The following is a 72,089-nucleotide window of genomic DNA, read 5'->3' as shown; positions in this document are numbered from 1 at the left end:
ACATTTTGCATGCATATTGCGTGTGGCCTACTTCTCTCTTCTTGCAATCTGGGCACTATTTGATGTATTAGACATGGAGTATTCCAATTCAATTAACAGAAGATGCATATTGCAGTTATATCAGTTATATTATTTGAATGTTGCAGTAGACTTCTACAGCACACATCAAGGTAATTGTAGCTTGCTAATTCTTGTTGTCTAATGAAGAAAAATTGTATGCAAATTTCAGTTTCTGACTAGCTAAGCTAGAAATATCTTCCAGATAATGAGTTTCCTATTTCTTATCTTCATATGGCCTCTAAAAAGAAGGCAAAATATCTCTGGGTCTCAGGGTTTTTTGTTTTTGTTTTTGTTTTTGTTTTTCCCCCAGAAAATGCTGCCACTAATTTCCTAGAGTTTTCACTATGGTCTTTTCTGTTTAACACACCATCCAAGGAGTCATCATAAATTCTTAAATAGGCTTTCCATTCATAGACCGTATTACAAAGCCTTTGGTGATTGGAGTAAACTCATGTTTGGTTGAATACTAAGCTTTCTAAGATATTTTCTGGAAAATAATGACTTTCTTTTTTTAATTGAGATATAATTGACCTATAACATAACATTGTTTTCAGATGTATAATGTAATGATTCAAAATTTGCATATATTACAAAATGATTGTTTTAAATTCTTTTTTTTTTTTTAAGGTGATCATTTCCTGGCACTTATATAATATAGCCCTGTCTCCAGATCATAGTCTGTTCTAGGGGAAAGTACCAGTGTTCTTGCAACTCTTCCATTCACCAGGAATTTGGAACTGGAAAACTAAGATTTTTTTCCTTGTCATACAGTTTGAGAAACAGAAAAAAAAAAAAAAAAAAAAAGATCTTCTTGAAAAATTAGAAGGAATACAACATATATGAAGAGGTAGAGATAGGAGCATAAGGCACTTTCTGAGACCTACGGGTTTTATCTTCGTCAGTCATTGTAGCATATACCAATTTTGTCAGATGTCAAGTGATCATTTCTGTAAAGCTGACTTGTAAAAAAAGTCAACCCTACATAAGTCTCATACAAATTGTGCACAGCCCTTAGCAAAACTACAAGACTTAAGCAAAGGCACATATGGGCCTCAGCAAAATCAAAAGCTAGGGTCCTCATCAAAGGTGGGGCCCAGCAAAAATAAATGGGTGCTCAACATGTGCTGACTGTAAAGTGGTCTGTCTAACTTAATAATTCACTGCAGTTCAGAGAAAAGGCATACCTTTGGCTTTGTTTTTAATGTAGTTTCCCCTTGAATAACGTTGGAATTAGGGGTACTGTCCTCCTATGCAGTGTGAAATTCACATAAAACTTTTGACTCCCCCCCCAAATTACCTAATAGCCTACTGTTGACCAGAAGTCTTGCCAATAATATGAATAAGCAATTCATGTGTATTTTGTGTATTATATACTGTATTCTTACAATAAAGCAAGCTAGAGAAAAGAAAATGTTATTAATGACATCTCAAGGTAAAGAAAATACGTTTATATGTACTGTATTTATTGAAAAAAATCCTGATATGATATGAGGACGTGCATAGTTCAAACCCATGCTGTTCAATGGCCAACTGTTGTTACAAGCTGAATCTGCTTGACTTTAGGCTATAGAAGATAAGGTTTTGCTAAGCATATTTGGATAAAAGAAAAAAGTTTTGACCATCATGGAAATTATCTTTGCAGCAACAGGTCTTTAAGACAATAACTATCGGGACGCCTGGGTGGCTCAGCGGTTGAGTGTCTGCCTTAGGCTCAGAGCATGATCCTAAAGTCTTGGGATCAAGTTCTTCATTGGGCTCCCTGCATGGGGCCTGCTTCTCCCTCTGCCTATATCTCTGCCTATATCTCTGCCTCTCTCTCTCTCTCATAAAAAAATAAATAATTTCTTTTTTTAAAAGGACAATAGCTACTAAAGCAATTCTTTCCACTGTTAACATACAAGGCAGCAGATCAAATGCTTGAGTTCTGTTAAGGGCACCTGAGTGGCTTGGTAGGTTAAGCTTCAGCCTTCAGCTCAGGTCATGATATCAGGTCCTGGGATGGAGACTTGCCTCTGGCTGCCTGCCCAGCAAGTAAGCTGATTCTCTCCCTCCATTCTCTCTCTTGCTGTCTCCCAAGTAAATAAACAAAATCTTAAAATAAAATAAAATAAAATAAATGAATGAATGAATGAATAAAAAATAAATAAATAAATAAAAGCAAGCTTCTGTTAATACTAAGATGTCATATATTGAAGGATTTTTTTTTTTTTTTTTTTTTTTGTAATTTAAATCAACCTTGCACTCCAGGGATAAATAATGTGTCATCTGGGTTAAAAGATGATTTAATTGATTGGTGTACAATCATTTTTATATGTTGTTGAGTTTGATTAGCTGGCATATTGAGGAGTTTTGCATCTGTATCCATAAGGGATGTTAGCTTGAAGTTTACATTTCTTGTGATAGCTTTGCCTGATTTTAGGATGGAGTTAATACTGGCCTTTTACAGTGAATTGGAAATGCTCTAATTTTTGGAAGGATTTTTGAAGGATTGATATAATTCTCTAATATATTGTAAAAATTATCAATGAAGCTATACCAACTAGGAATTTTTGTTTTCAAAACAGCTACAGAACAAGTTGAAACACCACAATTTCCTAGGTCAGTCAGAAGGATTTATTTATTTTTATTTTTGTTTAAATATTTTATTTATTCATGAGAGACACAGATAGAGAGAGGCAGAGACACAGACAGAGGGAGATGCAGGCTCCATACAGGGATCTCGATGTGGGACTCGATCCCGGGTCTCCAGGATCAGGCCCTGGGCCAAAGGCAGGTGCCAAACTGCTGAACCACGCAGGGATCCCTAGTCAGAAGCATTTAACTTACTAATTCAGTTTCATTTCTTACAAGTCAATTCGGATTTTCTATTTCTTCTTGAGTCAGTTTAAGTAATTTGTTTCTTTCTAAGCATTTGTCCATTTTATCTAAATTATCTATTTTTTTTTTTACTGAAAATTCCCTTATAACACTATTTACTTCCCTATGGCATCAATATTCTCTTTTCCTTCTTGATTTTAGTATTCGATCCATCTCTTTCTCTTGGCCCAACTGGCAAAAGATTTGCTGATTTTGTTCATCTTTTCAAAAAAGCTAATTTTTTTACTATGATAATTCGTTTTCTATTGTTTCTCTATAGTCCATTTTACTACGCCCACTCTAGCCTTTTTTCCCCTTAGTTCTGCTTGCTCAGGGTTTTGTATTCTCTTCTTTTTTCAGTTACTTAAGGTGGAAGTCTAGGTTATTGACTTGAAATCTTCCTGCTTGGCTAATAAAGGGATTTACAGTAATACATTTTTGTCTAGACACCATTTTGCCCTCATATAAGAAGTATTATATTTCATTGTTGTCATTTTCAGTCCTCTCATAGTAATTTCCAGTTTCCCTATGATTTATTTCTTGATCCATTTGTATTTAAGAAGTGGCAACAATCCAACCACTGTTCAGTATTTGTTGTTAGGGACCCCTGAGTGATTGAGTTGATTAAGCATCTGCCTTTGACTCAGGTCATGATCCCAGGGTCCTGGGATGGAGCCCAGCTTTGGGCTCCCTGCTCAGTGGGGAGCCTGCTGCTTCTTCTCCCTCTGTCTCTCCAGGCCACTCGTGCTCTCTCTCTCAAATAATAATAATAATAATAATAATAATAATAATAAGCTATTGTGTGGCTTAATTTGTGCATATTTGTAAATTTTCTAAATTTTTTTTATTTATTTATGATAGTCACGCACAGAGAGAGAGAGAGAGAGAGAGAGAGGCAGAGACATAGACAGAAGGAGAAGCAGGCTCCATGCACCGGGAGCCCGACATGGGATTCGATCCCAGGTCTCCAGGATCGCACCCTGGGCCAAAGGCAGGCGCTAAACCGCTGCGCCACCCAGGGATCCCCATGTAAATTTTCTAAATTTTCTTGTTTTCCACTTCTAATTCTATTGTGGCAAATATATTTTTTATGATTTCAATAATTTTTAAATCTATGGAAGCTTGTTTCATAGCCTACTATATGATCCACCTTAGAAAAAAGTTCATGTACACTTGAGAAGAATCTCTCAAGAATCTCTTTGCTGTCATAAAGTGTTAAAAGAAAATGTCAATAATGATTTCCATATCCAGCCTTTCCACTGTCCTCTGGTCTCCATGAATTTTGAAAAGAAACTAAATACAAATCTTATTGAAGATCTGTTAGATCTAATGAGTCATTTTCTCTTGATGCTTTTAACATTTTCTTTTCTTTCTTTTTTTTTTTTAAACCTGTGACAGTTTAAATAAGATGTGGCTGGTGTCGATCTATTTCACTTAGATTTACATGGATTTCATTGAGAATCTTAGAATTTTACATTGATTTTTAAATCTAATTTGGGAAATTTTAGGACAATATTTCATCAAATATTTTTTTCTGTTCTTTTTCTCTCTCTCATTTCTGGATTTATTATACCCATGTTGATGTGCTTGATGGTGTTCCACAGGTCTGATACTCTCTTTATTTGTCCTTATTGTTTAAGACTAGATAATCTCAATTGACCTATATTCAACTTCACTGATTCATCTGCCAGCTCAAATCTTCAATGAGCTACTCTAGTAAATTTGTTCAATTATTGTACATTTCAACTCCAGAATTTCTCGAATTCTTTTTTTTAATATAATTTCCTTCTTTATACTGATATTCTCTATTTGCTTGCAGACTTAGACTTTTCCCTTAGACTTAGACTTCCCTTAGACTTCCATTTAATTATTTAGAAGACCCCTTTAGTTCCCATTAGTTCTTAAAACATACTTGAAATAGCTTATTTACTATTTTTGTATAGTAAGTCTGACATCTGGGCCTTCTGAGGAACAGTTCCGATTGACTATTTTTTTTTCTCTTTTTGTGTTAGATTATCTTGTTTCTTTGTGTCTTACACTTTTTTTTTTCTTTTTTGCTGAAAAGCGGATGTTTATTTTATTTTAAAGAGTTTTACTTATTCATTCATGAGAGACACAGAGAGAAGTCAGAAACATAGGCAGAGGAAGAACCAGCTCCCTGCAGGGAGCCCGATGCAGCACACTCAATTCCAGGACCCCAGAACCATGCCCTGAGCTGAAGGCAGACGTTCAACTGCTGAGCCACCTAGATGCCCCAAAAGTGGATGTTTTCAATGTTATAATGTAGTAACTAAAATTCAAGCATCTACACATCCCAGATCAGGTTTTTTGGTTGTTACAATTTATAGTTGTTGTTTGTTTAATAATTTGTATGGGTGAATTCTATTAAGTCTATTCTCTTTGTCATGTATGGATACTGAGCTTTTTTTCTCATTTAGCTTAGTAATCAGCTAATTGTTGGAAAGAGCTTTCCTTAAATGTTTTAAACCAGTGTTTCCCATCCTTTGCCAAGGGCTTCTGTGCATGTCTGTGTGCATGTGTGCCTCCCTTCAGCATTATGAGTAGTTTACCACTCTGCTTTATATCCTTTACATGTTGCCCATGCAGAGCAAGGGTGTCAACCAGAAGTGGAAGATTTGAACCTACTCGGTTCCTCCCATGTATATGCCTATACCCCTGAGATGTGTGTGGCTTTCTGGTTCTTCAGGAATATTGCAGAGCCTTTCAAAGCCTCCTGTGAGCACATTATTTCCCAGATTTTTCTTTTAAGTTTTTGGCTAGCCTTTTGTTTGTCACAACTGGTATCACTGACTTAGTAGCTGCAGTGTTAAACAATTTGTGCTCATTGTTTTTGACAAACACCCTGGAGATAGAGCTTTTCTCACTGAGCTATTTCTGAATTAGATCAAATAGAGACAAGATCCATGAATGTGTGTTTTCAAAGGACCAGCCTGACAGGTTAAATTATGATAATTCTCTGAGATTGAGTCTTTCTGAAACATTCCAAATCCATTTGGCTTCTAAAAATGACTCCTAGGCTGCTCTTTTTTACAAATAACATCATCTGATGCTGCTGGATTTCAAGGCTACTGCAGTGAAAGTTGAAACACCAAAAAACCCACCATTAAATTACATTTAACTATTTTTGTTTTTTTTTCTTAAACACCCACTTCTGGGTTGTTGTAGCCTTTGGTTAAAGTTCAGAGTTCTGAAAAAGTTGATTTTGATAATTCCTCCATTGTTACCATTGCCTTTATGAAGGAGTAGATATTTGAAATCTAAATTCTGCTATTCTGAAAATGCCTCTGACCAATGTCGCTAGAATTTTAATATTGGGTTTGTCTGTATGTATGTATGTTCTTTGGAGAACTTTATGATGTCTTGTGAGCCCACCGTAGTATGCCTTTGAAAAGACACATTGAACATGAGGCCAAGCATAAGATCCTATGTTAATATAAAAGAGTAAATGTTTCGGCCCTAAGTACACAATGACCTCAGAATTAATATTATTAATATACGTTTCTGGTAAATATTGGAGTTTTCTGAAGGAAAAAGTTTGTATCAAAGTTAGTCCAAGCAAAATAGCTTAAAGAATGGTTAATATTGGAGAATAAACTTACATAGAAGTCAGGAGGACGGTCATCTTAGGCTACTCATCTCCTCACTTGCGATAATAAATATTTAGCTGGTTAACAATTGCCTTAAGGTTACCAGCACTAGGCTAAGAGAACTTAACCTTGAGAATATTATATGGGATTATTCCTTCCCAACTCATTATATTTTTCTTCGATGTAAAGGGACTTTTAGTCATGAAACACATCTGGCCCTTTTTAAACCAATTTTCTAGTCATTACACCTAAGAAGATGAGAAATCTGAGTATTCCATTTGGAAGGAGAAACTATGCATATCAACCCATACTCTTTTTTTTTTTTTTTAATCTTTCCTTTTAGGGATGTATCTGCCTATAGGAATCAAGATCTGCTCTGCTATTCCAAGCTGTGAGTTTTATGAGAGAGCCATTCCTTGGGGAAGCCCTTCAGTAGTGAATAAGTGGTTGCCTCAGTATTACTTGTTTCTGTATTAATAAGTCTAGTTGGTTTTAGATCCTAAATTATATTCTTAAATATCAGTGTTAATTTTCGGTTGGTTTACAATTTGCACAAGGAATTGGACAGTTTATACTGAACCATCTCAAAGTCCTTCATGTATCTTAAAAAAAAAAAAAATATATATATATATATATATATTAGAGTCAATATAAAAATGCATGCAACAATCAACCAATATTATCAGAGGTCATAAAAAGTTATAATAATTGAGGAAATATTCTGTTCACAAAGATCTAAGCTTGAGAGCAAATTCTGCATCTTTATGGTTATGTGACTTTGAACAGTTCATACAAACTCTCCAAGTCTCCAGTTACATTACCTTTCACATAAGAATATAGTAACCCTGACTTTATCACACTTGGGGGTTGCTAATATGAGATAATGTTTCTACAAATGTATTTGAGATTTTAAAAGTAAAAAAAGAAAGCATATTGGCACTGAAAGTTGGTGGATAGAATATATCTGGCCAAAAATGCATGAGGTAGAGAGTACTCAACAAAAACTTTGATTATGCATGAACCAAGAATATGGAATGGGAATGGGAATTCTAGGTAAGCTGGAAGAGAGGCATAAGTTTTAAGGAATATTTGCTACATTGAAACGTCAATTATTTGTTTTAATGTCTCTTTTCCCCACTAGACTATGAACACAAATATCTTATTTATCTTTATTTTCCCAGAGCCTGGCACAGAGTACACACTCAATAAATTTGGCTTAATTGAATTGACTGACTGAAGGTAAATAATCAGGCTAATGAATGCATGCCAGACCCTCTTTACCTGCAGAGTAAACCAGATAGGGAAGCAATTATGAAAGAGACTAGAGAGATATTGCTCAGCTTCAAGAAGACAGGAGGGGAAGATTTGTCCTGTACTTTCCTGCTGCCTTATGCCCTGATCCTATCTATTATATTTTAGGTACTGTATGATGTACTGAAGATTCAGAGATTAAAAGACATCCTTTGGCCTTAAGAAGCTTAGATTCTTGTAATATAAAAAATTGTCTTAAGTGCAATAGCTGAGATATGCAAAAGAACACAATTTGCTGAGCAACCTTTGTGTACCACACACTATACAAGGATTTTTCAAGGATTATCTCTTTAAATCCACACAGCAAGCCCATAGGATTGTTAGTTAATACTCTATTTTGCTGATAAGGAACCTGAGACTTGGGGAGATGATTTAATTTTTCTAGAATGTAAGATTTTGGAAAAGGCTTAGCTAACATTTGAAAGTAGGTTGATGGACTCCACATTTAGTTCTTCCTGGGGAGCTATGTGTTATTTTCCATGAAGAAATCATGAAGTGATCAGGGATTCAGATGAATGGAAAATATAGGTTGATAGAATCAATGATAAATAATAATGATTATATATAATCATTCTCAAGAAAATGCACATTTATAAACAGGATCACAGAGAAAAGTCTATATATAGAAAAACCATGGATATGTTTGAGCTACAGATTTTTTTTGGATGAGGCCCCTCACACCATTACATATGTATCCAGGCTCTATCATCAATCATTCTATTGACTGCGGTATCCATGCATGAGCCTGGGCTGAATAGTGCTGAATGCAGTTCAAGAAGAGAAAGAGAAGGAGTTGAGCCAGGAGCTAAGGGCTAGTTATCCTTAGGTTACCTAAAAAAAGACATTGATATTTCTAATTATAATCTTGGCTTTTCAAATTATTTTGAAAATATATATTTAAAACACATTAAGATTAAGTAGGAGATAGCATTACATTAAGAGGAATATTTTATTAGCTTGGTACATATATTTACCTGTGCCTATATCTGTATCTATATCTCTATTTGAACACTTGTTCCATGTTGTCTTATAATTATCAGGAACAGAACTATTGGAAAGAATTCTATTGAGCCCACTAAGGATCTCTTGCCCAGAACCCCAGATTTTGAACTGAGCTGTCGTATTGAAATGTTAAATGCCTGAAGGAGGGTTTTCTTAATTCTTCCCTCCCTCAAGGATTTTAAATTTAAAAGTTATAGGAGAGAAGAATTTCTTATAATTTAGGTTGTACCATTTTTACCTCTAAATTCTAAATTACTCTTTCCTCTGATTAATTTTTAATATGTTATTTACTTGAACATTAAGTACAGCATAATGTAGTTGCCAAGAAGTAGGCCAAGGGAATGAGTGAATAGTAGATTTCCTGTTAACAATTCTGCATGATATATAGCATGGAAAAGTAATCAATTTTGATTGGAGATATTGTCTCCAGGGAAGCTAATAAAAATGAGCTTTCTTTCCTTCTTGTAGCAATATTATTGAAGCGACTGAAATTGGGGTCATAAAGGGCTGATAGTTATTCTTTGAGGACTTTCTCTTCATTACATCTCTAACTCTACATCTTTTCTAAATGTGTACTTGCTACATTACTTCAGAAAATGGAAACATGTCTTTAAGAGAATTTGAGAGTTTGGGTTTTTCATTTTTGTATTGTTTTGGTTTGGCTTGGTTTTTGTTTCATTTTGTTTTGTTTTACTTTGGTTTGGTTTTGGTTTCAGTTTTCTCTTTGTGTATCACAAGCAGGAACATATCAAAATTCAAGTATTTGCTGTAGCATAATTTGGGACTAATGCTCAACAGTTATCACTACTGGAGCTAAAGTATTTTCAAAAAATGAAAATCAAAACATCTAACATTTTTAAAAATGGGCAAAAATGAGTTCATAGGTACATTTGTCCCAGATATCTGTCTTGGCTACTGATTATGCATTTAGATGGGGTCTCCAAGTTTAGTCTTTTTTTTTTTTTTTTTTTAGATTTTATTTATTCATGAGAGACACAGAGACAGAGACACAGGCAGAGGGAGAAGCAGGCTCCATGCAGGGAGCCCAATGCGGGACTCAATCCCGGGACTCCAGGATAATGCCCTGGGCTGAAGGCAGGTGCTAAACCACTGAACCACCCAAGGATCTCCCTCCATGTTTAGTCTTGCACCTTTATGCGGACTTGTTTATCAGCAGCTTTCTGGCATATTATTATACAAAAAGGAATCTTTTTTTTTTTTTAATTCTTTAGCATCATGTACCTTCAAGTTTTCTTTTTTTAAAGATTTTATTTGTTTATACCTGAGAGACACAGAGAGAGGCAGAGACATAGGGAGATAGAGAAGCAGCCTCCCTGCAGGGAGCCCAATGCAGAACTCAATCCCAGGACCCCAGGATCACGATCTAAGCCAAAGGCAGATGCTTAACTAGTGAGCCACCCAGGTGCTCCCAAGTTTTCTTTGTTTTGTGAGACCTTAAATACAAAGAGTTGTCTGAAATATTTAAAGTCCCCAGTCTTAGTCTGTCACTACAGTGTGCTCAGTATTTTGAACCAGTTGTTTCACTTCAATGAACCCTCAATCTCCAATATCTAAAATCAGGAAATCATATATTATCTTTTAAGTCCCATCTAGATAAACATATATGATACCCATATTTTTTCTCTCCAGATGAAATAACATATCCTGAGATGAATGTATGCATACGTACACATACCTTGAGGTTGTATTTTAAGATTTCTGTTATATAGTTTTAAAACATCTACAACTGAATTTGGAGTGTGTTGTTTTTATCTGTCATGTGAAGAATCTAAGATCAGAGAGTAAATGATCTCCAAATCATTCAGCTCATAAAGGAGAGAGTAGAACTTGATATCAGATTTCCAAATTCTTTTTCTTTTTTAAGAATTTATTTATTTATTCATGAAAGACACACACAGAGAGAGAGGCAGAGACACAGGCAGAGGGAGAAGCAGGCTCCATGCAGGGAGCCCAATGTGGGACTCGGATCCCAGGACCCCCGGGGTCATGACCTGAGCCAAAGGCAGACACTCAACCACTGAACCACCCTGGTGCCCATAGGAAACAGTTTTCAGATGCCCATAAAATCTGAAGACAAGCCAAGTAAATTTCCTACTGGTGTTAAGCATTGCAGTTAACAATGCATCATTATTTCAATCTGATAGAGCACCGGACCCCCCATGTCTTGAGCTCTACAAGGCCCTCTTCATTTTGTCCAGTATCCAAACTCTTCCCTTTATCCCTCAATACTTTCTTACTACTTAGTTCACAGCTATTCTTTATTGAAATCTCTTAAGTACTTATACAATTATACCCACAGGAAAACTCAAAGCCCTTACCATGCTCCACCCATACAAGACTTCTTTATTTTCTTTTTATTCCTGGTACACATCAAATTCACTCATGTCTAACTGCTTCCATACTTGCCTTTCCTCATACCTAGAGCACTCTTTAATCAGGATTTCATTTGTCTATCTTCTTATTGTGATGTATTCTCTTTTGGGGGGGAGCCCTTCTGAACCACTCAATCCAAAGTAAAGCAATTCGCTATCACTCCTATTGCATAATCTTCTTGTATGCTATTTATTTTTTTCACTTGTGCCTTGAAGGTCTCCTGCATCCTCAACCTTTCAAGAATTTGAGCTTCATGGTAGATGAGACTTATCTTATTCATGGTTATCTTTTCTGTATCTGGAAAAAGCTCCCAAATAGTTTGTGATCAATAACATCTGTTGAGGGGGAGGAGCAAGATGGCGGAAGAGCAGGGTCTCCAAATCACCTGTCTCCACCAAACTACCTAGAAAACCTTCAAATTATCCTGAAAATCTATGAATTCGGCCTGAGATTTAAAGAGAGACCAGCTGGAATGCAACAGTGAGAAGAGTTCGCGCATCTATCAAGGTAGGAAGACGGGGAAAAAGAAATAAAGAAACAAAGGCCTCCAAGGGGGAGGGGCCCCGCGAGGAGCCGGGCTGAGGCCGGGGCGAGTGTCCCCAGGACAGGAGAGCCCCGTCCCGGAGACGCAGGAGCTGCACCGACCTTCCCGGGCGGAAAGGGGCTCGCGGGGAGGTGGAGCAGGACCCAGGAGGGCGGGGATGCCCTCGGGCTCCCGGGGACACTAACAGACACCTGCGCCCCGGGAGATGCGCCGAGCTCCCTAAGGGCTGCAGCGCGCACGGCGGGACCCGCGGGACCCGGAGCAGCTGAAGGGGCTCGGGCGGCGGCTCCGCGGAGGGGGCTGCGCGGCCCCGGGAGCAGCTCGGAGGGGCTCGGGCAGAAGAAGAGGCTCCGTGCGGAGGGGGCTGCGCGGTTCCAGGAGCAGCTCGGAGGGGCTCGGGCGGCGGCTCCGCAGAGGGGGCTGCGGGGCAGGAGCAGCTCGGGGGGGCTCGGGCAGAGGAAGAGGCTCCGTGCGGAGGGGGCTGCGCGGTTCCAGGAGCAGCTCGGAGGGGCTCGGGCGGCGGCTCCGCGGAGGGGGTTGCGCGGCCCGGGAGCGCGAATCACCAGCGCAGGCTCCGGAGCACAGGGCGCCGGGACACAGCCCAGGATCCCGCCTCCCCCGGGACAGGCAGAGGCCGGGAGGGCCCAGGACAGCGAGGACGCTCCTGCCCCGAGCTGAGCAGATCAGCGGCCCCGCCCCGGAGCCTCCAGGCCCTGCAGACGGAGTTCCTGCCGGAGCTGAATCCAGGTTTCCAGAGCTGCCCCGCCACTGGGGCTGTTCCTCCTGCGGCCTCACGGGGAAAACAAAACCCACCGAGCCCTGCACCAGGCAGGGGCACAGCAGCTCCCCCAACTGCTAACACCTGAAAATCAGCACAACAGGCCCCTCCCCCAGAACACCAGCTAGACTGACAACTTCCAGGAGAAGCCAAGGGACTTAAAGAACACAGAATCAGAAGATACTCCCCGGTGGTTCTTTTTTTGTTTGTTTTTGTTTTTGTTTTTGTTTAGTTTTGCTTTTTGATTTGTTTCCTTCCCCCACCCCCTTTTTTTCTCCTTTCTTTTTCTTTCTCTTTTTCTTCTTTTTTTTTTTTTTTTCGTTTTTTTTTTCTTTTTCTTCCCTTTTTTTTTCTCTTTCTCTTTTCTTTCCTTCTTTCTCTCCTCGCTTTTTCTCTTTTTCCCAATACAACTTGCTTTTGGCCACTCTGCACTGAGCAAAATGACTAGAAGGAAAACCTCACCTCAAAAGAAAGAATCAGAAACAGTCCTCTCTCCCACAGAGTTACAAAATCTGGATTACAATTCAATGTCAGAAAGCCAATTCAGAAGCACTATTATACAGCTACTGGTGGCTCTAGAAAAAAGTATAAAGGACTCAAGAGACTTCATGACTGCAGAATTTAGAGCTAATCAGGCAGAAATTAAAAATCAATTGAATGAGATGCAATCCAAACTAGAAGTCCTAACGACGAGGGTTAACGAGGTGGAAGAACGAGTGAGTGACCTAGAAGACAAGTTGATAGCAAAGAGGGAAACTGAGGAAAAAAGAGACAAACAATTAAAAGACCATGAAGATAGATTAAGGGAAATAAACGACAGCCTGAGGAAGAAAAACCTACGTTTAATTGGGGTTCCCGAGGGCGCCGAAAGGGACAGAGGGCCAGAATATGTATTTGAACAAATTCTAGCTGAAAACTTTCCTAATCTGGGAAGGGAAACAGGCATTCAGATCCAGGAAATAGAGAGATCCCCCCCTAAAATCAATAAAAACCTGTTCAACACCTCGACATTTAATTGTGAAGCTTGCAAATTCCAAAGATAAGGAGAAGATCCTTAAAGCAGCAAGAGACAAGAAATCCCTGACTTTTATGGGGAGGAGTATTAGGGTAACAGCAGACCTCTCCACAGAGACCTGGCAGGCCAGAAAGGGCTGGCAGGATATATTCAGGGTCCTAAATGAGAAGAACATGCAACCAAGAATACTTTATCCAGCAAGGCTCTCATTCAAAATGGAAGGAGAGATAAAGAGCTTCCAAGACAGGCAGCAACTAAAAGAATATGTGACCTCCAAACCAGCTCTGCAAGAAATTTTAAGGGGGCCTCTTAAAATTCCCCTTTAAGAAGAAGTTCAGTGGAACAGTCCACAAAAACAAAGACTGAATAGATACATGATGACACTAAACTCATATCTCTCAATAGTAACTCTGAATGTGAACGGGCTTAATGACCCCATCAAAAGGCGCAGGGTTTCAGACTGGATAAAAAAGCAGGACCCATCTATTTGCTGTCTACAAGAGACTCATTTTAGACAGAAGGACACCTACAGCCTGAAAATAAAAGGTTGGAGAACCATTTACCATTCGAATGGTCCTCAAAAGAAAGCAGGGGTAGCCATCCTTATATCAGATAAACTAAAATTTACCCCAAAGACTGTAGTGAGAGATGAAGAGGGACACTATATCATACTTAAAGGATCTATTCAACAAGAGGACTTAACAATCCTCAATATATATGCTCCGAATGTGGGAGCTGCCAAATATATAAATCAATTATTAACCAAAGTGAAGAAATACTTAGATAATAATACACTTATACTTGGTGACTTCAATCTAGCTCTTTCTATACTCGATAGGTCTTCTAAGCAAAACATCTCCAAAGAAACGAGAGCTTTAAATGATACACTGGACCAGATGGATTTCACAGATATCTACAGAACTTTACAGTCCAAACTCAACTGAATACACATTCTTCTCAAGCGCACATGGAACTTTCTCCAGAATAGACCACATATTGGGTCACAAATCGGGTCTGAACCGATACCAAAAGACTGGGATTGTCCCCTGCATATTCTCGGACCATAATGCCCTGAAATTAGAACTAAATCACAACAAGAAGTTTGGAAGGACCTCAAACACATGGAGGTTAAGGACCATCCTGCTAAAAGATAAAAGGGTCAACCAGGAAATTAAGGAAGAATTAAAAAGATTCATGGAAACTAATGAGAATGAAGATACAACCGTTCAAAATCTTTGGGATGCAGCAAAAGCAGTCCTAAGGGGGAAATACATCGCAATACAAGCATCCATTCAAAAACTGGAAAGAACTCAAATACAAAAGCTAACCTTACACATAAAGGAGCTAGAGAAAAAACAGCAAATAGATCCTACACCCAAGAGAAGAAGGGAGTTAATAAAGATTCGAGCAGAACTCAACGAAATCGAGACCAGAAGAACTGTGGAACAGATCAACAGAACCAGGAGTTGGTTCTTTGAAAGAATTAATAAGATAGATAAACCATTAGCCAGCCTTATTAAAAAGAAGAGAGAGAAGACTCAAATTAATAAAATCATGAATGAGAAAGGAGAGATCACTACCAACACCAAGGAAATACAAACGATTTTAAAAACATATTATGAACAGCTATACGCCAATAAATTAGGCAATCTAGAAGAAATGGATGCATTCCTGGAAAGCCACAAACTACCAAAACTGGAACAGGAAGAAATAGAAAACCTGAACAGGCCAATAACCAGGGAGGAAATTGAAGCAGTCATCAAAAACCTCCCAAGACACAAGAGTCCAGGGCCAGATGGCTTCCCAGGAGAATTTTATCAAACGTTTAAAGAAGAAATCATACCTATTCTCCTAAAGCTGTTTGGAAAGATAGAAAGAGATGGAGTACTTCCAAATTCGTTCTATGAAGCCAGCATCACCTTAATTCCAAAGCCAGACAAAGACCCCGCCAAAAAGGAGAATTACAGACCAATATCCCTGATGAACATGGATGCAAAAATTCTCAACAAGATACTGGCCAATAGGATCCAACAATACATTAAGAAAATTATTCACCATGACCAAGTAGGATTTATCCCTGGGACACAAGGCTGGTTCAACACCCGTAAAACAATCAATGTGATTCATCATATCAGCAAGAGAAAAACCAAGAACCATATGATCCTCTCATTGGATGCAGAGAAAGCATTTGACAAAATACAGCATCCATTCCTGATTAAAACTCTTCAGAGTGTAGGGATAGAGGGAACATTCCTCGACATCTTAAAAGCCATCTATGAAAAGCCCACAGCAAATATCATTCTCAATGGGGAAGCACTGGGAGCCTTTCCCCTAAGATCAGGAACAAGACAGGGATGTCCACTCTCACCACTGCTATTCAACATAGTACTGGAAGTCCTAGCCTCAGCAATCAGACAACAAAAAGACATTAAAGGCATTCAAATTGGCAAAGAAGAAGTCAAACTCTCTCTCTTCGCCGATGACATGATACTCTACATAGAAAACCCAAAAGTCTCCACCCCAAGATTGCTAGAACTCATACAGCAATTCGGTAGCGTGGCAGGATACAAAATCAATGCCCAGAAGTCAGTGGCATTTCTATACACTAACAATGAGACTGAAGAAAGAGAAATTAAGGAGTCAATCCCATTTACAATTGCACCCAAAAGCATAAGATACCTAGGAATAAACCTCACCAAAGATGTAAAGGATCTATACCCTCAAAACTATAGAACACTTCTGAAAGAAATTGAGGAAGACACAAAGAGATGGAAAAATATTCCATGCTCATGGATTGGCAGAATTAATATTGTGAAAATGTCAATGTTACCCAGGGCAATATACACGTTTAATGCAATCCCTATCAAAATACCATGGACTTTCTTCAGAGAGTTAGAACAAATTATTTTAAGATTTGTGTGGAATCAGAAAAGACCCCGAATAGCCAGGGGAATTTTAAAAAAGAAAACCATATCTGGGGGCATCACAATGCCAGATTTCAGGTTGTACTACAAAGCTGTGGTCATCAAGACAGTGTGGTACTGGCACAAAAACAGACACATAGATCAGTGGAACAGAATAGAGAATCCAGAAGTGGACCCTGAACTTTATGGGCAACTAATATTCGATAAAGGAGGAAAGACTATCCATTGGAAGAAAGACAGTCTCTTCAATAAATGGTGCTGGGAAAATTGGACATCCACATGCAGAAGAATGAAACTAGACCACTCTCTTTCACCATACACAAAGATAAACTCAAAATGGATGAAAGATCTAAATGTGAGACAAGATTCCATCAAAATCCTAGAGAAGAACACAGGCAACACCCTTTTTGAACTCGGCCATAGTAACTTCTTGCAAGATACATCCACAAAGGCAAAAGAAACAAAAGCAAAAATGAACTATTGGGACTTCATCAAGATAAGAAGCTTTTGCACAGCAAAGGATACAGTCAACAAAACTCAAAGACAACCTACAGAATGGGAGAAGATATTTGCAAATGACATATCAGATAAAGGGCTAGTTTCCAAGATCTATAAAGAACTTATTAAACTCAACACCAAAGAAACAAACAATCCAATCATGAAATGGGCAAAAGACATGAACAGAAATCTCACAGAGGAAGACATAGACATGGCCAACATGCATATGAGAAAATGCTCTGCATCACTTGCCATCAGGGAAATACAAATCAAAACTACAATGAGATACCACCTCACACCAGTGAGAATGGGGAAAATTAACAAGGCAGGAAACAACAAATGTTGGAGAGGATGCGGAGAAAAGGGAACCCTCCTACACTGTTGGTGGGAATGTGAACTGGTGCAGCCACTCTGGAAAACTGTGTGGAGGTTCCTCAAACAGTTAAAAATATACCTGCCCTACGACCCAGCAATTGCACTGTTGGGGATTTACCCCAAAGATACAAATGCAATGAAACGCCGGGACACCTGCACCCCGATGTTTCTAGCAGCAATGGCCACGATAGCCAAACTGTGGAAGGAGCCTCGGTGTCCAACGAAAGATGAATGGATAAAGAAGATGTGGTTTATGTATACAATGGAATATTACTCAGCTATTAGAAATGACAAATACCCACCATTTGCTTCAACGTGGATGGAACTGGAGGGTATTATGCTGAGTGAAGTAAGTCAGTCGGAGAAGGACAAACATTATATGTTCTCATTCATTTGGGGAATATAAATAATAGTGAAAGGGAAGATAAGGGAAGGGAGAAGAAATGTGTGGGAAATATCAGAAAGGGAGACAGAATGTAAAGACTGCTAACTCTGGGAAACGAACTGGGGGTGGTGGAAGGGGAGGAGGGCGGGGGGTGGGAGTGAATGTGTGACGGGCACTGGGTGTTATTCTGTATGTTAGTAAATTGAACACCAATAAAAAAAAAAAAAAAAAAGAAAAAGAAAAAAAAAATAACATCTGTTGAATGAATGAATTAGTTTAAGCAGATGTTTGGCCTTATTTCTGTTCATAAATGTGCGCATGCCCGCGCGCACACACACACACACAATTTCACATCCCTTTACCTATCCTGACCAAGAGACAAATAAACTTGAAGTGAGGAAGAGGCTAGGACAACAGTGTTACTCTCCTTTTCAAAACCATAGGAAGATGTGATCTCTGAATTCATCTTACCACTCTCTTTAAGGAGAAGGCATTTCTTGCATTGTGACTGAATTCTTTTGTTGTGCTTTAGTTGTGTGAAATGTCCAGTGCTTATTTTATACATACTGACTAAATAATCCCTCCTTTAAGATAAAGCATAAATCTCAAGGACAAAAAAAAAAATTGTAAAAAACACTAAGTATGTTCAAAAGCATATGGTAGAGGGGAAAACCACAATGAATTATCATTAAGGATAGGTGAAATCAAAATCATAGAAAACACTTGTGCAAGAAAGTATCTGAGGAAAGGGTGTTAAAGGAGATTAAACAATTCCACTAATAAAATGAAAGAAGAAATATGAAATCTATAATTATACTAAATACTAAAGACATCAAAGAGTTTTCAAAAATGTATCATCAATTAAAAATCAAAAACATGCTTTAAAATGTGGAAATTATTTATCTTACCCAATTATGATGCATATAAAAGGGATACAATACAGTGCGTTTGTAAAATTGAAAGGAATGCCTGCATCTTCTGCAGAACTAACATTACAACCTAGTAGGCCAAGAGGCCCTGAAATAATTAAATACATCATTTAAAATCTCTAACTGATGCTGGATAAAGAAACTAGGGTTATATTTATATTTAGGATAGTTTGAGATTAGTCTTTTTAAAAATATATATTATACATTTATTTTCCTTTTTCAAAAAGAATGTCCATTTCTTCGTACTTAATTCAACCACTTATGTAAAAAATAATTCAACCATTTATTAAACAAATGTTTTTCAAGCACCCAGTATGTGCCATGAAGTATAAAGAATAGTGAGAGTAGTAGAAATAAACATGATTATGACAAGAAGCATGTCTGAAGAAGTCTCAAGTTTATTAAAGAAGCAAAGGAAAGCATAGAATGAGAAGTCAGTGGAGGGATTGGAAGGTGGGACAGTAGAAGCAAGACTTTCCAGGAATAAAGGATTACATATTTTGTATTTGTAGCACAATTTCAAATACGAGATATCTTCTAGTAGCACACATAAAATAATCAAAAACCTCATAAAACATTACATAAAAGAATAATAAACACAACACAATCACCATCACACTATACCAGTGTCCCAAATTGTCTATAAAGGTATCCACAGTGATTGCGCTGTTGAATCTGTGATCCCCCATATCGTATTGATGTTTGGGTTGAATTATTTCCTGCCTTGACCAAGCTTTCTTATACACTCACACAGTAGTTCTTATTGATCCCAGGAAACAAAGATTTGTCTTGGTGTTGGTTTGGCATTTCATTTCCCACCTCTGCCTTCTAGCATATCACATCCTGCTCTACCCCACATTGAATGACCTCCCCCCACCCCAGACAGTCTCTCTGACAGGTCTTCTCATAACAGCAAGTATTCCTAGTTCTATCAAAATGCATTTTTTAAATGGATCAAAATTTCAGCAACTTCTGTGTACAATATTTGCTGCTCACTGATGAAGAAATACTATCTTATGTATAACGTATGCTGAGAAGTTCAGTTTATTGAAATCTGTAAGAAGCTGAGTAGGTAAAGTTCATTTAAGTGTAGGTACAAAGTTGGATGGTAGAAGTTTGAATGGGCATAAAAAGGGATCAGATTGTAACATTTCTTGAATACCCCACAAAGAAAATTAAATTATTTTAACCAAGCAATGGGAAATAAAGCCAAGAAAGGAACCAATCTCCACAAGCTATGCTTTAGGAAGCTAAATATACAATATGGGCAAGAGTGAAATGGGGAGATCAGAGACCTAGAGTCCTGTTAGAATGTTGTCTTGAAAGCAAGTAGTATAAGCTTAAGTAGAAGAGATGGCTTTGTGAGCAGAATGGAAGGGAATACCTATGAAAGTTGCAACAAACTAGATCCAAAACTACCTGGGATGTAGAAAATTTGCAATATAGACTATGCTTGGTAACATTTGTTATGGTAATGAAGTGTGAGATGACATCACTCTCATCATTATCATCCCAACATTCTAATTTTTCCTAAACATTGTCTAGATTGTAACCAAGGTTGAGTATATCAGTAAATTATGGCCCAGAATCTTTTCCCCTTACTGTACCTTTCAGAAAAAGTTATTAGGTGTTCTGTGGACTGAGGGCTGCTAATCTTTAAGACTGTCTAGGCACAAGCTATTGTGGAATCCAGAAAACTATAAGTTAATGGCATTGTTTCCTCTGCTTGATGTGATTTAATGGTAATCAATGTCACTTACCAACTCATTAAAAAGCCCTCTTCACAGCTCATCGAAAACTAAAACCTGGGGGAGTTGAACCTTTCCAGTCAATTAAAAGACAAAGACACCAATTTTTTTTCCAAGTACAATTTAAAATCAGCACATAAAATAATAGCTAAGTGAAATATTTATTAGTATTTGAAAACTCCGCTTTGACATCCAGCTTTATGAAAAAAAAAAAAGTAGTCTAAAAAGAGAAAAAATATATATAAATCAAAGGCTATTGTTCAAAAGTTTACATTTTCAATATCTTAACTTAAAGCAAGAAATTTAGAGGAGTCATGCAAAGTTGGCTTTCTAAATTTCAAAAACCTCCTCTTCTCATTCCCAAGGGCATTCTCAGTTTGATCTTCCAAGTGGAGAGATGGAACTAAAAAATTATGAGTATATATTAAAAGAATTCTATAATTACCTATGGTTTTATACAAAAGAAAACCAAAATCTAAATTAAATCTTATTAATTAATTCACCAAGTTAACTTTTTTTTATTGCTTTGGCTTTGGTCTCTGTTTTGTTTTTGTAACTTACATTACTGTACAACCCACCATATTTTCTTGTAAACGTGCTGTTAACTAGAGGGAGCATTTGTGAGATTTGTGGGAAAATTAAATAAAATTTACTTTTACCTTCCCCTGAGTCTTCAGGAAGTTTTTCCAAAGGAGTAAAATAAAGAGATCTAGCCACATAACTCAGCCACATAACTCAGCAACTCTGTGTGTACCTGAAGACTCCCCATTGCATCCAAGTGAGGAGAACAACTGGAGATGAAATAGAAAAGAGATTTATTTCCTGTATTGAAAGAACATGCAGTTCTACAGCCAGTTTTACTGAAACATTTCTTCTTGCTTTATTTGTAGGAAAGCTTTAATTGCCATGAAAAGGAAACTTTTCGTGTGTCACCAAAAAACAAAACACAACACGACAATAAAACAAGTGTTTCTAAAAATAGCACTAATTCAATGTCATGAAAAAAATTCCAGTTATGTATCTCTCTTCTATTACTAGCCAACAAAATTGTAAAGTAGGTATATGAAAGAATCCATTAGTGTAATTGCATTGCTATAATTCCATGTTAGGAACTTGTATTGGAACATTAACTTATAATAATTATCTTCTTGGCAAATGTAAACACACTTTAAAAAAGATTTCTGAGTGGTAATTCAGCTCAAGAAAGAACTAGTATTTTAGTCTAAACTGCCTTTTTTTTTTTTTTAGAAAATGGGAAATATAACAATACGTTTAAAGTTATCTATTTTCTTATGTTACAATATAGGTTATATAAAACTCTTCTGACAGTTTGAAATTAAACACAGTCCTCCTGGAATAATTAGTGCAAATTTCTTCTTTGGTCTTTTCTGGCAATTAGGACAAAAACACGTCCCACCCCCAAAGAGGAGACATGCGTGTTTCCACTTACACGAACACATTCACCACTAGTATATGCTATGGATTAGAGTAAAGATCCTTAAAAATCTATTCATGTCTGATAAATACTCCTGAGATGAGTGATAAGATTATAAGCTAAAACAAAAATTCATAAGCCCACGAAAACAATCATCACATTGTAAATGTTGATATTCAGGCATAATTGTGATTTTTTGTTGTCGTTGTATGTAACTACATTAATTTTGGTCTGGAAAAGTAGCAATTGGATTTTACATGTTCTAATCAAACAAGATAACATCCTCTATGATAAGTGGAAACATACTTACCAACTCCTCTACCACCATCCTCACAAAACACATCATACTTTCCACCATAATTTATTTCATTATTCAACAACAAATTGCCTCCACTACATATGGCACTCTTTGTACAGGAAGTGGAGCATGACACAAAAAGGAATGAAAATTAGGTGTTGACGATCTCATGTGTGACTAAGGTTGAAGAGTTAGACATTCCGAGTTTTACCATCCTTAATTTTTATCGCCAAAGTTGTATTTTATTGTTTCTTATCACATTATTACCAGAAAAATGTAATTTACTAAAATATGTTTAGTAAGGAGCATTCAATTTTATTTCTTGTTTTATCTTTATGGAAGCCATACACATCTGGCAAGCTCAGCACTTGGTTGGAATGAGATCACTACATCCTCTAAGTTTTACCATAAGAGTGATAATTTTTTGATGCTTTACCACATTGATTAAATTCTACCATCAAAAGTGATAATACCAGCTGATAAGAATCTTATTAATTGCAAGTCAGCACATTTTATAAGTCCGTTGTTCATGAAGAGAGAAAAAATGAAAACAAAAATTTAGTATTTATTTTCAAAAGGAAATGAAAAATAGCACTTTCTGTGGGACAGGCACTATAATAAGTGACCATTTCATTGAGTCTATTCCATCAGCCAAATGAACTGAGTGCTGATAATATTACAGATTTTACAGATGAAGAATTTGAAGCTTCAAAATGTATACTCTAAGATTCCAAGTCTAGTAAGTATAGGAAATAAGCTTAAACACATGCAGTCTGAGAACAGAATCCCACACTCTTACTCAATAAGATACATTTACTTGTATAGAATTACAAATATACAATTTCCATTAGCTTTTGAAAAATTTGAAAATATTTTGAAAATTCTATTAACTCACAATTCTTAGAGGAATCAATGAGATAAACTGCTAAGTAAAAGAACTGTTTTACTCATTTTTACCCCTCATTTTTCACTGAAAAAGTGATTAGTTTAAGAGGTTTTCTGGAAGTTCTTTACTAAGAATTTTTTTTTTTTTGCATTTTTTATTGCTTTAGGTTTTTTTCATTATTAGAATAAGTCAACTATTGGGCAAGGACACAACTGAACACAATGACATGAAGAAAACTTTCTTGTGAAATATCATTCAAGAGAGAATAAGAAACATTTTTTAAAGATTTTATTTATTTATTCATGAGACACAGAGAGAGAGAGAGAGGCAGAGACACAGGCAGAGGGAGAAGCAGGCTCCATGCAGGGAGCCTGATGTGGGACTCGATCCCGGGTCTCCAGGATCATGCCCTGGGCTGAAGGCGGCGCTAAACCGCTGGGCCACCAGAGCTGCCTGAAAATAAGAAAATTAAAAAAATAAATAAAACTTTGCAAATTATAAAATTGGGGACCCATTTTACAAAAGTATAAATAGTTTGAGAAATTGGTAATATTACAATTCTGCTCTCTTTAAAAAAGATTTTTTGCCTTTAATGTGTTTTTAAAGAGGTCTTCTATTTTCACAGAAAAATACTTGACATAAGGAAATGATTTTAATTGCAACAAGATCCATCTATTTTTAATTGTAATTTCATTTACTTTGGATGTAACATTCGAGTTTACTTTTTCGTGGCAATCTCGTAGCCCATTTTTGTGCATAATTAATAGGGGCTTTGATACTAAAATATATTCATTATAACCTTATTGATGACTGTAATCCATTTTGTTCAATTAAACTTAAACTCCAGGGTTTATGTAGCATTCACTCATTTGGAGATCATTAAATAATCATTCATTGATCATGTATTAGAAATTATTCTAAACAATGGGGATTCAATGAGGTAAGAAATTAAAAGTAAAATCTGTTATTCATGGTTTTATTGTTTCATAGAGTAGACATATATTTAAATAAACAATTGCCACAAGATATGATGTATTCTACACTAGATTTTGACATAGGCTATTATGGGAACAGTCAAATGAAAGGAGCTGATTTTGCTTTGTGTTTGTATTGGGTGCATAATACACCCCCTCCCCCAACTGAAATAATGCCCATTTGGACCTCAGTATGTAACCATATTGAAAATAGCCTTTGTGAATGTAATCAGTTAAGTTAAAATGAGGTCATACTAGATTAAGATGAGTCGTAAATCCAGTATGACTGGTATCCTTATATAAAGAGGAAAATTTGGATACGGAGACACAGAGACAGAAGATATCCTTTGCAGAAGAAGGTATAAATTGGAGTTTCCCGGTCCCAAGTTGAGGAATGACTGGGGACACTGGAAACTGGAAGAGACAAGGAAAGATTCGTCTCCAGGGCCTTCAGAGGAAGCATGGCCTTGTTTACACCTTGATTCCATACTTCTAGCTTTCAGAAGTGTGAGAGAATAAATTTCTGTTGTGTTAAGTCTCCTAGTTTATGGTCATTTTTATAGTGGTCTTTAGAAACTTCTGTAGATTTTGGTATCAGAAGTTGGGTGGCTCTATGACAAATACCTAAAAATGTAGAAGTAGCTTTGGAATGGGTAATGAGTAGAAAGGCTGGAAGAATTTTGAGGTGCATGATTGACAAATCATAGTTTGCCATGAGGAAAAAGTTTGTAGAAATGTGTTAAGGAAATTCTGGTGAAGGCTCAGAAGGAAGTAGAGTAAGGTAGAGAAATCTTCTCTTGTCTTAAAGAATTATATACATCATCATTGACCATGTGTTGACATAAATATGAGAACTAAGGGAGGGTTCAGAAGGAAAGAAGAAATTTGTTACGGAACATTGAATGGCCAGGGATCCTTGCTATAAAGTGCTAGAAAACTGAACTGGAGGGTATTATGCTGAGTGAAGTAAGTCAGAGAAGGACAAACAGTGTATGTTCTCATTCATTTGGGGAATATAAATAATGTGTGGGAAATATCAGAAAGGGAGACAGAACATAAAGACTCCTAACTCTGGGAAACGAACTAGGGGTGGTGGAAGGGGAGGAGGGCAGGGGGTGGGGGTGAGTGGGTGACGGGCACTGAAGGGGACACTTGATGGGATGAGCACTGGGTGTTATACTATATGTAGGTAAATTGAACACCAATAAAAAAAATAATTTATTAAAAAAAAAGAAGAATTGAGTTGCAGGGTTGTGTGGAAGGTGCAACTTGTAAGCTATGAACTGGGTATGTAGCTAAGGAGATTCACACTAAGTTCTGGAAGGTGTGGCCTGGTTGCTTATTGAGTTTATAGCACAATGCAAGAGCAAAGAGATGAATTGAGGAGGGAACTTTTAAGCAAAAATGAGGCAGTATTGGGTAATTTGGGAAATTTTCAGCCTATTCATATAGAGTGGTCTGGATCTATCTGCCCAGTGTTGCAGCTTAAAAACTTCTGCTAAAGAGATGATATGTGGAAGACATGGATCTAATTGCCCATCTCAGGAGAAGCCAGGAATAGAGATGGGTTATATAAGGGTAAGATCTATAGAGAACTTTCTTCTGTACTGGTACAGATTCTGTTTATCTACATGGAAGACTGACAGATTTTTGAGAATGTGATATCAACAAGAACACTGCCAGCTTGAACTGAAGGGGTCAGAGACAGGATAAAATGAGGGAAAGCTGTTGGATTCCGGGATTCGATAAGTAAGAAAGAAGTTGATAAAATTTCTCAGGGTCGTAGCATGTACCAGCTTCATGAAAAAAGAAAATGACTTTGAAGGAAGAGCCAGAGGCTAGGTAGGCTGGCCCAGCGGTATGGGATAATGGGAGTTGTGTAGGCAGAGAGGACGAGCTGATGAGACCTCATTGCACCAAGAAGACAGAGCCTCCATCAACCCAGAGGTGGACTGGACCATAGAAAATTATTCTCAGGGCTTGAAACTTAATGGAATGTACCTTGTTGGATTCCTAATTTATTGTAGATCAGTGGCCCCCTCGTTTTTTGTTTGGTTTTTTTTTTTTTTTTTTTTTTTTTTTTTTGCTTTCTTCCATTCAGAATACAAATGTCTATCCCAATGCCTCTTCTACTATTGTACTTTGGAATCAGATCTTTTCTTTTACAGGTTCTGAGATGGTGACAAATTTCGTCCCAGGATTGATCATACCCAGAATCTCACCCTTAGATGATTTACATTATTTAGATAATAATAAAACTTTGGAAATTTTTGATTTGATATGTATATGAGATTTTTGGATTTAGAGTTAATATTCAAATAGATTAAGAATTTTGGGATACTGGGATTTGGTGAATGCATTTTGTGGGATGTGGGGTGGATGTGCCTTTTTGGTGGCTGGAGGTGGACTCCCCTGGGTTAAACAGCATGTCTTCAAAATTCATGTCTCCCCAGAACCTCAAAATGTGAGCTTATTTAGAAATAGGGTCTTTGCTGATTTAATTAGTTAAGGTAAAGTCAGACTGTGTTAAAGTAACTCTAAATTCAGCCATAATTGGCATCCTTATAATAAGAGGAAAATCAGATGCAGAGACACAGACACATAGGGAGAATGCAGCCATGGGAAGACAGAGGCATAGATTACAATTATGCTTTCCCAGGCTAAGGAATGCCTCAGACCACCAAACACTGGAAGAGACAAAGAAGGGGGTATTCTTTAAGGTCACTGGAGAGAGTATGCCCCTGCAGCATTTTGATTTCAGACTTCTAGTTTCCAGAACTGTGAGAGAGTAAATTTCTGTTCCTTTAAGCCACCAGGTGTGTGGCAATTTGTTATAACAGTCCTAGCAAACTAATACCATGGAGAATAGATCAGAGAGGGCTTCACAGAGGAGGAAATATTTAAATTGACTTTTAAAGGATAAATATGTGTTTTATAGGCAGGGAAGAGTGAGATGTGTGAGATAAGAAATGGATGCCATTTCTTTTAAGAAATTATTTTAAGAAATTCTCTACAGATCATTTTAAGAAATTTAAAAAGAGAGAGAGAAGTTTAATTTGTAAAGCAAATCGGGTTTCAGGAGTACCACAAGAATAACACAAACAGAACAAAACGTTTGAATTTTTTTTAAAGATTTTATTGATTTATTAGAGGGAGAGAGAGAGAGAGCAATGGAGAACATGAGCAGGGAGAGAAGGAGAAGCAGACTTACAGCTGAGCAGAGAGCCTGACACAGGGCTCCATCCCAGGACTCTGGGATTATAACCTGAGCCAAAGGCAGATGCTTAACAGACTGAGCCACCCAGGTGCCCCCAGGCCATTGAATTTTAAAACTTAATACCACTGGGGCAAATTTGGATAGAACCTCTAGCAATATGGCCTTTTTTGTTTGACCTTTTTAAGAAACTGACACTTTTTTTCAACAGCTCTGCAGTTGAAATCTGCAACTGGAGAGTTGAATTTCCAATTCTGGAATCTAAGAGTTCCAATTTTTCCATGTCCTTGACAATGAGTGGTACAGTCAGTCTTCATAATTTTAGCCATATTAGTGGAGGTGTAATGGTATCTTACTCTGATACTAATTTGCATTTCTTTTTTTTTAATTTTTATTTATTTATGATAGTCACACACAGAGAGAGATCGAGGCAGAGACGTAGGCAGAGGGAGAGGGAGAAGCAGGCTCCATGCACCCGGGAGCCCGACGTGGGATTCGATCCCAGGTTTCCAGGATCATGCCCTGGGCCAAAGGCAAGCCATAAACCACTGAGCCACCCAGGGTTCCCTAATTTGCATTTCTAATGGCTAATGATGTCAAACACCTTTTTTATCTTTGACCTTTAAAAATCAATAAAAACCGTTCAACACCTCCACATTTAATAGTGAAGCTTGCAAATTCCAAAGATAAGGAGATCCTTAAAGCAGCAAGAGACAAGAAATCCCTGACTTTTATGGGGAGGAGTATTAGGGTAACAGCAGACCTCTCCACAGAGACCTGGCAGGCCAGAAAGGGCTGGCAGGATATATTCAGGGTCCTAAATGAGAAGAACATGCAACCAAGAATACTTTATCCAGCAAGGCTCTCATTCAAAATAGAAGGAGAGATAAAGAGCTTCCAAGACAGGCAGCAACTAAAAGAATATGTGACCTCCAAACCAGCTCTGCAAGAAATTTTAAGGGGGCCTCTTAAAATTCCCCTTTAAGAAGAAGTTCAGTGGAACAGTCCACAAAAACAAGGACTGAATAGATATCATGATGACACTAAACTCATATCTCTCAATAGTAACTCTGAATGTGAACGGGCTTAATGACCCCATCAAAAGGCGCAGGGTTTCAGACTGGATAAAAAAGCAGGACCCATCTATTTGCTGTCTACAAGAGACTCATTTTAGACAGAAGGACACCTACAGCCTGAAAATAAAAGGTTGGAGAACCATTTACCATTCGAATGGTCCTCAAAAGAAAGCAGGGGTAGCCATCCTTATATCAGATAAACTAAAATTTACCCCAAAGACTGTAGTGAGAGATGAAGAGGGACACTATATCATACTTAAAGGATCTATCCAACAAGAAGACTTAACAATCCTCAATATATATGCCCCGAATGTGGGAGCTGCCAAATATATAAATCAATTATTAACCAAAGTGAAGAAATACTTAGATAATAATACACTTATACTTGGTGACTTCAATCTAGCTCTTTCTATACTCGATAGGTCTTCTAAGCAAAACATCTCCAAAGAAACGAGAGCTTTAAATGATACACTGGACCAGATGGATTTCACAGATATCTAGAGAACTTTACGTCCAAACGCAACTGAATACACATTCTTCTCAAGTGCACATGGAACTTTCTCCAGAATAGATCACATATTGGGTCACAAATCGGGTCTGAACCGATACCAAAAGATTGGGATTGTCCCCTGCATATTCTCAGACCATAATGCCTTGAAATTAGAACGAAATCACAACAAGAAGTTTGGAAGGACCTCAAACACGTAGAGGTTAAGGACCATCCTGCTAAAAGATGAAAGGGTCAACCAGGAAATTAAGGAAGAATTAAAAAGATTCATGGAGACTAATGAGAATGAAGATACAACCGTTCAAATTCAAATCTTTGGGATGCAGCAAAAGCAGTCCTAAGGGGGAAATACATCGCAATACAAGCATCCATTCAAAAACTGGAAAGAACTCAAATACAAAAGCTAACATGAGAATCACTTGAGAAGTTAAATAAGGAGATATGAATGCCCAAATCCTAACCTAGGTCAATTAATGAAAATCTCTGTGGGTGAGACCCAAGCATCTATAATGTATTAAAAAACATTCAGGGGCACCTGAGTGGCTCAATTGGTTAAGCATCTGCCTTTGGCTCAGGTCATGATCCTGAGGTCCTAGGATCAAGCCCTGTATCGGACTCTCTGCTTAGTGGAAAGCCTGCTTCCCCCTCTTCCTCTTTCTGCCTGCTTGTGTGCTCTCTCTCTGTCAAATAAATAAAATCTAAACAAAACAAAACACCCCCCCCTAAATAAATAAATAAATAAATAAATAAATAAATAAATAAATAAATACAAAATAAACTAAGTTAAATCCACAGATAAGACTTTGATCTCACTGGAAGTAAAAGGATAAAAATAAATATTCCTACTTACCATGCCCAGCTATTTATCTTCTGCAGATTACTGCATTTTTTCTTTGAGTCCCTCTACTCTTCTTGATCTAAACTGCCTCTAAGTTTAGCACAAAAAAAAAAAAAAAAAAGAAGAGACCAGTGAATAGTTTTACAGTTGAGGAATTGCTATCATTGGTACACTTGAATTCTCAATACAGACCCTTTCTGCTAGGTTATATTTTGGATTACATCTTGATTACATGCTAGATTTAGATTATATTAAAGACCTAGACATGGGAAATTATTCTGAAATATTTTGGTGTCACAGCTCTTTCAGGATTAGGCAATGCTATAGCCCCTGACCATCTGTATCAACAATACTGTCATTCCCTGGTATGGCTCGGAATAGAACCACTAAGTCATATTATCTTGGATTTTTTTCATTCAATCCATTGCATTTTCTATATTTTTGATTGACAAATGCATGAGTGACTTCAGTGCTATCATTTTGCATCTAGGTATGGGAATGCTGATCAAGATTCCCTGACTTCAAATTCCATTTCTACCACTCACTAGGTTTGTGACTTTGAGTAAGTTGTGTAACTCCTCTGTGCCTCTGTGTTCTCATCTATAAAATGGAGATTATAATGGTATCTCACTTCTAGAATAATTAATCATATTTAATAAATAATGCATGGAAGTCACTTGGAATATACAACAACATACTAAGTAAATTATATTATGAGGCTCTGTTATAGAAAATACAATGATTTCAACTTCTGGAGACTATGTAGGATTTAATAAAATCATATAAGGAAAAGTACCTGGTCATGGCATGGTAAGTAAAGCACCTCTTTTCTTTACCATCCCATTTTCATTGTAATAAAGTCCAAGAAGTTTTCAAATTATGTTTTTGTGGCTTGGTATTGAAAATCTTGTTATAAAGAAAGGATGATGCAGAAAGAGTAGATCTATATTGCTTTCTATTGTGATTGCAACTCAAATTATAAGGTACATTTTGATAGATTTCCATTATTCTCTTAACACCACTATAGTTCAGCCATAAGAGGCCAAGTGTCAAGTCCAAAGAACTTCCTGGAAGGACACATCAATCAAACTGCTTGATGTTCACCCACATTTTTGACTCAACGTGTATGATACCACAAACAAAATAAGTGAAAACAATGCTGATTTAGTTTCTTGATTGCTGAAGGAGTTGTAGCTATGCATTTCTTAATTTATGTTCACTCTTAAAAGTCATCCACAACACTACATATGGAAGGATGAATACACACACTAAAATGATCGGTATTTAATTAAAAGTGAAAGAGATGAGAAATTTGAATTTTTACTTTCTTTTTTCCTGCATGGAGGGTTCTCATCTTTTAATAAGTGGTTGGGACAAATGCTTATTGGTGCTGGTTGATGAGGGCATTGAAAGAGAGAATGAACTTTATTTGAGAAAAACATTTCAAATGGAAATACCTCATATTGTTTCCCCACAGGTAATTTTTACTTACAAAGAGCTCTGTAAAAATGTATTTTTCCAATTTTAATTATATGACCATTAAAAAGAATGGTTTTCTTTTGCAGGCAGCTAAGAGAATTTCCAGTGCTTTAATGTGTTTGGAGAACCCAAAACGAGTTATTATTTTATTTTTAATTCAAACTTGGCTTAGATTTAGTCCTCTAGGAGACATACTGGAAGACATTTGGTTTTGAAAAAATAATAAGAATAACAATATTAAGGGTTTATGTTATCCACTAATTGTTTTTTTTCCCCATCCCCTAACGGCTGAAAGTGCCTCTTGGTGAATTTTCCAAATGTTTGCAGGTGCCGAATGCATCAACTTTGCACCTGCAGATTTACATGAATGTGCTTCCAGTAAGCCTCATGCTGAACAATATATGGTAAATGCAATAAAAACAGATGGACCTAGGGACAGCTGGAGTCTGAGAAGAAAAATGAAAACAACAAAAACAACGGCAACAAAAATCTGGCAAATATATCAATGTAGTTATCTTTCATTGAATTAGGGGGGATACGGTAGGTGTTTCAGTATAAAACCACAGCAGCTGAATTACAACTGGGACAGGAGTTGCCCAGGCTCCTCAAATCAATAACCCAACTAAAGAAACATAGAATAATGATGTGTAATCCCAGGTGCCTCTACAATAAACTAGACACAATTCTCCCAGGGCCTCAGACTCTACCATCTATCTTGCCTTCTCTAAAGTCATTATGTGTTGTTTATCTTTTCATCAAGTTGTATAGATTCTTCCTTCAACTCGATTCTCTAATTACAGAAGCTGCCATTCCCATAGCCAACAATTAGCCTCCTCATTATTTCAAATTGGAAAGATTACAAAGATTTCCTGCCTCGAGTAAGGCAAGATGGTATAATGGAGACCATGCATGATTGTTTTTAATATAGTTCCGATAGTAACTCTATCACTTCCTTGTTTAACCCTTCCAAACCTTAGCTACCTGATATAAGAATAAGACCATTAATGCCTTCCTCCAAAGACTGTGGAGAAGTCAAAAGATAAGACAAATGGAGTCTAAGTTGTGCAGCTAGTAATACACTAAACTATGCACCAAAGAACCTACCATAGAACCTGGGATTTTATGAAGTTTCCTTCCTATTTCTGACTCAAATTCAAGGTTGATCTCACAAAAATCAGCATCTTATTTCCTTTGAGGGTGGAATAAAAGTCAAATGTATTATATATTGATTAGGACTGTAATAACATATATTGTAGTTATCTGTGCTGCCTCTCCAGATCCATTTACCATCATTCTGTAAACTTTATCTGCCTGGGGTAAGAGGAATGAAAAGTGTCAACACCAGTTAGAAGGATATCATGATGGTTCAGACAACTGAAAATGAAATGATCATTTGAACTAAAGTGGATGTGCTGAAGAATGCTCAAATTTCAGATATTTCGAATATTGAAAAGAGAACTCATGCAATTTGAGAGGATATCCAATGGGAAAGAAAAAGTGAGGGAGTGAGAAGATTAAAGATGATTCTTAGGATTCTTGTTTAGAGGAACAAAATAGAAGGCCAAGTGATTTAGGAGTTTCAAAAACATAGGAGGACAAATTTAGGGGGCAGACACATATAAAATCTGTAAGGAAATGGAAGAAACAATCATTTATTAATTCACCATCCCATGATTTTAAGTAGATTTTATTTTAATCATCATATATCTGAATTTTCTGGATTTTAATGAGGATGTGTGTCTCTTATATTAACAATTTATTGCTTTTTTATGCTGGCTACAAAACCTGACTTTAAACACAAAGATAAAATAGATTATATATAAATAATAAGAATATACAATGAAAACACTAATCAAAATAAATATTGAGGGACTGTATTAATAACAAAGTTAGACTTTGGAATGATAAATATTACTAGGGGGGAAAAAAGGAATACTTCATGTTAGTAAAAGAGCCAGTTCATCAAGAGCACATAGCAATTATAAATGTTTATAAGCTGAGGAACTGTGCTTCAAACTATATGAAAAATTAAAAATATATGAAAAGAGAAATCAAAAATCCACAATTACAGTATGAGATCTCATCATTCCTCTCTCAGTAATAAAAACATAAAGTACATTTGAACAACACAAACAAGCAACATAATTAATGTTTGCAGAACACTTTAGTCATCCGTTACAGAAGGCCCACCTTTCTCTAGTGCACGTGAAACATTCACCAAAATAGACCATATCCTGGGCCATAAAAGTAAGACAACAATTTTAAAAGGAATGAAATCATAGAGATTATGTTATCTGGCCACAATGGAATCAAACTATCAATCAATAGCAGAAAGCGGACTGACAAAATTGAAATATTTTTAAATTGAACAGCATTAAAAAAAAGCCATATGTCAGAGAAAAACAATCACAAAGAAAACTAGAAACTATTTTGAACTAAATGAAAATAAAAACACACCCAATTAAATTTGTGGTATTGAGCTAAAGCAGTGTTTACAGAGAAATTTATAGCAGCCTTTATATTAAAACAGAAAAAACAAGGACTAAAATTAATGATATAAGCTTCTCCCTTAGGAAACCAGAAAAAGTGAGTACCTGAAATTCAAACTAAGCAGTAGGAAGAAAATAATAAATGTAAGAGCAAGTATCAGTGAAAGAGAAAACAGAAAAAAGAAAAGAAAAAAAAAAAAGAAAACCAAGGGGAAAATCAGTGTTATGGGATAGGGGAAGGGGTTCGATTTCAAAAGGATGTGAATGATGGGAATATTCTTGATCTTGATTGTGGTATTAGCTAAGTGACCATCTACTTTTGACACAACTCATCAAGCAGTATGCTAAAAATGAATACACCTTATACATTAGAAAAGCTCCTTTTTAAAAATTCTTACATTATATATTCTGAATACAAGGGCTTTATTGTTTATATGTACTTTAACACATGCCCACATTCAATAGCTGGACTTTTCACTTTTTGTAATATTTGAAGTAAGCTTTTTATATTAGAATAGTTTTAGATTCATAGAAATGCTGAAGGAGAGTTGCTGTACCCCCTCCCATTCTGTTCCTTATTGTTAATATATCAGTATGGTACATTTGTCACAGCTAATGAACCGATGTTGATATATCGTCATTAACCATACCCCATACTTGATTCATATTTCCTTAGTTTTTAGCTAATGTTCTTTTCCTGTTCCAAGATCTCTTCCAGGATCCCATAGAACACTTAACTGTCAGGTTTCCTAGCCTTCCCGTAACCATAAGGTTTCTCAGACCTTGATTTTGATGACCTTGGCAATCTTGAGGAGTTAGATATTTTGTAGAATGCCCCACAACTGAGATTTGCCTCATGTTTGTCTTATGAGTAGGCTGGGATTGTGTGTAGTTTTTGGAAGAAGGCCATGGAGGTAAAGCTCCATTTTCATCATAACACATCAAGAGTATATATTCTTGACTCATCATCTGCCTAAAGGAATATTTCTTAGGTTTCTTTGTAGAGTTATTCTCCTTTCATCTCTTTTCATGCTGTACTTTCTGGAAGGAAGTCATTATGAGCAACACACATTTAAGGAATAGGGAATTATACTCAAATGCTTGAGAGCAGAGAACCTGCCTACATGTACTGGACTTCTTCTCTACAGCAGAAGTGTTTCTTCCACCCCCAGGCTATGGCCTGATGTTTGCATCCCCCGCAAATTAATGTTGAAATCCTAATATCCAACGTGATGGTATTAGGTAGCACCTTTAGGAAGTGCTTAGGTCATAAGAGTGGAACACTTGTGAATGGGATTAGTATTTTTATAAGAGACCCACAGAACTCCCTAGCTCTTTCCAATATGTGAGGACATAGAAAAGATAGCTGTCTATGAACCTGCAGACATAGAATCTGCTGGCACCATCATCCTGGACTTCCCAGACTCTAGAACTGTGAGAAATAAATGTTATTTATAAGCCACCTGGTTTATGGTATTTTTGTTGTAGCAGCCTGAATGAATTAAGACACTTTATTTCATTATATATTTAACCATTTATTTATATTAGAACAGATATTAATTTTAAACTTTGGGTGATCATCCAATACATAATTTATTTAGTTGCTTAAATTGTTCCAGCTTTGGTCATTAAGAGCTCTTTCAAATAGCTCCTATGGCCTTTTGACATACTCTTTTGGTTGTGTGTTTTTGTTTGTTTGTTTTAGTGCTTTCTTACTTTCTGGCACTAACAGATGACACAAGCTTATCCTGAATATCCCTATCCCAGTCCTAGAAATATGAACTCTGTGTGAATGTTGTCCAAATTTCAATTTTTTTAATATTCTGTTTAATGAATATTTCACTATTCCAAATCCATAGATATTTACATTATTTTTTCAAAAGTTTATTGTTTTATTTTCTGCGATTATTTATCTTTGATCTTCAGTCTTCCTCATTTTGTTATTTCTGTATGTCTTGATTTATAAGTCAAGCTTCATTTCTTCTATGTGAATATCTAGAATTTATTAAAAAGACTAATCTTTTTCTATAAGTAATTGGCAATGAGTTTGTATCCATAATGTAAAAAGAATTCTTGCAAAGCAGTAATATTAGAGACAATGACCTATAAGAAATTTGGTCATGAAACTTGAATTTTTAAGCATAAATTAAAGATTTATTACAAAATAAAAAAATAGTTTCTCACTGTCCATAATTCAAGAAAAGAAGGCTATGAGCCATGGGTGGGGCTGAGGGCTAAAAACTAGGCTCAGGAGCCCCCGATAGGCACTGGTTGACAACGGTTCATAACAGGTGGATGTTCACCAGGGCAACTGCTACCCGTTCCTTATCCACAGCTGCTTGCTCACTGCATGCTCCAGCACATAAGGCCTTGGTGTAATATGCATATATCTCTTGAAACACTAAGGAAGGGATTGTAGAAGCTTGGCTTTGATGGACAGGCCAATAAGGGTGGCCATGCTGCAGCGCAGAATGACATGTATGAAGGCCATGGCCATTGTGTTTTGGGAGTCACTGACCTGAACCTGGACTTGCTCTGTGCATTAGTGGATGCTGTGGGTCATTGACAGAGTGAATCAGATTGAAAATCTAGTACATCATTGCTATCTGGAACCTGCTTATCCTCCTTGCTCAAGGTCACTGACCACTCCTCAGAGTACTAGTAAATGAGGTAGTTAGTGTTCAATTAAAAAAAAAAAAAGTTTAAGAAATAATTCTCTGATTAAAATATCTTCCCAGCTTCTTTCCATAAATATAAATATATTTCAAGATACCTGTGTGGGACTTTTTTCTCCATTTCATATTTATGGAAATATTCATTAGGAAATGTTAAATTCTCAACTTGGTTTGGTGTTTTGTTTTTCCTTTTATCCTAATATTTCTATATATAGATATAAATGTTTACATATACAAATATTTTATATATAAATAAGGATACTATGAGGATACCAAGTCATCAAATAATTATATGAAAATATCTCTATTCCATTAGTTGTCAAGTAAGTGAAAATTAAAACCACAATGAGATCCCACTCTATAACTATCAGAATGGTTCAAGTTTGAAAGACTAAAAAGTAATGTAGTGGCAAATGGTGCAGTAGGAATTCTCACTCACTACTGTGGATAGGTTTATTGGCACAATTCCATTGAAAAACTATTAGCATTATCTACCAAATTTAAACATATTCAGGTATATGCTCTGTGGAAATAAGTGCACCTGTGGCCAAAAGACATGTAAGAAATGATCATAGCAGATGTAATAGCCCCTGTGGGAAACAAACTAAACATACATGAAGGGTATCATGGAGAAATTAATCATATTCTATTCATTCAATGCAATGCTGAACTATAATGAAAAAAATGATCAAAATATTAAGAGTTTAAAGAAAGCCCACATACTTTATGATTAATTTACATAAAGTTCAAAGACAGGCAAAGTTTATATATTCTGTTAGAAATCAGGAGAATGTTTTCTTTGGGTGAGAAGGAGGGTCGTGTTTAGGAAGTGCTTTGTCTATCTCTTTGGGTTTTGGTAACAGTTTATTTCTTGACCTTGATGGTATTTACATGAGTGTATTTAGGTCTATGATAATTCATAAACCTGTGGACCTAAAGTTGTGAACTCTTTTGTATGTATTTGATATTTTAACTTAAAAAATTAAAAAAAAAAACAAGTGTAAAAATAGGGGAAAAAAAAGAATTAAAAGATTTATAAGTGAGGTGGTATGTCTGTCTGTCACTGAATAGCATGGAATTTGCCTCATTGACAAATTGAAAAAGTGTTACTTGGAATAAAGATGAATTTAGGGCTTTGCCAGACAAAGATGCCAGAGGCATACTCTTTCAGAGGTAAGATGTGCTGCAGAGAAAAGGATCAGGAATTAAAACAAACAACTTCCAATACTCTGATTGGAAATGTGCCTGTTACAAGGACCTAAAAAGAATGCTACATTCCTCCCTTTAAAATAAGTCCTAAATACAGAGAACAGCAGTAAAAACAATAATTTCAAAGATTTTTCTTTGTATTTCCATATTTCATGTGCATTAATAACCATTTAATTTTTAAGGATTAATGATATTTTGATGAACACCAAAACAATTACTGATTAATCTAGTTATCAGAGAGTGCTTCTGCTTTGAGGTACTGCTTTGCAATGCTGGCATTAGCACAATCCATCTGGCTCTTACATTTATGCATAGTTAGACAGACGTGCATGTAATGTTGTATGCTGAACGCTAATAATGTGTTTAACAAATTTATTATTACCAAAATAAATGTTTTCACTCACTTGTTAAAAACATATCTCTTAGTACATAGGCTAATTTTTTTAGTCCTTCCTGAACTTACGTGAATTTGGGTTTGCTGTTGCTGTGAGTTTCAGACGTGCAGCAGTTTTATTTGTCTAGGAATGTAACATAAGTTCAGTTTTCCAATTTTTACTACCTAAGGCCTAAGCATGAGGACTATGTAAACTGTCAGTTGGACAGTATTCTAAACGACTTTAATAATCCCTGATTTGATTGAGTGATATAAATCTTCTCGTCTCATAACTGCTGAAGTGTGTATGATTGCTTGTCCCGCAATGCAAATAGCACTTTTGCCATTTTTTTCTAATTTTTCTAAATTTTGTTATTTTTAACATGAATAGTGCTTATAAATATCCAGATTCTTCTAATCCCTTTTTAGCAATAGCATCCATAAAACTATGTAATTAAGAATGATAAACAATATGGAGTTTCCTCAAAAAAATTTGAAATAGAATTACAATATGATACAGCATTCCCACTTTTGAGTATTTATCCATAAGAATTAGGGCAACCCGGGAGGCTCAGCGGTTTAGCGCCGCCTTCAGCCCAGGGCCTAATCCTGGAGACCTGGGATCGAGTCCCACATCGGGCTCCCTGCATGGAGCCAGCTTCTCCCTCTGCTTGTGTCTCTGCCTCTCCCTCTCTCTCTCTCTGTGTCTCTCATGAATAAATAAATTAAATCTTAAAAAAAAAGAATTAAAGTCAAAATCTAGAAGAGCTATTTACACCACTATGTTCTTTGCAGCATTATTACAATACCCACGATGTGAAAACCTCAATATCCATCCACTCCTCAATGAATGAAGAAAATGAGGTATATATATATTTATATATATATACACACATACTGGAATACTAGTCAAAAAATTAAAAAAAAGGAAATTCTGCTATAAGCAACACGTGGATGAACTTGAGACACTCTGCTAAGTGAAATAATCCAGTCTCAGAAGGACAAATACTACATGATTGTACTTGTGTGAATTATGTCAAATAGTCAAACTATATTTGATATAGTTATGTTTGATAGGAGAATCCCAGGAGCTGGGATGAGGGGAATGAGGAGTTACTGTTCAAAAGCACTAATTGTTGTTCAACACTGTGATTAGAATTAATATTATATTGTGCACTTAGAAATCTGTTAAAAGCTTAGATCTCCTGTTTAAATGTTCTCAGTACAATAAAAAAATGATAAGTCAAAAATTTAATGTGCATAAATTTCTGACTCTGAAAGCAAAGGACTAGCAGCGACATTTAGGAGTGCAGTGTTGATTATCTGTATAAAGAGCACTTTGAGTCCACTTCCAATCACTGTCTCTAGATACAGCCCTATCACTGGAACTAAATAAATACCTAGTCATTTGGACCACCATGTTATTACTTTTAAGAGTTACTTTTTTCTACCCACAATTTTGTTGGGGTTACAGATGAATGATGTTTCAGAAATTTATCTCTGGATAATGTATGATTATTTTCTAAAATCAGGAATCCTTAGGAGATTCTAGACTAAATATTAATTCAATTTCTATATCTTTTCTAAATGTATCTAATTACCTCCTTGGATCAAAATGATTGGCTCTTTTTGTTACGTCACTGATTGACTTTAGATCTCACAAAACAGTGAATTTCAAACCTATAACAGGTATTATGTTATATGATTTCACATAAATTAAAAAGAAGCAAGAGGAAATATACCTGGTTAGTAGGCATAGTAATAACTAAATAAATTCAAACTGATTGATGAAAATTTTTATTTAAAAAAGCTAGTGAATTTGGAAAGGGATTACATTTTCCACTTTGCATGGTGCTGAGAGCCAGGGTGATCAGGGTATGAAATTAAGCCCTTTGTTTACCAAATGTGTGACACTGGACAAGCAATTTAGTTTTGTTGTTGATGATGATTACTTTGTTGTAAAATGGAGATAACAGTCACCTCACTGAGTTGTTGTGAGCTGCTAGGGAAGAAATATATCAAGGACTTTGCATTCAAGTGGTATAGAATTTAAAAAGTGCAATTTTTTCGTTGCCTGCAATGATATACCAGAGATGAGACACATTATCTATCGCCTGTTCTCTCACACTGCCCGTGGTCAGCTTGGCAGCCAGACAAGGGAGCACAGGAAAAGCGGAGAGAGATTGGGTCTTTCCCCAAATGATTTAGAAGTCATTGTTTGCGATTGTGGTTAACCATCGGTTGTGGTTCTGGGGATGTGGGATGGATGAAAGACACTTATCATTCACATTTCTGCATATTATTTCATTGTACGATACCCATGTTTCTATTTTAGCAAATGTATGTGTGATTTTCATAATCAAAAAAGGGATAATCTGCCATTTTCTTTAGAGTATCACCATTTTCTAGAGTAGCATTAAAAATAGGAAAGACTCTGTGTGATGTCATTTGTAGTACTGAAATTTGGTTCAATTTTATCTGGAAAACAGTGTGAGCTCCTCAATGCATTTATATCAGTTGTCCTATCATAATAAAAAATACAAAAGGAAAACAAATCTGTACGACTACTAATGCCACTTGTAGGATGTTGAGAGTTTAGCTAAGCTATTCTTTGGCATCACAGCCTTGGCATCTGTTCTGTTGGGTCAGCAACCTCTGGGGACCTTACACTGACACTAAGTCCCTCAAGCAAGTGCACACTCTAGATAGCGGCCCTCAGAGTCACAAGCAGATATAACTTCTAGAACTGACTCTCCCAGGTGCCCTTCTAATGAGGCCTCTCCATCTCCTTGGGCCTTACCCTATGTGCCCCTTAGTTAAGATCTCATTAGAGTTTACCCAAAACCTACTTTTTTGGTTTGAATTGATCAATTGAGCCTTAGCTGGGAATCCCAAAGCACTCCACCCACAGACCCTAATAAGGGCATGTCCCCAACTCCTATGGCTCTTTCTGCCTGCACCTTGCCTTGACCTCCCTGTGTTGTCCCTCAAGACATGCCTACTACTTCCTCCAACACCTGTGAAATCTATTTCAATTTCTGTCATGGTCTTTTGTTGAACCACAACTTTCCATCCTTTACCCCAAGGCTCCACTTAACAAATGTTAACTTAAGAAAGTCATTAACATAGGGTTACTCAATGATAAACTTGGAAATAGATTAAATGACCAGTAATAGGGATCCCTGGGTGGCGCAACGGTTTGGCGCCTGCCTTTGGCCCAGGGCGCGATCCTGGAGACCCAGGATCGAATCCCACATCGGGCTCCTGGTGCATGGAGCCTGCTTCTCCCTCTGCCTATGTCTCTGCAATTCTCTTCTATGACTATCATAAATACATTTAAAAACTTAAAAAAATAAATTAAAAAAATAACCAGCGATAGAAATATGATTAATTAAATCATGCTTTACTTACCAGATGTAATATTATGCACTAATTAAATTTTTTTAAAAAGACATTTTGATGGTACACCAAAATGATTTTTTTAATGGTAAGTAGTTACTTATAATATAAAAATTCATGTACATAATGACTTAAACTATGTAAAATATTCATTAAAGACATGACTGAAAAGAAACCAATATCACCAAATGTAAATACTGATCATTTTTAGTTGATGAGATGTTTTTTTCTCTTGTTTATTGCTAAATTTATTTCCAAAATTTACACAATAAATATACTTTTTATAAATACATGAAATATTTTAGACTTTAAATAGAAGAGTTGTAATCTAACATAAGAGATAAACGAGGGGTGCCTGGGTGGTTCAGTCAGTTAAGCATCTGCCTTCAGCTCAGATCAGAGTCCTGGGATCCAGGCCAGAGTCGGGCTCTCTGCTCTGTGGGGAGCCTGCTTCTCCCTCTGCTACCCCTACCTGCTTGTGCTGTCTCTCATTCTCTCTCAAATAAAGAAATAAATAAAATATTTAAAAGAAAAGAGAGAAATAAACTAATACAGTCAAATCCAATATTTTTTATCAAAGTCCAAGAAAATAATGCCAAATACCAGTAAAAGTAAAATATAATGACAGCTATTAACATCATTTGGGCATGTATTAGATTATAGACAATGTTCTAAGAAATTTGCATATATTAATTATCTAAGTTTTGACAACCACCCTATGACTTAGTACTATGCTCCCCTTCATTTAACATTTTGGGAAGATGAAACAATTTATGAATAAGAAAACTGCTCAGCTAACAAGCATAGGAGTCAGGTTCCAAACTCAGGAAGTCTGGCTCCAATAAGCTAAACTCTAATAGGATAAAATAAGCAGTGTTTATGCTTAATATATTCCAGTATTCCTAATAATTTTTCTTACAAATGATAACAATAAAAAAACCACTAACAGTATTTTAACTTCAGGGCTTTAGTCGAAGAAATAAAGATTTACACGCGTATGTACACATATACTGAAATATAACCATAATGATTAATTTCTATGACTTTCTAAATGCCCTTTGTGAATAATTTACAATGAATCACTTATCCGTTCCATAAAAAGATAGGCATTTGTTAATTAAACCTGACTTTATTTACATGGCTTCTATTTTAAGGGTGAAATTTTGCCATACAGTTTGTGACAATAAAGTCATTCAGAACTTAAAGATGGTGACCTAAAAAAATGTAAAGATGAAATAAAATAAAGCAGAAAGATCCAAATATATTCAAGCATCCATTCTAGACAACTGAGTCTAGACACACAAGAATTATTATGTTAAGTCTCCAGTTCATTTCTTAATTTACCTAATGTGTTTTGTAAGGACCTTACATCACTAAACTCTCAGACAAACCTCCTCCTCCATTCTAGACGTGAATTTTTGCCAAAAAAGTGGTGAAACAATCTGAAATTTCCATTATTTTAAAGAAAGTTCCAGTTTTAATTAAAGGTATTAATGTCACATGAAAGAGCTTTCCTTTAATAAACAATTCATTACCACTTCACCTTGAGTCTTACTCAAAGCACACACGTTTCTAGATACACTTGCCTTGAAAATGCTCTAATAAATCCGGGGAGTGTACATAGAATTCTAGTCATAGCTAATTCTCAACTACTAAATATATTACCTGTCCTTTGTTCAAAAAGCAATATGACATTGACATCAGAAGGTTATGAATATATTTTATGTCTGTAAACACCTTCAATGATATAGAGTAGTGTGTGGGGTGGAGACTAAGAGTCTCACATCAGGGCAGCCCAGGTGGCTCAGTGGTTTAGCGCCTGCCTTCAGCCCAGGGCATGATCCTGGAGACCTGGGGTCGAGTCCCATGTCAGGCTTCCTACATAGATCCTGCTTCTCCTTCTGCCTGTGTCTCTGCCTCTCTCTCTGTGTCTCTCAGGAATAAATAAATAAAATCTTTTTTAAAAAAAGAATCTCACATTAGCTCTTTGGAGTCATTCTTTTGAATTATTTTTCAAGATCTAGTGGTTTTACCTCATTCACTAAAATGAAGTGGCTCAGCGGTTGAGTGTCTGTCTTTGGCTCAGGTCGTGACCCCAGGGTTCTGGGATCGAGTCCCACATCTGGCTCCCCGCAGGAGCCTGCTTCTCCCTCTGCCCATGTCTCTGCCTCTCTATCTCTCTGTCTCTCATGAATAAATAAAATCTTTAAAAAATAAAAAAAAATAAATAATTTTTAAAAATAATAATAATTACCTAATGGGGCTCTAGTGGGCTGAAAGAGTTAATGAAGCTTCCAAGCGACACAGAATCAGCAATGTATTACTTATTGAAAGATTCAAACAAACTACACATTCCCCAAATGGTAACCTTTATAGAAATTTTACTTCGGGTCAGTACTGAAACACTGATCTCAACTCCCTGAGCAAAGCATTAGTGCCTATTCAAACAAAAATACTCACTATTCAGGTAGACAAACCTTGCAGCAAATCCCCCCAAACTTCTAGTCCTGGGAAAAAACAAAGCTTGCAGAAGAGTTTCTGAGGCATTTGACCCACCGTATTTTTTCTTTCTGATATTAACCTGTGTTGATGATGCATCATCTATGCTGCCAAATGATACTTAAAAAAAAAAAAAAAAAAGATTTTATTTATTTATTTGAGAGAGACAGAAAGGAGAGAAAGAAAGCATGAGCAGGGAGAGTGGAAGAGGGAGAGAGAGAGAAGCAAGGGGGGCCTAGCAGTGGTGGGGGCTTGATCCCCAGACCCTGGGGTCAGGACCTGAGCAGAAGGCAAATGCTTAGCCCAGCAAACCACTTAGGCACCCCACACAGATGGTATTTTTTGAATTTTTACTGACTTTATTAAATACTAGGGATATAGGGCAACACACAATTGTCTCTCTGCAAAGACGTGAAGAAACTCTGAAGTCGAATTCTTTAGTTTTGTGATCCTGAAAAGTACTTTAATTATTCTGGGCTCTGTTTTGTCATTTTTTTATGATAGCATGGTTATTTCTTTTCTTTTTTATTAAAGATTTTATTTATTTATTTATTTATTCATGAGAGACACAGAGACACAGACAGGGAGAAGCAGGCTGTCCCCAGGGAGCCCAATGCGGGACTTGCTTCCAGGACCCTGGGGTCATGCCCTGAGCTGAAGGCAAACGCTCAACCACCGAGCCACCCAGGTGCCCCCAAACCATGGTTATTTCTGTGCCCTTTTCTAGCATTACTATTTAATTATTCCTACTGGATTTGTGTGTGTGTGTGTGTGTGTGTGTGTGTAACACATGTGTTTTCTAAATCCTATTTTCACAAGTTCAACATTCCCTTACTTAATAACAAAATTGTTCTAAGTGATAAACTCCCATTGTTATGTATCACATCATGTTACACAGAGGCAACATTGGTCACTTTGCTTGAAACAGTGTGCCGGGAATCATTTTTCTTTGTTGAGGTAGGTATACTTCTGTTCAAAACTCTTACTGTGCATCTACTTTGAGCACAGCACTCCAGGAGATGAAAACAAAACAGCATATACACTTAACGCTTATAATCCCACTGTAACATTGGATCAGAAAATCAGAAAAAAATCAGGTAAGCATTTACATGATACCAAGTGGTGGGGGAGAAAGACATATGTAATGTCCACAACGGTGGCATTGTCATGACACAGACATGGATGGGAATTTTGCTTTTCTCTCCTGATTGTGTCAATTTAGGAAAATAATTAATCTCACTTATTCTGGGTTTCCTCTGCTATAAAAGATAGAGGATAACAACTGAATTGTATGTTTTTATGTAAGGACTAAATGGGGTAATGTATAAAAAATGTTGGTGAATCACAGGTGAATCACTGGTGTATAAAAAATGTTGCTTGTGATTTTCCCAATTTTCCCCACTAGGATATTCTCTGCCTTCCTCATTTTAGTCAATGGCAATGACCTCCTTCCAGTTACTCAGTCCAGATCTGGACTTACTGTCTCTGTCAGACACACCACATCTCTTGCCCACAGAAAACTTGCTTGATCCACTTGCTCTATTACAATTACTGTGGCCTAAGGCACCCGCATCCCTTATATGTCCTCCTTTCTGCACAGTTTATTCTCAAAACAACCATCAGAGTGACATCTGAGAAATGTCTGGGCAAGTCATTCTCTGGCTTCAATCATTTGACCATCTTCTCAACTCACTCGAGTTGAAAATCAGAGTTCTTCAATGGCTTATAATGTCCTGAATGATGAGACTTTCATCCTCAACACCCCACCCCTTTGCTCTGGCCCCACTCTCTACCATTTCACATCCCTGATTATTACAGCTAACATGGCCAGAGGTCTGAACATGTCAAGCAAATCTCTACCTCAGGATGTTTGTTCTTACTTTTCATCTGCTTTAAGGATTTTTACCTAATATTGGCATAGCTTGCTTCTTTCAGGTGCCAGCTTACAACACCACTCTAGTAGAGAGCTCTTTTCTGATCATATCATTTACATTGGTCACATGTCCATTTTCCTTACCTGCCCTTAATTATCTCCATTGTCCCACCTGACAGTCCCACCACACAGCTGACTTAGGCTCTGTCTTTTCTACAGGTAATAAAACTTCCATGGAAGCAAGGCATTGTGTCTGTTTTGCTTTCTTCTGTATCCAGGAGTCAAATGAATGTCTGATAGAGGGTAGGCACGTGATGAATATTTCTTCAAAGAATAAGTAAGTGAATAGATCGTGTGGTGGAATGTATGTTGGCAACCATGTTCCATGTGCAAAAGGAAGAATCTAAACAAAACAATTCATAGGAGAAAGTAACTATCTTTATAAAAGCATATTTTGGAGAAGAATCCAGATTTCTTTTAAAGATTTTATTTTATTTATTCATGAGAGGCACAGAGAGAGAGAGGGGCAGAGACACAGGCAGAGGGAGAAGCAGGTTCCATCCAGGGAGCCCAACGCGGGACTCGATCCTGGGTCTCCAGGATCACTCCCTGGGCCGAAGGCAGCACTAAACCACCAGGGCCACCCGGGCTGCCCAAGAATCCAGATTTTAAAAGAACTCGTTCATCAGTGAAATCACCCACACATACACTGAAATAATGTCTCTTTTCTAAACACTAGTAGAGTGCTAGCACAGAGAAGATGCTCAATCTCCTAGATGGATGGGGGAAGTGAAAGATAAAGGTGGGTGGATGGAGGGATGGATGAATGGATGGGCAGATGGATGGATAGATGTATGGATGATAAAGGAAATAAAGGAAATAAACTAAAATACTATTGAGTCTAACATAAGTGAAGACGAATATGGAGGCATACTGGGTACCTTATTACTATTAGATAGTCATGGACACAGTAAGGAACTTACTGTCAGAAACTTATGATAAAAAGCAATTTTGCATAAAATAGGTTTGCAAGCTAAGCCACACTAGCTTTATTTCGTAGGTCTGCAACCTTATATCTGAATAACTATAAGTACATTTCTCAACCTCTACACGCCTCAGTCTTCCCATCTGCAAACGTAGGTATTCATGCTATTGTGTTGTCATAGGTCTTAAGATAATGCATGAAAGATGCTGAAATAGAACAGGTGCTCACAGAGAGTAACTAATATGATGTGGTGAGGACAATCATTGCCAGCACTCTGTTACCTTTGGTAAACCACCCAACCTTGAACTCTATAATGCCCTTTAAAAAGAAACTTAAAAACTCAAAAAAAAAAAAAAATTCAAAGAACTCAGTGCAATGTCTAGTTTTTGTTTTTTTTTTTTAAAGCAAAACTCGTTTCATAAAATTCCACATTTTCTGAACTGATTAAGTAATGCACTACTTCAGCTAGTTCCAGGTTAAAATATTTCATACCGGTTAAACAGATGCTTTCTAATCAGACTTGTGTTTCATTTCCTGCTCTGCCACACGCACCTGTTTGACATTGGGAAAGTTAATTAACTTTTCTCAGGCTCAGTGATCTCATCTCTAAAATAAGGATTAAAAATGCCTCTATCTTAGGGTTATTTCGAAGCCCAAAAAGTACATTTTCTACACAGCTCTTAACCTTATGTAAATGAGCTTACATGCAATTATTCTTCACAACAAACTATGAGGTAAGTAATACTCTTATCCCCATTTGTAGAAGACAATAGGAGGCACTAAGTGAGGAAGTCATTTGTTCAAGGACACAAATCTAAGGAGGCCAAGAGGCTGGATTTGTACCTGGAGAATCTGACTCTAGAGTACTCGGAACCACTGGGTTGTGTTGCTCCTCCATGCTTTCTTTGTAGGAATATATAATGACATTGAAGCCATTTCCAAAAAGAAGGTGGGGAGGGGGGTGGGGCAACACTTTTTTATATTCCTGGAAACCAGCAAAGGTCCCACGTGTCCTACCGTCTTTGGAGCGCAATTATTTTTTAAATGAAGGCTACGTTCCTAAGAGTTGGAAACTCAGGATAGGGCAGATTGTTTTTCCCATGAAAAATTATTTTTTTTTAGAAAGTATTTTCAATATCATTTCAGAATTCAGAGGAATAATATGATTTACTGGAGTAAGCTGTGGTTTTCATTTAACTGTTGGATTTTATCTACTCTGTAATGTGACAGATATTCATACTGATATGTATAATATCTGGGAAAAATGAGAAGTGGCAGGTTTTGAAGGAAACCATAACAAATTTAGTTTTATGACAAGTTGTCTATGGTCACATTCTGCCATTTATCAGCTCTGTGACTTGGGATGATTCCCTTCACCTCTTCGATCTTCAGTTCCCTTGTGTGTAAAACCCAAACATACACTTCAGAGTTGTGACCCATCGGGTGACATAAATAAAACAGTTTTCAAAATGTAAGCACTGATGGGCTGTTAGCACGATTAGTGACAAATCATTCCAATTTCAGTTTTGAATGCATGGCCTATGCAACCCATGAACTTGACTTTACATCTCCATCTTTGGGAGATGAACTTTTCCCTGTGTAGGAGTTCCTTAAAAATACATTTAAGCCAGGGAATTTGAAAGAAAGAGTAGTCTGTTTCCCCCTCGAGAGGTATTCATCTAATATTTGACACACAGTCATGGCTCTTTACACATAATATATGGAACCTAATTTAGCTTTTCCTTAATGACTCATGATTAGGAGAAACATGAGTGCCTGCACTGAATATCGTATAGTGATCCCGACAGAGGCAAGGAGAGTGAGTGAGCATCTGCTGGGGTAGAGTCTCAGCTTTCTGGTACCATTGATCATGTTGTCGCCCATTTCATCTCCAGTGCCTAGGATCTTCAGTACTAAATTTAGCTTCCTGCCAATTCTTCTGACTTATTTTCTATAATCTGCTGTGGAAGAAAATATTTCAGGACAAGTGCATTAAGATTATTATAACAGAGTCATTAAGTTTAGAGCACAAGTCAAGTCTTCTGAACTAATGCATGCAGGGGTTTTTTGGGGGGGAAAAAAAAAGATTTGGATGGTTGGTGAATCTCCATAGAGACTGCGTCCTAGTTGATTCACTGATTTTGCACAAAATCTTATCTCCAGGTAACTGAGGTATATAATATATGCCCCAATATTGGCAACATCAAATATCTTGGTATGCTGAAAAAGTTTATGAACCACTCTCATGAAAGGTTATAAACTACTTCGGAAAAATAGACCAAGAGCTTAGGCTTCATTATTAATACTATTCAGTTACTTTGTGCCAAAAAAGAGGACCAGTGTTCATTTAGAAATGCTCTGCTCCAGCTCAATGTTGTTGCATGAAGACACCAATCTGGTTTTTGTATCTAGAAAAAGAAAAAAAAGAAAAAAAAAAAAAAAAGAAGAAGGAGGAAAAGGAGGAGGAGGAAGAGGAGAAGAAGGAAGTGATTTATTTTAGATATGTACGCTGCTTGCTTCAAAAACAAAAATTTTTAGAAACTGTAAAGATCATTTTCAACACATTTAGATATTTGGACTTAATATATGCCAACAATCTTCTGAATTTTAAAACAAAGAAAGCAGGAAAACATTTCAATTAAAAATATATTAGATAATTTTAGATTACCTGGAAGAAAATCCCTCTTGGGGCTTTTGGCACATGTGTCTGTGGCACATGCCTAATTACTCCTTCTACATAAAGGAGGAGGGCTTTTTTTAGCCCTACCTACAATGTGCTCTTACTTTTCAGTGGTGTGTTTAACCACAGAAGTGTTAGGCACCTTGAATGTCACGTTGCTTTCATTCCAAACAGAGAAGACAATGAAAGAGTCGGGAAGTGTACGCAGTTCAGTTGTCTGGCCAAGTTCTGCTACCGTATTTGTTTTTCTACAAATTCTTCAAGTTTTTTTTGTTGTTTTGTTGCTACACTCTGTGCTTATCTAATAATGGAGTCTTACAAAGTAAATTAATGTTGTTTGTCAGGATTATTTTAAAGGTACAGCTTCCTGTGACTCATTTCCATTACAAAAATAGCTTGAACTGTAGGAATGAGCTGAAAAAGTTTGTGGATAATCAATGGACCAAAGATAAAAGCTTTCTCACTAATGAGAGAAAGAAATATTCAGTTCTGCTGACCCACGGTGGGTTTTATCTTCCTTCAGGAAAAGAAAAGTGACTTTACTTGCGTTTACTTTTCAAGGGGCTCTTAATTCTTAAGCATGAAAGATTTTGAAAATCATTGTACATTTTTGAGGTCAGTATATTCTCAGAGGATGTGGGGTTAACCTAACATATAATAGAACAAATGATATAAAATTATTAACGTCATGAATCTTTCCAACACAGAGATATTAGTCTATTTGTGATTTGTCAATAATGGAGAAATATCTCCTTTCTTGTATGTTAATCATTCCTATGATAAAAGGTAAAAGTTTTAATTAAAAAAAAAATTAAGATGGTGGATGGATGTAGGTGTGATGATAGCCATCCGTGACCAATTTTGGTTGAAAGATCTTTAGCCACCCTTGCAGAACACAGCTGTTAGTCTTATCATGTGCATTGTTAAACAGTATTTAAACAAGTGTGAATGTGAAGTGATGAAAGAAGCAGGGATATTGAGTTGCTCATTATTTTCCTAATCTCTGCCTCTTTCCTTTCAGAACACAAGCAAAGTGACATTTATCATATATCATAAGCCTCTTGGAAGTACAGAAGAAGAAAGAGAGGGAATGAAAATTGCGGGGGAAGAGTTAGGCTGAGGCATTCAAAGAATATTTTATTTATTTAGTACATTAACATGTAATATTAGTTCAGGTTTAATTTTTGTCTTTAATTTCTGCCAGAAGTTTTAAGGCTTTGAAGTGTGAGGTTAATAATTTCCAACTAAGGTCAGATAGCTGTAAAATTACAGCTACAGAAGTTACGGTTTAAGTTATAGCAAAGTATGAAAATAACCCTCCTACTTTTTCCATTATTTATTACTGAAATGTCTATCGTAGTTTTACAATTGAGCAATTCTTGTGCTGATTTATATCATTAATGTCTTCCAAAATACAGCTATTATCAAAACAGAATTTCTCTGGTCCAATATCTCCATTTTTCCACTCTATATTAGCCTATAGAAATAGCATATAATCGAAGCCTTCAGTAATATCCAAATTTATCATTCCATTCCTATTGACCATTTCTTTCCTTCTCATATACACCTGCTCTTCAATGAAGTGAAGCTACTTGCCATTCTGTAAATATACACATCCTGTGTGCGTGTGTGTTGGCGCTTCCACCTGAAATCCTCATACTCTGTATAGCAGCTCATCTCAGCTCTGGCTTCTTGTTAACTCCTCTTTTTTCTCATTCATTCCACCAGAAGTAATCAATAACTTTCTTCCCTGAACTGTCCTAGTGCTTCAATTCTTTCAAGCGGCATGGGGCCTACTTAATTTATATACATAATATATAAATATATAGGAACATATATAGGTCATATGTGTATATAGGAATATATGTGTGCAGGTGTATGTTTCAGTGTTAGATCTGGAGCCAAGGTTTATTTCTTGGCTTCTCTCCATAATGTGTGAGTATTCTTGTATAAATTCTTTAACCTTTCTGTGCCTCGATGTCCTCATGTAAAATGTGATTGATAACAGTACATAGTGTCATTATGGATATTCGGTGAAATAATATAGGTGACAGTTTGAGGATTGCATCTAGCATATACCATGAGCTCAAATGATGTTAGCTTTTCTTCTTAATCCATTTCACAAATCTGTATTATTTATTGCACATATTCCACATGATTTTTATGTGTTGATATAGTTGCAATCAAACTGTTCATACAAATGCCCTCATGAGGTATTTACGCATAGCGCTCCCTTCCCCAAAATATAGTTTTACATCTATAAGGAGTTTCAAACAATTACTGTGAAAAAAAAATTAAGTTGATACAAAATTTTATCAAAAGCAAATATCACTTCACTAATAGGCATGTGAGAAAAGAACACCCAAACGCACACATATGTAAGACCATCATTAGGACTAAATGCCCAGAATGCTAGTGTGAAAGTATCAGCCCATACAAAAATTTAAAGGAAGCCTACAAGGTTCCAGATGTTCTGGAAGTGAAGTGACACCACTGAGCTCTGGGTGCGGTGGTACAACCACCCATTTCCCAACTCTGTCATGTAAAGGCTGCCAACAGAGCTCCATGTCTTCCACAGGAGGACCAGTGCTTGAGGCACCTCCACACCAGAAACCTCCACTGAATGCAGATAGCCATAATTAGAATCAATTATCCATGTGTAATGGAAAGACAATGAATACATTCTTGTCTTACATACTCACTTACCTCAGTTCTAACCCAACTCCCTAAGCCACCAGCTGGGGTTCTGTCCCCTGTCCATCTCCTAATCTCAGATCTTCCGCAACCCCTAGAGTCCTTCCACCATGCCCTCGAATATACTTACGGCCAGTGACCAGCCAGATCTTTTATCCTTTAAACCTCCTTTCCAAACCCTCATTGCTGTAACACTTCTGTGTGAATCTGAGTGACATGGCCCCAGGGCTCTCTGAAGGATGACTACTTATTTCTCTCACACCACATACTTTCCACGTTGGGAAAGTGGGGTTGGGGCTGGAGGTGGAGGAGCATTGCTCCTACTTGCTTCTCATTCCCAGCCCCAGATGACTTCTTATCACTCCTTGCCTTAATAAGCTCAGGCTGCTATGACATAACATCACAGAGTAGTGACTTAAACAACCAACACGTATTTCTCACAGGTCTCAAGGCTGAGAAGACAAAGATCAAGGTGCCAGTTCTTGGTGAAGCCTCTCTCCTTTGCTTTCACGCAGCTGCCATTTCATTGTGTACTCATGTGACCTCTTTCTTGTGCACCCAAAGAGAGAGAGCTCTCATGTCTCTTCTTATAAGGCACTCAACTCATCATAAGGACACCGTGCTCATGACTTCACCTAACCTTCTAAGGCCCCAGCTCCAAATCCCATCACACTGAGAGTTAGGGTTTCAACAGAAGAATTGAAAGGTGGACACAAACATGTAATTCATAACTCTCCCTTAAAGCCCAGTGCTTTTGAAACCCATGTTATCTGACGATACTACATGACATTTCAAAATATTGTGCTCAATCTAAAACATTCACTGAAGTATTACCACCTGAGTCGTTCTCCTCTTTACTGCCTATAATTGTTGCTTATTATATGGTCTTCAGCATCAGGTAGGTTCAAGGGTCGTGCCACGGGAAACTTCTCATCTGGCCATCCTTATAAAAAATTTATCTGAAAGAAATTTTTCCTCCTGCCTCTTTATTCAACTAGTCTCATAGTCATTTCTAGACTTTTTTTTTACTTCCAATAAATATATGACATCTCAAATCTTTTTTAAAAAAAGATTTTATGTATTTATTTATGAGGGACACACACAGAGAGGCAGAGATACAGGCAGAGGGAGAAGCAGGCTCCCTGCGTGGAGCTTGATGCGGGACTCGATCCTGGGACCCTGGGATTACAACCCCGTTGAAGGCAGACACCACCCAGGTGCCTCTTACATCTCAAATCTTGATTTAAAGAATCCTCTCTTACAAAGTTCTAACATTTCAACTCACTGACTTTGCACACATCTAAACAATTCCTTGACTTCCCTGAATCATGCAATTCATTAAATTTATCACTTTAAAAAAAATATCTACCACCATCCCCAACTTGCTGTCTGCAGTGTATCCTGTACACAACTTGTATTCCTTCGTCCATCACCATAATTTCTTGCTCAATACAATCAAAACACAGAACCCACTATCCCTCTGGCTTTCTCACTTGGCAAAACCCCAACTGTGATTACATGCAAAACTTCACCTAATTTGCAGAAACAAGCGCTGAAACTGATTTGCCTTCTTTTAAATGTATAACTACAAATTTGGAATGCATGATCACAGGAGCCTGTCAATAACACTTGTTTTCACTGGTAATTCACTTTTCTAGTATTAGAATAATTCTACATTTTCTCCTCTCAAGGAGAAATTCTCAGATTGACTCTTGGAATTACTTCTAATTCTGCAGGGATATTTTCTCACATGTGTTTTGACATTGTGATTTCTTCTCACTTTATTTCTAAAGATTATATTGTATATATTCTTTCTATTCTTATACTAAACATTTCTAACTCATTGCTAATATCTTCCATTCAAATGTTTTTTAAACCTCTATTTATCTGCTATTTACCTCTCTCTGAATCTCTCCTCTCTCCCCTCATTATATGCGGAGCCAGAGAAAATAAAAACATATGTTCAGAACATCATCTTGCTCCAGTCCCATTTTTTCTGGATTCATTTTTTGTTTGTACTTGAACATAATCATATGTGCATAGATAACCCTTACATCTATATTTTGAGCTTTGATATATCTCCTGCCCTTCAGAATCTGCCTATTGTACATCATTATTTAGATTTTTCTAAACATATCTTAAACTCAGCTTATCTGGAGACAAACTAATTTTCTTCCTAAACATGCTCTTCTTTTATAAAAAAAATATAAATTTCAAAGAATGCCAACATGATCTACCCATTGACCCATTTCCAAAATCTAGTCTGAGCACCACTATTGATGTCTCCTCTCCATTGCCCTCACTTCCCACCATCAATCAATCCCAGGTCACTATCATATACTATCATGTCTCACCTGGGCTATGGAAACAACATCTAATTGGATTCTCTGCTTCTGGTCTTCCTTCCCTTTGGTCCATTTTTCTCGGTACTTAGAAAGGCTATTCTAACATAAAACTTTATCAATTTAATATTCTAGTTAAAAGCTTCAAGACATTTAATGCTTTAATGCTCTTAGTCCACCAGGAAAAACATTATTGATTATCTAACCAACAGCCGTCTCTCCCATTTTTCTGGCCAGCAAAACCTATCTCCTACAATACTCACCGAGAATGCCAGATAAGTCCTTGCCTAGGTGTGCTTGCAGCATGAGAGTCAGCAAATAACTCAATCTTGGCCAACTGAACTTGAGATATGACCTATTACAGAGCTTCTCACAAACATTTTCACCATGATAAAATGAGAGTGATGAATAAAGATTATTGTATCAGCTCTTACCGCCCCTTCTGGCTCTGTTCTCGCTTCTCTGCAGTCTATTAATAACATGGCAGCGATTTAAAAAAGGAAGCCCTTTAAAAGGAAGTTAAATCATGACACATCTCTACTCACAACCCTCACTTAGCTTCCTATCTCACTCTAAATGGCAATCAAAGTACATAGAGTAGCCTATAAATTTCTTTATAATCTACACACCCTCATTCTTGCTGATGCCACACCTAAGATGGTAGCCCACTAGCTATGAGACACGTAAGTGAGAAGTGAAATACAACCTGTATTTTAAAGAAGGCTTCAAAGATTTGAGATCATAACGTTTTTAAGACTTATTAAAAATGATTGAGCAGGCTTTGACATACTTAGACATCAGCCTAGTTTCTTCCACACCCTTGTTGGCCACCCAAACAAGCAGAAGACAGAGGAGTAGGAGAGAAGGGACAATTGCGGGATTCGTATATAAGTCAAGTGCAAAATGGAGTGCTGTGTGTGTTCCTTCCCTATCACCATGTAAGATGCCACATCCTAAAGCCAAGTGAGGAGACTTCAAAGAATCAATTATAGAAATCGGGAATATTTACAAAAATGAGAAACTGGTATCTTTTCTTTAATTTGGACATCCACTAATGCAGAAGACTTGCTCATCTGTTTTCTATGGTTATGTAGCGGAGAACAGATTTAGACAGAGATGGCCAGATGTGAAGAAGGGATGGCAGTGAACAGCCTGTACACATACTCCTCTCCCAACAGGAGGTGACAAGCATGAAGGTTTGTGTGTGTCAAGTGAAACTGCTGAACATAGCCACAGTTGATAAGTCTTGCTGTTGCTTCAACCCAGTTGACATAATTGGTGTGATTTCCCAGAAAAAGAGGCTGTGGTACATTCATCTAATGATGAGAGTCAGAATAGGAGTCTGGTGAAGAGGTTCTTATTGAGCTAGATCTCTCTAGTCAGAGAATCATGCAGTGGTTTTTGTCTTTTTATTTTTCTTTAGCAGTGCACGTACCCACTGAGAGAACTAACTTTTGAGTGTCTACGACATAAAGGATATTGACAGGGATTCTTTGCCAAAAATCCTTCCCTATGGCCCAGAGTCTGAGAACCTTAGAACCAGAAGTGGATAAAAGGAGTGAATAAGATTACTATCTTCCCAAACCATGAAAGAAGGAAAGAAATTTAATTAGAATAGATGCAAAATGGAGTGATAACTAAGTTAATTAGGGCTCCTTAATAATTAAAATTCCACGTCATCATTAGATCTGAAAACTGCGATTGAATCCTGAGAGTACAGAGATTTTACATATCATAATAGGTGGCAAAGACTAATATAATACAGAACCATTTAAGATTAGTATCACAATAAGTTTTCATATTGCCCAATAAAGCAATCCTTAGATAGTTGCTTTGTGCTTATATTGCACCCTCCTTCTGGGGAGCTCATTGGGTTTTCTCATTTATCAAATAATCTTAGTTCATAGAGGGAAGAGGTCTGAAAAAGTTTATTTTCCCCAAGAAGATAATGGGGAGAAGTTAATTAACCCAACTAAAATTACAGGCTTGGTCATAAGCTGTCCTAAATATTTTACTCATTTGAATACCTACCCTTAGAATATAAAGAAGACAGTGTTTGTATAGATGTTGTAACAGTTTCACTCTTACATAAGGAATTCTCAGACATTTTTAGTGGAAATAAGCTTACTATTTTAACTTTTTAATCCTTAGAAATATGAAATTTTAGAAATCACTTCTGTTTCTGGATGTGTAGAGTGAGATTGTATCAGACCAATGCTGGTAAAATAAACAACTACTTGAAGGATTCTGGGGCTCTCCAAACAACCAAGACCTGAGGGAGTAGGTAGGAGGGAAACACAGAGGGAGGAACATGCCACTTAAATCCTCTTTCCCTCTAGATGCATTTGTTTATTCAAAATGGGGAGGGGAGGTTGAAAAGATGAGTCATTTCTAGTGGTTCCACTAAACTGCAGACCTAGAAATTGGGCATCACAGCTGCTAAGGTAGGAAGGACGCATAAAATAACTCAGGCCTTGACTTGAAGAGCTGGAAGTTTATCCCTTTCAGAGGAAGACAACAACATCCCTTTCAGAGGAAGATCTAGAGCTTCTAATAATCTCTCTAACATTTAATTAAAATTTTCCAGTACTTAATAAAAATTATCCTGGCTGCTTGGAGTTATTAAATGGAAACATTAAAATAATTGTGACTAAAAGGTTCAACAAAACAGACAGTGAGATGGAGAATTTCAGCAGAGAATGAGAATCTATGACGAAAAGGTTAAAAACATGTAACTGGAAAGGCCAACATCTAAAGCTATGAACATATTAAATGGATATGATGGCAGAAGGGTACAGCTGAAGAGAGAATTAATGGCATGGAACATGGGTTACCAGAAAAGATCCAGAGTGAAACAAGAATTGTCTGGTTTGTTTGATTTGCCACTAAACAGAGAACTAGAGTGGTTCTCAGACATGGTAGGCAAACTACTACCTCCACTACTAGTACTTATTACTACTCCTTACTGTTGCTACTATTACTACCACTACTATTATTTCTACCTTAAAAAAATACCAGCTAACAATTACTGAACACTCACTATGTGCTGAGCATGACTAAACAAACTTTTATGTACTAATCCATTTGATTTATACTAGAATTTTATTAAAATAAAATAAATACTGTCCCCATTTTATAGATGAGAAACTGGAGCACAAAAGACTAAGTAAAGGATGCCCAGCAGGTTCAGTGAATAGAGCATGTTGCTTTTGATCTTAGGGTTATAGTTTCAAGCCCCATGTTGAGTATAGAGACTGGTTAATAATAATAATAATTAATAATAATAATCAAAAGATTAAGTAAGCTGCTTGGGATCACATAATTAGTGAATAGTCAATATCAACTATTTTTTATTTTTTAGAGACAACATGTGCCTGAGGATGGGGGGGGAGGGGCAGAGAGACAGAGAGAGAGAATCTTAGGCAGATTCCACACCCAGCATGGAGCCCTATGGGACTCCATCTCAGGACCCCGAGATCATGACCTCAGACAAAATCAAGAGTCATACACTTAACCAACTGAGACACCTGGGTGCCCCAATATTAACTCTTAATCAGCTTATTCTTACTATACTGATTCTCAGAAAGGTAAGTGTTAATAAGCTGATGAAAAGAAAGCAAACAAGAAGGTTTGGAGAGAAAGAACGTAAGAGAGGAGGGGAGGGATGCCTGTATTAACTACTTTGTCAGTTATCTTTTCAAAGTTTTCCATTTATTTGTCTCTGTGTTAGTAGTCAAAATGACCAAAGTAAAATCTTGATCATTTTGACCATATTAGTGTAGGATGGAGAAGGGAAAAATGGCACCTAATCTAGATTCCTAACTTTATCATCCATAATATTATTTAACATCATCATAATTTTTACAATTTTCAATGACAAACAATGAAATGTTAAATTTTTACTGTGGATTTTTGTCCTTGGAATAGACTCACTTTTCTATAACTTGTCAGAAAGGATAGATTAATGAGCTAATGTTGAGAAAGCATATCAAATGCAAAATAGACATTTGAGAGATTTTCTACAGATTTTATTAAAAACAAGTAGAGAGAGTTCTATGGAACACACATAGAAAGTATGCTGATATTGAGTAGTGACAGTATCTTTGAGGTTCCTAGCATCCCCAACTTTGAAACAATTTACAGTTTTTGAAAGTTAAAAAGTCAGTGACAAAACAATTTGCATTTCTACATTTTATGCTATAAAAATGCTAGTATTTGAAATACTTCATCACAGTGTTTAAAATTGTGAGCTAATTGAAAAATGGAGAGAGCTACAAGCATCACATAGATAATCTATTTGACTATAAACATTTGGGGTGGGGAATATAGAGGTTTAAAATTGCCAGGTCTCATCAAAGAAATATATTTTATATCACTTGCAGCCTCAATAAGTATCTTGTTAACCTTCCTAAAGTATCTGTTCACTTTCAGGTTTTTAACAAATTGTCCAATACAGAACATTAAAAAAAAAGAGTAGAAATGTTCTTAGAAAAGTGCCTGAGAAAGATCTCTTTGACTTAACAAATAAATATTAATTATATTCATTGTATTAGAGATTCTTAAGTCATTTAAAATATACTTTCTAAAACAGTTTAAATAGGAAACATGAAATCAAATGAATAAAGGTCACTATATTATAAACCTAAATAAAACTAAGCGTGCAAATAGGAAAGTAACATTTAATTATACAAATGGGAATTAGAAAAACAAATGAAAGACAACATTTTACTTTTCATAGTTATCAGGATTTTAGATATACATAGATATTTAAAACATGAAAAATGATTTAATTGTTTTTTAAGCCTATCCATAACATTCCAACTATATTTTAAGTCATTTAATGTGTTAATGATAATAACTATTATTAATACTTTTTTATTATTAATACTTTTTAAGCTTCTGCAAATCCTAAGGTCAAAAGAAGTGATAAAAGACAGCTTCAGTTGTGTTTTGTATCTTCTAAATTCAAACTTTTGATTAATAATACTCAGAATCAGTAAACTATTTAAATCTAACAAAAATACTCACTTTTCTAAGATTTTCCTCCAAAAGCTTGTTCCTTCATTTAGAAAATGTTTTTGGGAGTCTACTATATGCCAGTAACTTTTGAGACCCTGGAACCATAATAGTGAATAATCCAGGGAAAACCCTGCTATCATGGAGCAGGAAAACACACCTGAAAAGTGGAGTCTGGTGGTGGTGGTGGTGGTGGTGGTGGTGGTGAGGGCAGCTGCACAGCTAGCAGAGGTGCAGTTCCTGGAGCAGTGGGTGCTGTGAGCTCTCCGCCTCCTCCCCAGGGCAGCCTGTGGTCCCCAGCCTAGTCAGCAGCCCCAGCAGCACCAACACCCCCCCACACACACAGAATATCTATATCCACAACCTCAGGGCAGAGGTCACCTGTCAGGTCAGGCCATCGGGGGCCATAAGGCCTCACCCTCTGAACCACCGTCCCAGGGAAAGCCTTCGTCAGCATCACTCCAGCTGAGGTCGGTGTCCAGGTAGGCAAAGACCAGTCTAGTTTTTGTATGTGTGTGAATGGGCTGACCTTTGGGGGCCAGAAAGGCTCTATTATCCAGGATTCATTGCTGCCGGTTGGGGACTTCACCATGGAGCTTCCTACCAAGAGCACTGGGGGTGTTCTCACTTCCAGTGTTGCTGTCACCATGACTGCCAAGACGCTAGTCCTGCTGAGGGGCAGAGATGTCCACAGTGGTATGATCAACAAGAAATCTTATGCAGTGACCTCCCACCTACAGCATTCCCAGTGCTGACCTCATCTGTCCCTTTCCCCCACACCACTCCCCACTGCTTTTGCACCCCTCTCCTTCCCATACACACACACACACACACACACACACATACACACTTTTTACTTGTGCGGCCATTACTCCACACCCCTATTGCTGCCAAAATCACATGGGCTGAGGGCTGGGGCTGGATGAACAGACACCTCTCTCTACTCATACCCCTCCTTTGTGTGGTTGGAAAATGTATTTTGCATTTTGTGTGGTTTTTTTTTCTGCATAAAAAATGATTCTACTAATACATCTTTTGAAGATCATGAACAATGTGAGAGTGTGAAGTGGGTGAGGAGCAATTTAAAAAGAATGGTCAAGTACCACCTTGCAGAGGTGGTAACCTATGAGCAGAGAGCAGATGACAAGAAGCAACCAGGGCTAGGGGAGCAGAAAGCAGCGCCCCCCCCTCCCCCCAGCACAGAAACGGCCCACAGAGCACCCACAGATCTGCGTGTTACAGTAATGGAAAGGGAGTCCTGTGGCTGAAGCACAGCTGCACAGGAAATGTATGGTAGAGGAAACTAAGGCAGTGGCCATCAGGACACTTAGGGAGCTGTCTGCGTAATCCAGGTGAGGATGGTAACACGGATGGCCTGGGCCAAGTGGTAGTAGTAGGGACGGAGTAGCATGATCAACATTCAGAGTAGATTCATTTCTTGACTTTTAAGTCTTTAATTAAATTGAACCTCTGCAAGTATTTGCTCTTGGTATTACCCATTTAGATCCTAGTGTATCCCTTCAATTAGTTTTGATTCCTAATGAATATAATTTATTTGTTTTTCATCTAATCACCAACAGCTCTGACCAGGTTGGAAAGAAAACCACATCTGGATCATAAAAAATCCGTAAATCTGAGACTATTTATACTGTAACTTCCAACCGTGGCAACAGAAAAAGAGGACTGTGATATTTAAAAATATAATTTTCTTCTGTATAAATTAAATATGGTGAGCTTGGCAGCTCTTCCAATGGTGGAGGCCAACTTGCTGAATAAGTTCTTTTGATAAATGGACTGAAATTGGAAATATGACCAAGAGAGGTATTTGTGAATTTTTAATTTTTCCTCTAACAAAGGTTTCCAAATTCATCTTTAAAATCTCTATCATGAAACCTTAAACAGGAGATCATTTCAGTTGGAACAAATTTTATATGTCATTATTATTGTACATAATTCTACCTTTTTTTAGTGGACATCAATAGCCCATTTCTAACTTTTAATTTTAGATGCCGGAAATCCCCGTTATATATGGAAGAAATACGGCCTATGCATATATAATATAATATATATTTTCATGCAAAAGAGCAAAAGCCATGCATTTGGAGATCTAAAATCAGCTTCAAGTGCTTCTGCTCCAGCTCCTTTCTTTGAGGCAGAACTTTCTTCAAGCCATCCTAAATAGTTTCCTACTGCAGCTCAAGCCCTCTCATGCCTGCAACAACAGCCATGTACAGACTAATAGAATACTAAATCTCTTTAACTGGTTTTGATTTTTTTTTGAAAAACAATTTAATTCAATATTTAATTTAATATAAGGAGAATGTCTGGACAAATCATACATTTTGATATCCGAGCTATCACTTTTATAAAAGCTACGTTGCATCCATCTCCCACATCCTCAATATTTCCTAATAATTGAAAGTTTGTATTGATAGTTTCAATAAAATCTCCACCTGATCTTTATTTTTAACTCATTTTAAAGCTATTTTATGTGGGCCTTGTTGTCCAGGAGACTTAAACTCCTCTGGGGGAGGGGGAATCCCTGAATCTTCTGGTGTCTGCATCCGTGCACATTATCAGTAATGGCTTTCACATTAAAACATCCCCTGGGGCATCCCGGGGGGCTCAGTGGTTTAGCGCCGCCTTCAGCCCAGGGTGTGATCCTGGAGATCCAGGATCGAGTCCCACGTCGGGCTCCCACATGGAGCCTGCTTCTCCCCCTGCCTGTGTCTCTGCCTCTTTCCCTCTCTGTGTCTCTCATGAATAAATAAATAACATCTTTAAAAAAAATTAAAAAAATAAAACATCCCCTGCTTCTCTATGACCTTCTGTGTACTGATCTGTCAAAGTTGAACAAAGTCCTACCTGCATTACGACACCTTTCCTGTGTCTCTTCCTCTTTACCTGGTTCTGTAAGATTCATGTGAGAACGAACTGACAACTGTCCTTTCTGGCTCTTTGTTTTGATTCATGTTCATGTCCCACTTCTGAACTATGGGAATACAATTTTTTTTTTTTTTTTAGTTTGAATGCATTAGAATGGGACATACATAGTCTCTGAGCAGTACTACCCAGAGACGTATACTCATTTCATTGTATTTTTCTTTTTCTTTTTTTTTTTTTTTTTTTTTTTGCCTTTTTCATTGTATTTTTCTTTCTGGCCAGTGGGGGTCCTTCATTTGATGACCCTCTTCTGCACCTATTCCTTAGAGCACAGAGTAGAGACGAGTTTTTTACTCAACTCTACGTAGTGATGGAGAGAGCTTCACATTCTCTTCTAGTCATCACTCAGTGGGACAGAGATAAGAAACGTCCTGCCCACATTTCAGCAGTCAATATTTTCTTTTTGTCAACCTTGATTTCTCTATGGAGATGGAGAAAGCAAAAGTCAAAAAGAACTGTGCCAAGCCGAAGGTGGAAAAGACTCAGTGCAAGGCAATGGAAGAGTAAGACTTGGGAAGAAGATACAGGATTCCTCGAGTCCCTTCTGAACTGCCACCAGCACATCTGCTTCACGGAGACATCCTGTGGGCCTGGTGCCAGCAGCTGATGCTGAGCACCAAAGGCCAGGAAAATTGGATGTAATTTAGCAGACTCTGCAAATATGCTGACCCCGATCCAAAGGCGACCGTTCCTGTCACTGCAGAGGAGGCCAAGATTCTCACACAGTCACAAAAAAGAAAGATGGACAAGGGGAATATGTCCCCAGAAAGTTCTGGAAACAAACAAGCTATCTTCCTGATGTGGCTGCTCTACCTGAGGGTGGAGGTACCTGCCCCTGTTGGGTCTAAGGCTCTCCTGGGGAGTTGATACTGTTTTATTGTTATTGTTATTGTTATTGTTATTGTTATTGACCACTTCAGCTCCAGATGCTGCGTTTGCCTCCTGGTCCAGATTTGCAGCCAGACTGGGAGGATACAGGTGGGGGACTCGCCACAGGAGGCCTATGTTGTCAGGGGGTCGGGGGGTCAGGGGTTCGGGGGTCCCGGGGAGAAGTCCGCCTGCAATTCCATGCAGGACAAGCCTGGGCACCTGAGACACGGAGGAGAAAGCGTCTGCTCCTCTCGCTACCTGCCTGCACCCCCGTCCCCCCAACATGCTGGGCCTCAGATGGGTTCGCAGGAGTCAGGTGGCAAGGGGAAGCCCCCAGTGAGGCTGTAATACCGAGCACAAGGCTGCAGTGCTGCCAGGGGCCGTGCAGGGAGCCCCTGAGCCGGCAGGTGGCTGCACCGCGACCCCGCAGGGCACGGCCCGGGCAGGTGCGGCTGCGGGGAGGCTGGGGCGCGGGGTGCTCGGCTGTGAAGGGCAAGCCGTCGTGCACGCCGCTTCCTACGACCCATGTCACCTTTCCGAAGGTGACCTCAGCGGTTCCTCTCAAGTGGGAGCCTGGGCCGAGCATCCCAGAGGGGGCGTAGAAAACAGGTGTGATTGCATGCGGATCCCTTCCCGGCAGGACTCTTCCAGGTGCTCCCCTTCCGCTGTCAGCATTTGGACATGTTGAGTATTTTATTTTATTATTTTATTTTATTTTATTAATTTTATTTTATTATTTTTATTTTATTTTATTATTTTATTATTTTATAATATTTCATAATACTTTATTATTTTATTTTTATTTTATTTTTATTTATTATTTTATTTTTACTTTTATTTTATTATTTTATTATTTTATAATATTTTATAATATTTTATTTTTATTTTTATTTTATTATTTTATTAATTTTATTATTTTATTTTTCTTTTCTTTTGTTCTTCTCTTTTCTTCTTTTCTTTTCTTTTCTTCTTTTTTCTTCTTTTCTTTTTCTTTTATTCTTTTCTTCCTTTTCTTCTTTTCTTTTTTCTTTCCTTTTCTTTTTCTTTTCTTTTGTTCTTTTCTTTTGTTCTTTTCTTTCTCTTTTCTTCTTTTCTTCTTTTCTTCTTTTTCTTTTCTTTTTCTGTTCTTCTTTTCTTTTGTTCTTTTCTTCTTTTTCTTTCTTCTTTTTTCTTTTCTTTTCTTTTTATGTTATTATTTTATATATATATTTTTTTAATATTTTATTTATTTATTCATGAGAAACACAGAGAGAGAGAGAGAGAGAGGCAGAGGGAGGAGCAGGCTCCATGCAGGGAGCCCGACATGGGACTCGATCCCAGGTCTCCAGGATCACGCCCTGGGCTGAAGTCGGCGCCAAACCACTGAGCCACCAGGGCTGCCCTATTTTATATTTTATTTTATTTTATTTTATTTTATTTTATTTTATTTTATTTTATTTTATTTATTTTATTTTAAATGTTGAATATTTTATTATTTATTTATTTATTTACTAATTTTTTGCTTTATATAACTTTATTTCAACATAACTATGCTTACAGAAATACACTCATTTTGGTTAGTAGAATGCAATTTAAGTTTAAGATATCCTACACAATTTGGACCAACAACTTGGTATATGATTTAGATTTATGATTTAAGCTTAAAAAAAAAAAAGGGGTTTGCAGTCTGGGTTACTTTTCAACTATGACAGTGTTGAGTATTTTAAACCAAACAGAAAGCTCTTATTCTTTCCCCCACTACCCAAAACATACTGTTAATATACAAAACAACACTTTGTGATGTTTTCTTAATAACCCGAGACTGCTATTGTGTGTCTCTGCAATAAAAACACAGGATACTTGGCCAGGATTCTTTCCACTTATAGCTGTTATGTATGTTTCTTCTACTTAAAAATGTTGAAGGCTGCTCCTAAATCATAAATACAAAATGTACTAGCGTTTAAACCCGTACAGAAAATCATTCTTTGTATATAACAGTCATTGCAGTCTGTTAATTATTATTGTTAATATTCTTAACTCAGGATTAAGCCAAATATCATGACTTTCTTTTGGCATGATTCTTTTTTTAAAACCACTTGACTTAAATATGATTGACCTACAAACTGCTGTACATTTAATGTATATAATTTAGTGTGTTTGCTTGCTTCATTTTTACTTTTTTTGTGTACTTCCTGAATGTATAGCCCTGTGTCTCTTAGAAAAGACGTGTTATTCACTTGTCTTGCGTGTTCATGGCAGTTTCCGACATTGTTTTATTGTCATGGGTTTTTGGATTATGAGATTCCCTGCCCCCCTCCAAGAGGTATTGGAAAGGTTAGTAGAGTTGGAAAGTTTGGGGCACCCCGGGTGGCTCATTGATTTAGCTCCTGCCTTCAGCCCAGGGCCTGATCCTGGAGACCCGGGATCGAGTCCCACATCGGGCTCCCTGCGTGGAGCCTGCTTCTCCCTCTGCCTGTGTCTCTGCCTCTCTCTCTCTCTCTCTCCTCTCTGTGTATTCTCATAAATAAATAAAAAATAAAGAAATAAAGAATTGGAAAGTTTGTAACCATCATGATATAAACAGGTTTGGGCAAGAATCTTCAATAAATGTTAAAAACTAGAAAAAATAAAAAATAAAAAAAAGTCTTCCCCAAAGAAAGATACATAGCAAAGCAGGTAAGAGTAGCAACTAACCATGTTCCACATGCTCTGTGCTTTTTGTTCATACTATGAATACATCATTCATCACATTATCAGTGCTTGTTAATATGCCCCGTCTCTCCATTAGAACGAAAGCTCTGTATTCGAATTGTCAGCTCATTGACCAGCATACTGTAAGCATTTAATAAACAAGGGTTAAATTGTTTTTCCAGTGTGACAGGTGGAAATTAATTCGCCTTAATGTTCTTCTTCTCTCAGCTATCTTTTTGTTATTGTTTGCTTCTACTTTGAATCTTTTTTTTTTTTTCCAGTGTGTCCTATGTGTTCATTGACTTTAAAGGTGGGAAGGCAATTTTCTAAAAGATGGTTAATTTATTTGGGGGCCTTTACATCATCTTGGCGCATCAGCTGGAAAAGGCCAAATGCAAACCTGTTTGCCAAAACAGCTTATGCATCCCTGTCAATTGCTGCCTGCTGAAAACATACTTCTTTCACAGCAGCCAGCAATGAGGAGATTTGGAGCCAAAAAGCAAGGAGTCTGCCTTCCTTTCCAACTCATATCATGTTGTACATTTGGAACCAAGAGCTTAAGATATTTTATTCCTCTCTTATCACCAAAAGAAGCTTAACTGTTTCATGATGCTTTTCAACTCAGGTGATTGGTGAAGCTCAAAGAAGGGTTCTACGTGATTTGACCATGAAGTCTTGACACATTTCATCAAGTTCCCTAAAGATGCACTGCTTTTAAGAGGAATGATTCACTTAGCAGCCCCTTAAAAAAACAAAAACAAAAACAAAAACAGATTCTATAAAACTTACTAATCAAGAAGGAAACAAGGAGGCAGGATGGGTATGTAAATCCCAAGCTAGACGATCCTTCCAACATCCCAGTGATTTAATCCTGACAGTCCTAAGGATATATGTGGCCTCTTTATAAGGTAACAATAAGCATGGATCTGAGACAAGTGTAGAGTGTGCAGCATCCTATGCCTCTAAGAATAACAGAGCTAAGTTTAACACTGAAATTGTACTTGACACACATGCAGTTTTAACAATCACAAACTATCTTCTAGGACCAGTTCCAATAATTGTATCTAATTCAAAACACACAGCAGGCCCACCTTGTTTGCCAATGCTCTGTATGCCTCTTGTGCGTACACTGTGGGTACCTTGGAGTTTGACAGTGGGGGATCCCTGAAGCACAGAAGACAGGATCAAACTATTTTTTTCCTAAATATTTTGTCTTTTAGGGATACCTGGGTGGCTCAGCAGTTGAGCATCTGGCTTCAGCTCAGGGCATGACCCCAGAGGCCTGGGGTCAAGTCCCCCCCCCCCCCCCCCCCCCCCCCCCCCCCCGCCCCGCATTAGGCTCCCTGTAGGGGGTCTGCTTCTCCCTCTGCCTGTGTCTCTGTTGTCTCTCATGAATAAATAAAATCTTTTAAAAAATATTTTGGCTTTTAAAGATACTCTCAGACTCTCCCTCTGTATATGCATATAGATATGTTACATACATGTCTGTGTCTGTGAGTATAAGTAGATAGGTTCAGGCACTGACACTGGAGAGTGTCTTTTAAACAATTATTTAAATTGTAGAGTGAATGCAGACATCTGTATAACTGGGGAGATGTGTGAGTGGGAAAAGACAGGACTTTCTGCACTGGTCAGGTTTCTTCGTTCTGCGTTGCCCACGAGCCATGATTTGCCATCTATAGTCCACGTTGGAGTTATTCCTGTTTGTTTTGGACGATATCTCAAAGTCCTGGAAAATCCTGTGTGTGTTTCACAAATAAACTAGGTTGGAGATTTGGAGGCAAAACAAAACATTTCAAAAAACTATAGAGAGATATATTTAGACTTATCCATATCTATACCCCTATCTATACCTTTATTTCTGTCTTTATTTATACCTATACTTGTATATCTCTGTACCTATCCTTATATCTATCATGTCATTTATTATCTATTTATCTATCATCTATCTATCTATCATCTATCTATCTATCTATCATCTATCTAGAGAACAAAGCCGCCTGTGTACATTTCAACGTAGGGGACAATACCCAATAGAGTTTCTATTTATAATTTCATAAAGTAATGTAAGTTACCATTTTATAATTTCTTTTAATTTTCAAATGTTTTCTTAGAAAGCTACTCACTTAAATTAAGATGCTTCCAAATTGTATTCAATATATGGTTATTTTCATAAAGGTTTGAGCAATAGGAAAAGCAAAATTGAGCCAGATTTTTAATGACAGTTATAAATTATTACATTTCTTTAAATATATCCATAAATTTACTCAAATGTTTAATATTTGATTTTTATTATTCTTTATTGTCATTCACACACTAGATTTTCCCTCTTTTGACTTTTGGCATACATAAATAATTTTAATACTTAAGAATATTGTATGGGAATGAACCACTGAAATTTGGGAGAATTGAGATTGAAATAAATAGGGACAATAAGCTTATGTGTAAATTCAAGAATGCAATTCTTATGTATATTAAAACTGCTGAGACTACACACTAACTTTATTTTTCTTGTAACTCTTAAGAACTAGTATGGAAGTTCAGGTACTAACTTGCCATGTTTTTTCCAGTCTACAGAAAGATATAGGTTAATATTTTCTATTATTAAGCAAAAGCTTAGTCCAATTTAAAGTATAAAAAAAGTCACATTAATAAAAGAGACTATAGGGGATCCCTGGGTGGCTCAGCGGTTCAGTGCCTGCCTGTGGCCCAGGGCCTGATCCTGGAGTCCTGGGATCGGGTCCTACATCGGGCTCCCTGCATGGGGCCTGCTTCCCTCTCTGCCAGTGTCTCTGCCTCTCTCTCTATGTCTATCAAGAATGAATAAATAAATACAATCTTAAAAGAGACTATATATTTCATCTAACAAATCAACCTAATCGCCTAATAAATGTGTACCTGATTTTTCCCCATCCCATTAATAAAGCTTTGTATTTTTTGGGGTACCTGGGTAAGGTTGGTTGGTTAAGTATCCCATTCTTGCTTTTGGCTCAGGACAGGGCCTCTGGGTTGTGAGATGGACCCCGCAGTGGGCCCTGCACTGGTCTAGAGCCTGTGTAAGATTCTCTATCTCCCTCTCCCTTTGCTCCTCCATAACCTCTTCATTTTCTCTCTCTCCCTCCCTCTCTAATATTAATTAATTAATTAATTAAAATAAATTAATAATTAATAAATTAATTGATTAATATTTTTTCTTTACTAGTTTAAAGTTGTCTATAGTCTCCTAAAATGTGATGAAATATTAATTTTACATGATTTGATATCCAATTAAAAGCCAAGATAATCATGATTTTATAGACACATAGTGCCTCGATGTATTGTTCAATCTCTTTAATAAACCTATCAACATATAGAAAAAAAAAAAAGAGTTGGATTAGTTGTTCTCAAAGTTTGGTCCCAGAGCACCAGCAACAGCATCACCTGCAACCTTGTGAGGAATGCAAATTATTGGAACTGATTCTACACCAGTTGAGTCAGAGACTTTGCAGTGGGTCCCAGAAATCTCTCTTTAAGAAAAGAAGAAAGACCCTGATTTATAGCATTTGTCTGTTTGCGTGGTATAAACACTCCCACCACAGTCAATTTCAAGATGCAAATGCAACACCGTCCAGTGCGGAGCTGGGAAGTGATTTACACCCCTGCCTGTAGATGATGTTGATGCACATTACAGTCTGAATATCTCTACGTTGACAACAGGGAAATGGATCAGAGATGGTGTAGACCTCAGACATGTTTGAGTTTGCTGGATTAGGTCTCCGTCACTTCCTGTATTCCTGAGTCCCTGATCCTGGGCCAGTGACAATACTTCTATATTCATTTATTTCCTTTTCATAGGGGTCAACGAAAGTATCTGTATAACAGTGTGAGAACCCAAGGAGTTAATCCAAGTAGAAGGGAGGTGCATCTCATACAGGATTTGTAAAGTCAGTACTTAGAGTTTAATTCTCTATAGACCAAAAAAAATCATCCTAGCAAAATCCTTGTGTCTAAGCGACCAAGACAGACTCCTTTTCTTCTATCATACAAAGAGATCACTCTCTCTTCAGTCGAGCACCAGATACAACCTTTGGCTTGCACTTAGGCTATATTGTATAAAAGTCTATTTTTAACACAATAACACAGAATGTAGTGTGGATCCTTCTGTGAGAGGTCCACGAAAAATAGTCTAATGAAGGTACAATTGATTCACGATTTACACTCCTGGACAAAATGCAATTAAAATATATATTTTTTTCTATTGGCATCACTATTACTGTTATTGGTATTGTGTTATTATTTTTGTTTGTTTCTCCTCTCTTCTAGGGAATGCAGAGTATAATTTTGAAGTCAATTCAAATCCCAAATATTGAAAAAAAACAAATCCCAAATATTGGAATTCTTTATGCTGAAGTATTTAATACACTTCAATTAATGCAGTTTTGCTACAATTCGACATATCACAGACCATCCATATATTACTTAATATTCCTCCTGTTTCTGGATGCATCTAACTTAAAAGCTAGAATTAAACAGGGGTGCCTGGCTGTCTTGGTCAGTAAAGCAGGTGGCTCTTGATCTTAGGGTTGTGAGTTTGAGCCCCACATCAGGTGTCGATATTACTTAAAAATAAAATCTTTAAAAAAATTAAATAAATAAATTTTAAGAAATCTAAGATGAACAGATCCTCAGAAGTTTTTCAAAGACCTCCTCTTCTCCACCTACACAAAAACTGTTGTAAAAACACTAGCAACGAAAGCATAAAACATCCACTCATTGAGTAAAAGCTCAACACGTTCCTTAGAACAATGTCAACCCATTTTAGTTTTGCTACTTTCTTACAAAGACTGCATATATCTTCCAGTTCAAATTTCACCAGATACCCCCTTTTCTGTATTTCATCCCGACACTCCCAGCTGTATATTGTCTCGTACCAAAATAAGTAATTCCTCTTGGTCTCTGACATTTACTCTATTCAAATATGTGTACAAATTAACCTATTCCCCCTTCAGCTTAGCTATAAATATGTATTCCCTTTAATCTTTCCTGATAAGGCAGCCCTCTAATCAATTTTGGTGTTCTCATTTCAGACCTAATTCAATATACTGTATAATTTAACTACTGTGAGTGAGTTGACCAGAATGAAAGTGATGCTTTTTAGCCCGAATTGGAAGGTTTGGGGCACACTTAGACAACCACTCACTACTGTAAATGTATAATGAAGATTAACCTGAAAGACATTGATTTTTATCTTGATATATATTCTGAAGCTCACCGGTATTTGAACACTTTCAGCCCCTGTGTACCTAAAAGCAATAATACATTTTTTCCCCTGGCCTTTAAAGAATTAATGAAGCTTCCGATATCCATCATATTTGAGCAAAATCAATAAGCCTCGGGTCCTTAAGGCTACCGTAATACCTGTTAGAGATATTGACCATTTGGATATTTCTTGTTTAACCACTGAATTCACTGGCTAATGGTTCTCAAGGAACCGAGTTGCAAATACAGCAAGGAGGCTGACGTCATAATTAGTTGAGCTTTACAGTGAGATTTGTATTCATTTAATTTTATAGAGACATAATCAGAAATGTTTGCTCATAGCTAATATTCTAGATTGTCAAAACCATTAAAAAAAAAAAAAACTTGGTACTTTCTAGTAACAGAGACTTCTTGCATCCCATATCTTTTCAACAAGAATTTGAAATTCTTTGATTTTTGTATATTTCATTTTCATAAGAGAGGGCCCCTCTTTTAAAAATATATTTTACTAAAAAAAATAAAAAAATAAAAATATATTTTACTATCAAAAATATATATATATATATTTTGCTATCAATCAGTCTTGAGTACTTCCAACCTATATTAATTATATGTATGATCCTGGGTAAGGGTCCTTGTAAGTAGAAAGCATGGCCTAATTCAAGGCACCGTTCAGAATAATTCTAAAAGATGTCAGTCATGGTAATCACCACATAGAACTCTTGTCCTTTCACTGCAATGACCAGGTTTGAGAATGCCGGATTCCCAACTGGGGAGTAACAGAGCAAGAGTATGGTTACAATGGAGCCAAGGTGGTGTCCGAGTCAGGCTGGCTTATGTTTGCATCTTTCTTGCCAACTGTGTGACCTTGGATTTTCAACTTAGATTATCTGAGTGTAAGCTGCTTCTTTTGTTTTTTTCTTAAGCTTTTATGTATTTACTCATGAGAGACACAGGGAGAGAGAGAGGCAGAGACACAGGCAGAGGGAGAAGCAGCTT

The 72,089-nt window shown here is 37.0% G+C and overlaps 1 long non-coding RNA gene and 1 pseudogene across 1 annotated transcript; one reads left to right on the top strand and one right to left on the bottom strand.

Moving 5' to 3' along the window:
* Positions 1-23,446: 23,446 nt before the first annotated feature.
* LOC111090808 lies at positions 23,447-54,826 on the bottom strand. Its single transcript, XR_005372934.1, has 3 exons — positions 54,617-54,826; positions 29,669-29,746; positions 23,447-23,499 (listed from the first exon to the last, which is right to left on the bottom strand). It is a non-coding gene; the product is annotated as an uncharacterized LOC111090808 (long non-coding RNA).
* Positions 54,827-59,510: 4,684 nt separating this feature from the next.
* Positions 59,511-60,124, top strand: LOC100688733 (annotated as a pseudogene).
* The last annotated feature ends 11,965 nt before the right edge of the window (positions 60,125-72,089 follow it).

Source organism: Canis lupus, chromosome 18 (genome assembly GCF_011100685.1).
Source record: "Canis lupus familiaris isolate Mischka breed German Shepherd chromosome 18, alternate assembly UU_Cfam_GSD_1.0, whole genome shotgun sequence".
Lineage (NCBI taxonomy): Eukaryota > Metazoa > Chordata > Mammalia > Carnivora > Canidae > Canis > Canis lupus.
Note: the sequence above shows the minus strand (reverse complement) of the source record. Positions and strands in the feature narration are given on the sequence as shown.